Source organism: Anser brachyrhynchus (genome assembly GCF_964034855.1).
Source record: "Anser brachyrhynchus genome assembly, chromosome: 2".
Lineage (NCBI taxonomy): Eukaryota > Metazoa > Chordata > Aves > Anseriformes > Anatidae > Anser > Anser brachyrhynchus.
Window position 1 is genome coordinate 100,054,144 of NC_137695.1, and position 70,975 is coordinate 100,125,118.

Sequence of the window (70,975 nt, forward strand, 5' to 3'; positions counted from 1 at the left end):
TAGAAGAGAGTAACCATATCTGCAGATCCTTTCATGTGGCCCACGAGAAGCATCCTTGTGGCCTCCTGCAAGGAACATTACAGGCTTCTTATTCAGATCTTGAAAAAATGAAACAACATTTTTCCAAATGTGAGGAACACGGTAGTTTGTATGCTACAGAGAAGTGAAGCTGGATTTCTACAGGCTTTACACTTATCCTTTTTGCTTTTATATTTGGATGACTGAAGACCTCACTGTAGCTAAAGATGACCCTTTCTGTTGCAAAGGAATGACAGTATCAACGTGTACTTTTCATGTTTTGGTTTTCTAGCAAAATTATGATGTTAATAAGCTTGGACTGACAGCTTTAGAAGTTACCGCTGGAATATGTTTGTCCTTAACGTGCTGATCCTGCAAGTGGTTGTACAACAAACCACTGAAGCGCGCAACACAGCAGCCATGGAGAGGTGTCTTCGCAGAGGCACCTGAGGAATCAGGCACGTCCCTTCAGTCAGATACTGAATAACCTGGAGTTATGTTCCTCTGGAGCCACTTACAGTACAGCTGAGAAGCGGTGTGAGATGTACGTTAACAATGATTTGTATGGTAGGTATATGCTTATCTAGAACAGTAGTCAACTGGCTGTCTACTCAACATCTCAGTAGTCAATACCACAAAATAAATACTAATAAATGGTCATATAAAATAATTCTATATAAGCGCAGACGGTTAAAATACTTCTGCACACTACAAAACTCTCAAATGTTTATCAGTTAAGGAACATGACCATTTTTCATTGCTGAAAAGGATGTACCTTGTGCAGCGTGTACTTTGAAGCTTAAGCAAAGTTTTGTTGTTGTTTTCTCCTCCCAAGGGTAAAGTTTCTTAGCAAGCAGAATCCAAACTCAATGCCTAGTTAAGCTTTGCAAACAATTTTATGCACCTGTTTGATTTAATTCCACGAAGAACTACAGCTGTTGTTTCTGCCTTGAGGAGTAAGTGAACATGACAAGTTTCACACAAAGAACCTGGGGGGAATTATATAATAAAACATAAGCGTGTTTTCAGAAAGTATTTGCATGTTTTAACGCTGAGCAAGAGTAGCTACAGTGACTAGGAACCACCTCCATAATCCCCCATCGTAAGCAACTCATTCCACATGGGCTGCAGGATCTGGTGGAAGGATTTGCAGGACCGCTGATCCTCAGGCAGGTTTTGAAGGCCCATTACATTCAATGGCTCTTTCAGTTGCCTCATTAGAAACCAGTGGAAATATCCAAGTGACTTCTATACACCTTGAGAAAGAAGATTCAGGCCCACACCTCAACTGAAGAAAATCTGTGGGGAAAAAAAATGTACACCACGCTTGCATTGTTAGCAAGCCAACTTGAATTTGCTGTTGTATTTTTCTGTAACTTAATGTTACAGTATCCCAGATGTGGCGGTAAAATTATTAATATCTCAGCTTCTAGAGGTCTGGCTAAGTTTATCCTAAGCAAAATCCCATTTCTTTCAACTGAAAGCTAGCAGTCCGTGGCTGCTTCCACCTGCCATGTCTGAGCTAGCGCGGGGTGTGCCGCTGCTGTGGTGCTCCGAGCCATTTCCCCACGCTGCCCCACAGCCACTGCTCGGCGCCTGCCCAGAGCTGTGGCACTTAGCAAGCCACTGCGGGAGTCCTCCCCTCCCGGGGTGGGTACCTGGCCTCGATAACGTTGGTATGGGTGGTTTTCTTCACTGCTTTTTTCCGAAACAGCGTATAGGTTGGGTCTTTGCCATCACTGGGCATAGAACAGGGAAGCAGAGAGGGAGATGCTGTCTGAATGTGCACTCACCATGATCACAAAGCATCTGTCTGACCTCTCCTCAGTCGTACCTGTGCTATTACACACTCAGAGTCCCTATATTCTCCAACACAGGAAAAGCAGTTACCCTATATTTATCAAAATGACGTCTAATCCCGTAAATTCCATATGCAAGTTTTGCCCACACAGGCACCCTTCACACCTGAGCAAGGAACGAAGTGGAAACGAGACAGGGAGACTAAAATGAGAAGATTGTGCTCAGAACTTTATTTTGTGGATCAGTATTTTAACTTCACACGTTACTTGCAGGTGGAAGGTCACAGCGGGAGCCAAGGGACTGTGGCTCCTCGCTGGCACTGGACACTGTGGCACGGTCTCCTTGTGTCACCAGTAAAGGGACAGTTGCTCAATCTTCCCTGTCCAAACATGGACTATGGCCATCCTTAACTAGCAAGGCATTTTGTAACATTTTGTCAAACAAGCTAAATGGCGTATTCTGAGAGGAATGACTAGCGGGAGTCAAAGTCAAGCTTCTTGGGAGTAATGTTTCTTGAAAAAAAAAAACATAGCTACATGAGTATGCCTAATCTTCCACTTTCAGAGCAGATGGTGACCTGATTAGTTCTGCATCTCAGGAGGCTGCTCATCTCTCCATGCCTTCAGCTCCTATTGTCAGCATCCTATTATTTCACTCGTTCTCAATGGTTTTAGCTGACTGCCACGTATTTTAGTTTTGCCTTTTGAGACATTATGTAAGGAATAAAAACTGTGTTTATCTAATCTAAAAAAAAAAAAGCAACTTTCACACTTAACTTGAAATTTAGCCCACTGATTTTAAATGAACATTAAAGTGTTCCAATTTCTCCTTTTAAAATAATAATCAGTAGGAAAATATAATCCCACCCTTGAGCGCTCGATTTCCTCAAACACGTCTTACCTGTGCAGTCTAGAGGAGGGAAGAACCGGGACAACATACCAGGGAGATAGACCTTGACCCTCCGTGTACAGGTACCGGGTGCCATTAGAGGTGCTCTCGGGTGCCCCTCCGCTGGCCACACTCACACAGGCTTGAGCTGTGCCTGTCGTCCTTTGGGCATACCTCTGCAGGACATCCCCAGTGGCATTAGGCGTCCAAGTCTTGGCTGTTGCTGTTGGACATGCCCATGAAGTTGTTTTCTTCCTGTCTGGGTAGGTTTAATCAGCAAAATGTCCTCTTGATACGGTTATTCAGAATATGATATATGAAACAAATGTGGTTATTCAGAACACGAAAGAAACAGTACTTAGGTTTCACTGTGAAGAGGTAACCTGAAGTAAACACAGATTAATACTAGAGCTTAAAAATGTTCTAAAAAATAATCTAGAATAAAATTCACCTCTTTTTGGTGTCCCTTTTCTGTGACTTCATGTACACTGCACTAATAAAGATACTAGCTTTTGTAGTTTTGCACATAGACAGGCCAAAGCCAACAGCCCTCATTCAACCCTTAGTAAGAAAAACCTGAATCGATATGATAGAAGTGGCAGATAATGGTACAGACCTTAGAGAAATGCACACCATTTTTTTTTTCCCAAAAGACTGATGAGATGCTGCACAACAGTAAAAAAGAAAAGCCAGAATGACAGGTGGATGCATTCTTGAGTTGAGAGGGAAAAGAGTAGTTCTGGAAGCCCCTGTGGGAGGGAATGGCTCTCACGATGCTTTCTTTTCTGGCCTGAAGAACCTGAAATCAATATTTTGTGTTATTTCTCCTTTTTGGGACTGAAAGATGTTCTGCATAATTTATTGGTCCCAGTGAAACATACGGTTTTATCTTGATGGTAAGTGGCTATTTCAGATCTGAACCTTATTTTAGTGTGCTGCTCTGATAGTGTTTGTGCACATAAAGTGATGCCATCTTTGTTGATTGCGCTTTATTTGTTGTTCCAAATAAATAGCAACAGAAGAAACTACATATGACACAATCCCGCCCTAAATTGTTTTAGGATTGCTGTGTTTTTCAAAGCACTTACATTCCTGGAAACACAGCCTCCATACCTCTGGCATGAGGAAATCTACCAGCTCCACTATCTCAGCGAGCTTTCTTCTCTTCTTCCAGAATTGTCGTGTTTAGGAGTAACTATTTCTTTCAGTGATGTTGAAGTCACTTTTGAAAGCCACCCAAACATTGAGACTCTACAAAACAGGAGATTGCAAATAATGTTTTATCAACTGTACATCTTCGAGCACTTTGGTAAAATTCAGTCCTTTATTGGTCCATAGCTTTTAAGCATGGACCAGCGTGCCCCATGTGCAGGGCAGAGCTCCTTACGTACTGTCTTGTTCCCTAATGGTTCGAACAGGCAAAGGGAGCTGAGAGATTGCCGAGGGCCTGTCCTGCAACTTGATGATGTGCAAACTGGAGTCTTCTGATTTTAGGGGCTCAGTCCTTGTCTTCTCTTGGAGGTCTTTAGGCACAGGCACCAGAAGTTGCACTTCAATTGTGTGGTCTATGGAGCCAACGCAAGCAAGAGATCCTGCGCTGGGCGCTCCTCTTTCCCTCGAAGGCCTTCAGCAGCTTGTGAGCTCAGTTCTCATCAGCTGACAGGGTTCCTCACAGCCCTGGGGAAGTCTGAACGTGGTGTTTTTTGAGAACACAATGTGAAACCTAACCATCCAGCTCCCAGGAATTTCAGGGGAGTGACTGAAAAACAAGCTTGTTTTTTGGTTGTGTTTCAAATCCAGCCGAGGCTTTTCACCTGATAACTTTCCACATCAGCAGATTTTACAGGTTATCTGTGGCTTGATACCCTGCTCTGAAGGCTCCACATCCACACTTTATGCCCTTAAATACCTTTATTCTTGCTTATTTTTCAAGAGAAGGAGCAGGAGAGGAAGGAAAAATACCAGCCAAGTTCCTTTACTTAATTAATGTCCTTTGTGGTAACAGTAGGGATAACACTACTGAGCTTTTGTTTAAATCTGGTTCAGTCATTTTTGTTGTGTGTGAATTAAATGCATATCATAATGAAAATCACGTTTTGAAATTGAAATAAATATTGATGTGAATTGTTTAATATTTGCTAGATGTTTTCCCTAATCAGCAAACAGAACTTTGGAGCTATTATTGTAATTTCAAGATACATCGTGTGCATTTGATTTAATTATCAACAAAAACTGATGCTTTAAAAGGTAACTAATAGTTGCTAATTTGCTGGTAAAACACCCTTCTGATGGCAGATTTTGGCCAAAACATGTTTACAAGTTTTTTGTTTTGTTTTGTTTTGTTTTTTTGGATAAAAAGAAAGCGACATTAAGGAACACGTATTATATAGTAATTCCTAATAGTATGCTCACAACACAGTAAGAGGAAATTAAATGTATGAAAAAAAAGCAGAATCCAGACTGGGAATATTTATTCACTGCAGTTCTACTGACATCAATGATTGTTCCCAGAAGTAAATGTTCATAGGCAAGTCTTTGCATCAAATGAAGCAAGCTCACCGTATTGCATTTCCTATGTACACCTTCTGTGAAGGACAGGGAAGAGTTGAACATAATAGCGTATCTTTATTCATAAAGTTCTGTAGTGAAATTTTGTATACAGTTAGGAGAAACAAGTGGTGTGAATTGCTTGTATTCAGAAACTGGAATATGAGCTAGGTGGCATAAACATGGGCATACTACAAAATAGAAATAAAGTAATTTTAATGAAGTAAATGTCAAAATTCCCTTTGCCCTAAATTTTAAGAGTAAAATATAACACATTCTACTCCACAAGAATGAATTATCCATAGCTCTGTTTTATAGCATCAGGGGTAAGTCCAATTAACTGGCTGAATAACAAATGCATGTCATTTAGCAGTACGCCAAATAATAGCACAGCATTTATTTTTTCCACAAATTCAGTCACATAAAATATGTGATTTACATGTTTTTCCAGACTAGGAAATTAGAAAGCCTAAAACTGAAAAAAAAATAAAAAAATAAAAATTAAAAAAAAAAAAGTGCTTTGCTAATTTTGTTACGATGGTCTATCAGTTGTTAGTCTCTGGGCTGGAAGTTTCACGTAACTGCCCACGTAGCTTTGATATCTCCAGGAAAAAGGCTGCAAACACTTTGGTTCCTTCAATGTAGTTGTGTCTGTGAAGAAGGAAAGAAAGAGAATGACGTCCTGTTAGGCCAGTCTGCTGTTCAGTTAGTAGCCTAGTCCAAGGTTTGAGTATATTCAGGCGAGTTTGTGAGACTGGCCACCAAAAAGAACTGACAAAAGATCTCATAAAAAAAAAAAAACACCAATTTATTAGTAATGAGTTTAGCATGTGGAATCACTCGTCAGCTCCTTACTACTGTCCTTCATCATGACTTACTCTAGTTCAGGAGAAGGGTATGAGGAAAAACACCTCTCCAAAAATGAGAAGAAAAAGTCTTGTGTTCTAACTCCCCATTCATACCTGTGACGATGGCAAATTTCTCAGAGTCAAGAGCATAATTATCACAGCCCAAAGAAAAGGACAGAGAGGTGACTTCATTTTACTCTCTGATGTGAAAAGTACAGATGTGGTTTGCTCTCACACATTTACATTGCAAAGAACAGAAGGATGAAACAGCTTCCTGAAAAAAGGACAAAGTGCTCTGAAATTCTGGATACCCTGGAACCGGCACACCTTTGCAGGATTCCTTTGCAGGATTCTCAGAGAAAACTGTTTCAGTATAAAGTACGCTGATTACTATCGTCTGTAACTGAAAGTTTTGGGGCTAAACCAAGGGGGAAAAAAAATCGTCTGAGAATTAATTTTAGGATGAGCTTGGCAAAACCCAACTCAGAAACTGCAAGGGCAGCACTCTAATATTGATATAGTTACACTAGTTTGGCTCGCTGTAATATAAATACACTTAACCATCAGCCTGAGTACATCTGACTGCAACACTTCAAAATGGATGCTGTGGGGAAAAGTGCCCTTCTACATCATCATCTTTCAGACCAGAGGCAAATTTCACTGGCATGGCAATGAAAACTGCCACTGTGATGTACTTAAAGATGGAGTAGACATTTCATGAAAAGTACATATAGCAGTTTGTGCTACATTTGGAATTCTGCTTTCTGCATGGCAACACAACAGGTTTGCTGGAGACAGTAGTTTGGGACTGTCCACTGGAGAACAAAGGTTCCCATCCATCAGTGGTTATGTGTGAGTACCAGAAGACTTCAGTTCTCCACCCTTCCCTTATAGCACAAATGAATGAATAAAAGAAACCTGCTTATTTTCTCATTTTGGGAGTGCTCCCCAGCATCGGCCGCTCCAATCGGAAACATTATCACCCTTTTCTGCGTTATGGTCTGAAACAGTCTGGCAATAGGAATTGTTGAACCATCCCGAATAAAATCTGGATCTTCTCCAAAAACTGAAATACATGCAAAGAATTAATTAATTCATAAGTGAAACAAAAGATGTTTTCTTCTGTTACCAAATATCTGTAATCTGCTCAATCATGAAGAGCTTCTGAGTAGAAACTGTAGCTAAATGATGTCATGGATCAGTTGCACTCTACAAACCTCTGGCTTTGTAACTGTACATGAAAGAACTAAACAAGTTTTTTTTTTGTTTGTTTGTTTGTTTTGGCTACTCCTATTAAATACACCCCAACTCAGCAAGATGTGGAGGCTGAGTTGTTCTGTCAAAATCAATGACATACATAAGGGTACATGACCATAACACTGAATCGGGAAATCCCTTTTTTCTTAATGGATGAGCACAGTTTCCCTGCAGACTTGCAGACACATCAAAAACTAAAAAAGAAGAAACATACCTGTTTTTATTGCCCTTCTTGCTGCTTTATATAGTGGATCGTTAACGTCAGCAACCCAGGGTTTCGCACCCAGTGGCATAGACACTTTGAGTTTGTTTGGACTGTTCCTCTTGGAAAACACATTCTTCAAGTGCTCCTCCACCTACAAGGCAAACACCTTTCAGTTAGATGCTTTCATCTTCTTGAAATTGCTCTTACGAACATCTAAATGCTAGAAACACTCAGTTTACTACTGGGGTTGTAAAGTTGTGAGGTGCTAAGGGGGACTTTAGTTCACACAGTAGAAAGAACCTGGCTTTGGCTTCTTACCTGTTGTTTCACAACTGAAAGGTCCATGTAGGGGACTTGGCGAATTGAAAATTTCCCTATGACTTTTGCTGGAATGACTGTTTTAATTCCTGGTTCATGAAAAGCTCCTTCAATCCCATGAATAGAGAGTGAAGGATAACGCCACAGGTGCAGAAGTATCTCTTCCTTCAAAAAAAAAAAAAAAGACAAAAAATAGAAGAGGGGAAGAGGGTGACACTGGAACCATTCACAACTGATAGAGTCAAAGTGAACACACAAGCGTTTTCCATCCATGTTGTACTTGGAGACCTCTGTATTTTAAAGATACTCGATTTGTAATTCAAACTAATCCTGTCTTTTCATTTAAAAAAATACTATTCCTTTCAGTCAACATTAGCTTCTCTGTAGAAACGTTTAGATTGAGAACAGCTTTTCATGCACAACAAGAAATGTGAAGCACTATTAAAAATATCGTAGCAGTGATTTTTTTAGTGCCAAGTAAGATCAGAGCAACTGATTGACCATCTACGGATCTCAGGGTTTCTACAAGGAGAAGCCTGTGACCAGTTTAGGCAGACCCCATTCAGTTGATACAAGGTGAGAAATCCTTCTAATGAGCAGTTAAAGAGTAGGAGAAGTAAGAGGATAATATTCAAGCTGATGCTTTTTTTATGTTTCTGGAGAAGGTAAGAAGGAAAAAAAATAAAAATGAAAATTCTTATTCTAAAGAAGGAGAGACAGTAAGAGGACGCTTTTTTTTTTTTTTTTTAAAGTAGCTTTGTAAGCTGGTCTGTGCGCAGAACCCCAGAGCGCTACTCCTTTCTTTGTACTCCATTTTTATGGCATTGGAGCATTATGTACACATAGAATTTGCACCACTTCACCCAAATATAGGTAAAGCATCAAAACTCATTTACTGTTGCATTATACTTGCACATTACAGATTATTACAATCTAGCTTAGGCCAATTCAGAAGCTTCTTCATGGAAATAAAAGCATTCACATTAGAACTAATACCAGTATAATTATGTTAGTAATAAAAAATGAATCACTCCTCCCTTTCTCCAAGCTGCGAGCCTTTTGCAAAGAGATTTTTCTAAGCCAGCCCTCACCTGCTGATTTTTATTTAGGAAATAATTTTTAAATTCTGGCAAAGAAAAGCTTATAGCTTTGGGTGTTTTTTTGGCATGCTCAACAGACACCAAGATCAATAAACAAAATTAACGAATGAAAACCACCCAAAACACACCAGCCTAAAGCTGCCTCCCATTTTTCAGAGCTGAATATAGTTTCTTTCCTACTCTGTAACCTGTATGCAGGGTTTTAAATGCTTACTTTCTTTGGTTGGTTAGTTGGGGTATGGAGGGAGAGGGTCTGCATTACGAGAGACGGGGGAGACAAACGCTTTGATTTGCTCATTTATTATTCATATCTTGGATCAACTTGCCCAGATGTTGTAGCTTACATTTTCAGCAGATTAATTTAATTTACCTTTTAATGCTCTATGCTCCTTTATTTTGCCATTGACTGAAATTATATTTCAGTTTGGCTTTGCCCATAAATGCTATGAATGGGTGATTTAAATTATTTCTGCTGTCCTTTTATACAGATCTTATTTTACCTTGGTACTGTAGAGGAATTTTTTCACTCCACTATTATTTTTATGTTCCTCTAGATCATATTCAATGGATTCATACAATTTCCTCTCCTCCTCTGTCAGGGCAGCAACACTGTCATAGATTCCAGGGATCTGAATATGACCTGTGGGATCCACAAGGCTATCTATGAAAGAAGACAAAGATATCATTAAAAGTAGGACCTATTTTTTCTGCTTGGCAATCACACTTTTTCCCTTCTACCTAACTCTAGAGTTAACCAAATGAGTAACCCTAACAACTAACTCCTAACAACTCTAGGCAGCCATCAGGTTGCCACACGGAATTGATTGCCACATTGAATTGATGTATTTTCATGTTTAGTAAGAAAAGCACTGAGCTACTGTTTGCCGTGGGTCAGCCCAGCTGCCGGGATACAAATCTGCATTAAAATGTTAGGTTTTACTACCTGTGTATGTAAAGTAATCCTTAAACATCCTTGATGAGCATCTGAGTATTAGACTGAAAACAGCTCAACAAGCACATCTGGTCTTACCAGGGACATTCCCTTCCTCAGCTGCTGTCACCATAGCTGTGCTGAGATTTGGAAACCTGGGAATCACGCTTCAGTTAGACTTGACTTACTCGGGTCAATTAAGTATGGCACTGATCTTCATTAGGTTGATTGCTAGTCATTCCCCAGCTACTCCTGAGCAATGATGCACGTTATTACCCAGCAGAGCTACCAGGTCCGTCAGCGGCTCGTGAATGATGCCTCCAAAAGTTCCAGAGTGAAGGTCCTTGTCACCACCCTCAACCTGTGCCAAAAACATGGCTTAGATGTAAATAGTCCCTACCTCATTCTTCCGCAGGTATTTGTTTTCCACAGGGACTGGTAGCTTTGCTTTTTTAAACGAGGCCACAAATAAATGGAAAGCTATTATGAGTTTCTATTCATGAAATAGGAAACATCATGTCAGGAACAATCTGCTCCTGGTAAAGAGAAGATAGGACTTTGTTTTAACCACTGGAGAGAGAAATTCAGCTATCTATACTATTTACTGGCATTTGAAAGCAAGGATCCCTCTCCATTTCCTCTTTTGCTTCAGTAAGATTAAATACATCATAAGTGAAACACTTGCATATTACTGTTTCTAACATTGCAGAATAAATGCAAAAATCTTCCTAACAAAGGCAAGAAAGAACCTTACTTGTTTTACATTAAGAAAATATATGTCCAACCTTAATTCCAGATTGCAACAAATAAGAATTTAGAAGCATCTCAAATCACACAGCTTTAGAACAGAGAAAGGCATTTGCTTTATTAAATGGGTTGTTTTTCCAGACACATTTGCATACTCAGGTTTATCTTAAACTATATTTGTGCAACAAACTTGTTTATTCTTCTCTAAACCTCATTAAAGGCAACTGTCTGGTAGCGGGCAGAGATCATTTCTGATGTTTTAATATCATAATTTGTCTTAATCTAGACTTAGATAAATTGAATCGAGGCTGCTGAGGTTGCTTTGGTTAAAAGCAAATTTCGTTCATTTTCAGACATAAAGGTTAATGTAGATTTTTCCTTTAGGTCCCTAGTTCTTTAATCTTCTCTCTGAATTTCTTTTATGCTTTAAGTTTCCAGATGACAAATTTCTCTTCATTTCGCAATAGCTCACATTGGCTGCTAAATATACTGCAGTGCACTGTTACTTGCTTCTGCCAATGGCTGGGAAAATTTTGCACAGCTTTTAAACACAGGGATCCAACTAAATTGAGTGCCTCTAGGCAGAGATGTTGCACTAAGCAGTATCTGCTGCAGAAGGGCAAGAACAGCAGAAGAAATAGTGTTGGAGTGCGGCGGGGAGAGGTGCAGGGACAATGATGCAGGAGAATGGAGTTGATGTGAGGAAGGGGTGATGAGGGAGAGGGACAGGAGAGTAATCGGGTAGGAAAGAGAGCAAGAGGAGAGAGTGGAGATTTCTCCTGAGTGGAGAAATGATGATTGAAGAGAAATTAATGAAAGCAAATTAAGGCTAACGACTGAAATGAGGAGGGAAATCTGCACAATCAAGGAAGAGTACGAAAGACCTGCATTTGTAAATATTCAGCTTCCTCTCAGCCTTTCTCTGCGTGTAGAGACAGATGTGATCACAGGAGCATCACTGCTCACTGGTCAGAGGCCTTGCCAGCTGACGTGAACCTGTGTCTCTTACCTCCACAAAGAAGCAGGCGTTGCCCCGTGTCCCATATGTGAGGGCAGGCTTCTTCTTGCTGAGCCAGAGGTTGTCCGAAATCACAATGTAATCAACATTTGAGAAAAAGCACTGTTTCTCTTCTTCGAGTAGCTTCTCTAGCCCCAAAGACCCTGCTTCTTCCATACCTTCAATAATAAACTTGAAGTTTACTGGTATAGCCTGAATGAACAGCAGAGAAGTCTGGGTAAGGAACAAGCACTTTCAAAATTAAAAAGGAATATTTTTTAAAAAAAAAAACAGACTGACTTGCAGTATGCAATATATTAGGAAAAGAGAGACATAGGATATACATCTTGTTTCAATAGAAGGGGTATTGACAGATACACACATACAGTTTCCCATCAAAGTTTGTTTTTCTCTACTTTTTTTTTTTTTTTAAAGGAGAATGTAAAAGCAAACACCTTTTAACTTCTGTTTCCAGAAAACTTGCTAGTCTGTCATGGGATTTCTCTTTGGTACTATTAAATACTTTAATTGCTTTGGAAAATCTGTGTAAAGGCAATGGCATTTTCACAGAATATTCCCAGCCTCTTGGATTCCCGCTACTAGTGCCCATGTGGGAAGCACTGGCAAAGGTCCACTGCTGTTGTTTGTTGTAGGTAACACACGTTACCTATCGCCAAGGGTAGTCACCTGCTGGTAAAAATGCTGATGGTGATTCCCTGATAGTTGTCTTTCTGGCACTCATGAATCTGTAGGCCTGCTAGCTCATAAGGATGCATTTCCAAGAGTAACAAAGAGAACTTTTATTGTGGAATAGTGAGAGTTGGAAATGCTGACATGTCCCATAGGAAAAATAAATTTGAACTTAGCTTCCCATTCCAATTCATTTTCTCATTGCAGGCTTTAGGAAGCTTTCTGTTTTAATTCAATTCTCAGATTAAACCCAGGAACAAACGTTTAGAGTTAAATGAACTTGTGCTATGGATGGGTTCACTGATGGTTCTTCAAATGGCCCCAGAAAATTTAGAAAAACAGTTTGTGTATATTGCCTGATGGCCCGTGCTGTTTTCTAAGGGAAGATCCCCAAATGACAAATATTTATTTTTGTTTACTTGTTAAAAATGACAAAACAGCTATTAGTGATTTGAAAAAATGGAAAGCTGCAGAAAGACAGACATCTGTCTGTGTTTGTATATTAGGGGCACCAAGGTAAATTCAGTACTACTGATGCAAGAAGACCATTAGTTTTCCAGAGGCTGCACAAAGTCTTTAAAAGCCAAGACTTGCAACTCAAACTGTGCCATGTCATAGCAGAGGCAGAAAACTGTTTTTCATCAGTCTAACAAAATGTACTGTGTAAAATCACCCTAAAGGGTGTTCGCTGACCGAGTAACAAACTTAGAGTATATGTTGGTTTAATTTTGCACTGGGGATAAAACTACCACAAAAGTATTAAACATTCAGATTTAATGATAACTACGTTGGCCATTGTAGGGTTTAGGCAAGAGTTTGATTCTTAGACCTATGGCAGTCTCTAAGCAAATATATTTGCACTTGGTTAACGCACCCACTCAAAGCATTTTCATTGATAGATCTATTGTTGAAAGAACATGCCGTTAGGAATAAGCATTTTAGGTACTTTCTTCATGCATACACAAACTGAAGGTAACTTACAGGTAGCCAAGGCCAAAGATCAACAGAATTAAACAGTGCAGATGAGATTTCATCACCATTCCCTGATATATGTTATTTTACCATTTTAAAAACTACCAAGAAAATAGGGTATCAAAGCTGTATAATGTATGTAATATAAATTAAATGCTTCCCCTAGTTTGTTTTCCCTTGCAGGGCAATGACAGCAAAACCATTTCTACATTGCATAAAGGCTACTCAATATAAAAATACTTGAGTATGTATTTGTACTGGAGTGGAACCAGTGCCCTGGATATAGCATTAGAAATAAGCTGATATTTCAAAATACACATAGTCTGTTGGGGCAGAGAGGTATTATCTATGTCAAAAGAAAGTAAATGCATTCCTCCAGAGAGGTACTATAATAATAACTAAATAATTCCTCACTGATACCTACTAATTTCAAGGCTCTAAATGTTTCCACTGCGTTTATCCAAGCTAAGACTGGTCCTTTATTATCTGTTGCTCCACGGCCATAGAGATTTCCTTATTAAAAAAAAAACAAAAAAAGATGAAAGATTTCAAGCAATCTTTGAAACTCCTCTAGTCACTTCAAAGCACTCAGAAAATTCCTGTTGCCACAGAAGCTGTAAAAGAGGTGTGTCAAGAGAGGTGTCAACAGAATCAGAATTTCATTGACTTGTTACAACGAAGGCGGTGGTGGTTTCCCAGTGGACTATACTTCTTTTTGTTTTTTTATATACATCATACAGTGGTTTCTGCTACTTGCCAATTTCTGGGTTCCACTTTTGTTCTTAAGAGCTGTTTCATAGAATCATTAAGGTTGGAAGAGACCTTCAAGACCATCTGGTCCAACCATCAGCCTACTACCAATGTCACCCACTAAAACATGTCCCTGAGCGCCAGGTCCTACAGGTATAGGTACAGAACATTTTTTTTTTAGCACTCAACCATACAGCTATATACAGGAACAGACTTTGGTTTCATGTACAGCAATATATACCTATGGCAATTACCACTGGAGGCAGAAGAGTTACCCCAATAAAGGTGTTTGGAACCAGACCCAGCAGATGGGAAAGGGTGACTTAATGGTTATAGTGTGGGGAACCAGGATCTCTGGGCTCTTGGCCTTACTCATCCTTTAACCTGCCATCCAGCATTTGTCTTCAGTGAAAGGAGCTTTCCGTGCTCTGCTGATTGCAGGGGAAAGATTGCTACATGAAGAAGGGCCTGACCTTCTTCCACCCAAATGCTCCTAAGCTCCAGTGTGGTGGGTGGAGGTGCTAAAGGATTATGAAGCAAGAACAGAAAGGGTGAGGAAGGACAGTGGTTGATCCAACAACAACCTTAAAGCAGAAATGGACTCTCTAATGAACACTCTGTAAAGTGACATTAACCTCACATGGCTTTTCCACACCAAATATTAAGCAGTCTCGCCAGTCACAGCATGACATCAAGATGTAAAGCTGCAGGATTTAGCCCACAGATTTCCATGGGAGAAGTGCTCGTGCTGTAGTTAAGTGTACAAGGAAATTCCTCCTACTGGAGATCCCCGAGTCACATATCCAAATAATGACACAAAAACTATGACCAGGTACACACCATCAATTTCAGTCAATGTGTAAGGGTCAGTTTTCCATCCATCTTCCTTTCTGGCAGGCTGCACATCCACATGGCCATAGAAACAGACAGTGGGGTTTTGTGGATCCTTGCCAAGCTCCCCGAGAATAACAGGCGGCAGTGGGAGGTGCTGGCCATCAGGAAGCTATAAAGTAATATTAAAAAAGCAATAAAGGAAAAAAACAAACCTTTGAAAACTTGCAAATGTTGTAAGAAGAACTGGAATTCTCAATTTTGAAAATGTTTCTGCCTACTCAGTTGGCTCTAATTTGATCAGGTCCTTAAATCTGATTTTGAATCCAAATCTAACCTACCCAGAGGAATTAAGATTTTCTCCACAAATGCTTAGGTTGTGCCAGGGCTTTATGGAGTTCTTCTAATGTTGCGCTGTCATAAATGCACTCTTTAATAAACTTTTACTTCCCAGCAGTAGAGAAGGCAATGTCAACTGTGTGCTATAGTGACAAAAGCATATGCTGTGGCATTAAAATAGTCAAAAGCCACACAGAAACTCATGTGGGGTTGATTTTGCAACAGACAGATGGCAGGAGGCCTGCAACTTCAAATAACAAAACAAAATAAAGTTTTCCTGGCAGGATGCGGGAACAGCCATTAAGGAATGTTTTTTAGGTTGAGGTTCCAAACTAATCCTATAATTTGTAGGTATGCAGAACAGATCTCCACGTTGGCCGAAAGAGGCTGGGTGTCTCACAGAAGAAGCAAGAAATAGGAAGTAAAAAATGTGTATACTCCTTTGTATTCACAATAATATCGGTCTGTATCGGTCTGTTGCAATACCAAAGTATAGCAGCTTCTTGCCCAGCAATCAAAGGAAAAAGTCCGTTTTGTGAAACAATATTTTGGCCCTAGACAGAGATGTATCTCTGGTGTCTGCTCCAACAGCAGGTCATCCATTCCTTGCTGTTAGAGACACAGGCTGTTGCTATATAACTTGTCAACCATAATTGCACTTGTGGTCTCCTAAGTCTGCTGGTAATCAGTGTGAGGAGGGGCTGAATTCAGCAGGTATCATGTGGCTGTGGGACTATGGATAAATTGTCATCTAGCTACCAAAAATACCAGTAAGTCATAAGAGATATATGCATATACATAGCATTGACAGTGGTAGGCAGAACATGACATACGTGCAGGTATGACATTTTAAATACAAGAAAAGGACAGGCACCTGATGTGATCCCAGGTTTACTGAATTGACAGTGGCTCCCAAAGCTGCAAGTTTGCCTGCTGCCAACGCCATCATTCGTATGACTTCTTTCCTCAGGGCTGGTTGCACGGAATCGCTTTCCACAGCCACCCATTCCTGGAGATCCTGTGCAGGAGAACAAGTACAGCTAAGTAAGACAATTGGTCTAAAACCCAGGAATCTGTGGTTGGCCTGTGGATATGTAAAGCTTCTTAGTGGAAGACGGTTTCCCTTCCATCCTGTCACAGCAACATCATGGAAGCTGTATTTTTCCACCTGATAAAGGTTTGCCAAGAGCCAGGATCCCCTTTCTTGTGCCTACAGCGTACACATCAGCTCATCAGAGCCCCCAGCACATCATCAGAGCCCAATGCTGTCACTTCTCTGCAGAGCTCCCTTGCAGACAGAAGCAGGAGCTGCAAGATCTGGCTTGCTTCTCCCATTCGGGTGCATTTTGGCTCGGTGGAGCCTTTCTGTGCCCACACCTGGAGGGTCCCCACAGCCAACTGGTCTATGGAAGTCCATGCAAATCCCACTTCCAACTAAAGTATCCCCAGTACTGACTGTCCCCTTGCAACCTTGCTTAGTGGCACACCTGATGCCAGATCCCAAACCCTGCTGTTACCTTAGTGGCAAATACTCATCTGGCATGGGGAGCACAGGCCTCCGGGACATTACAGCTGCCCTTCAGACATTTCCCTGCAATAAAGTTCTTACCTTAATGAAATGACTTTGATGCAGATCAATATACTGGAAGATCTCAGTCTCCAATGCTGAGGAGGATGGGGAGGACATTCCTGCCTTAAAGAGCAGCTCGAGGGTGAGGTGGACAGTACCTGAAAGTTAAAGATAAAATTCAACATTAGAGACATCCTGCAATTTGCACTTCTGTTCATTGCTGAAAACCATAGACAACTGCAAAACACTGAGCCTTATTTAAATCTCATTTAATTCCTTCAGGCCATGAGAAAGGATGCCTGAGACATTTTACCACATAAAGTCTGGAATCAATTCATAACTAATTTTCTGAAAGAAAAAAAAAAAAAGTGGGGAAAAATGACCTAAGAGTAAATAGCTTTACAATTTCTGCTTTATAAGGAAATAAAGGGAAGTATTTTCTAAAGAAATTTTTGCTGCATCATTTCTCAATGCACAAACCTCGCACTGCGCATTCTGCAAAGGCAGCTGCAGGGGAAGACTTGCAAACACCAACACGCACCATCTGCCCAGGGGACTCATCTTTCTTCCTCTTCATTTCCAGAAAGAGAGAGAAAAATGGATTCACTGACACACGTTGTGTGTTTCACATGAATAAGGGATAGCAATCCCAGTGCAGGAGAGTGGCTCCAGCAAATAGCTTCTGCAGTTGAATAAGAACAGCAGCAATACCGAAACACTTGATAAGTGCAGAAGTCATTTAGTGCTTACAAACCTCTCTGTGCCTTGTTTTTCACAAGATGAGTGAAGATTTAAAAGCCATAGTATTTTGGTGCTTTTCTTCCTTTCTGCAGTTTTCCTTTCTTGTTTCCCTAAAGTGCCTGCTGTAGTTCCTGAATCAGTGTTAGCCAAGTAATACGTAGAGGGTGGGGCTAAGTTCAGAATAGCTGCTGTATAGGGCTGTGCAATGGGATGGATCCCAGGGTCAAGACCCAACACGCTGACTTTAAAAATATTCTGTGCTGGGGATGAAACGTGCAGTTGCAGGTCCATACCTAACTCCTTAATTCTGATGCATCGTTAAGATGATAGTCTATAGCAATAATAATATTTTCAATTATGTTTCTCTGACAGAGAAGGAAGATGGAAAACCCGTGTTATGAACAAGAGGAGGGAGAGGAAGTAAGAAGAGTAGGGGAGTGGAAAGAAGAACTGGGTTTATTCCACCTGGGAAGCAAGCACTCCAGCTTGGTAAGGCACTCCAGCACCCAGTGACATGGTGTGCTTCCAGCAATGGACACAGCCACTTTTATTGCAATGGTACTTGAAATGTGCAAAGATTAAAAAAAAATTAAAAAAATAAAAAATCTAGGGTAAGCAGGCTCTTTTAACCCAGTCAGGTAGTTCATTTCCTATACTCAGTTACTCCAAAGAGTCTGGAGGTTTGATCTTTAAAATCAAACTAGAGCCAGCAAATCTCTAAGCAAAAAAACACTTTTGTGGTTCTACTGTTGACCTAAAAGCCTGCAAGACCTGTTTTTAAACAGTAAGGTGTTTGTCCTCTTGTCAAAGCACATTTACCTGTAAAAACTGCAGATCAGTTTTGCTATAGAGACAAACGAGACAAAACAGCTTTGTGAACACTCCCTGAAACACTGCCTCCATCATAAACTCTGGGAACTTGGTGAAGGACAGGTCTAGAAGTTGAAGAGCGATTATGGAGATCCTGGCTGCATGAAGTTTAGGCTGCATTTTCCAACTTTTCCTTGCAAGCAAGGTTACATCTACCCTGCCTGTGACACAGCTCGCTCTGTGAAGTAAAGCTCTGAGAAGCCCCAGTGCACTGGATCTGATCACCAGAGTCCAGTTCCTGATGCCTGCTGACACTGGAAGGACTGGTGTTGCAAGAGACCAAAAGCCAGTTTCACAGTAGATAAAGCTGCAAAGCACAGATGCGGAGATGATTTGTTGATTGAGACAAGACAAATCCAAACCTAGGGGATTTTAAGGGTGGAGATATTAAGCACTGAAACATTACATGACACCAAGCTGAGTGGTGCAGTTGATACAACAGAAGGAAGGGATGCCATCCAGAGGGACCTGGACAAGCTGAGAAGTGGGCCCATGTGAACCTCATGAGGTTCAACAAGTCCAAGAGCAAGGTGTTGCACCTGGGCCGGGGCAGTCCCGGACATGAGCACAGACTGGGAGAAGAACTCACTGAGAGCAGCCCTGCAGAGAAGGACTTGGGGGTTCTGGTGGATGAAAGGCTCGACGTGAGCCAGCAGTGCGTGCTTACAGCCCAGGAGGCCAACTGCGTCCTGGGCTGCATCAACAGAGGGGTGGCCAGCAGGGCGAGGGAGGGGATTGTCCCCCTCTGCTCTGCCCTTGTGAGGCCCCACTTGGAGTGCTGCGTCCAGGTCTGGGGCCCCCAGTACAAGGATGGTTTTAAACTAAAAGAGGAGAGATTTAGATTGGAGGTTAGGAAGAAGTTCTTCACTGTGATGGTGGTGAGGCACTGGCACAGGCTGCCCAGAGGAGCTGTGGATGCCCCATCCCTGGAGGTGTTCAAGGCCAGGCTGGATGGGGCTTTGGGCAACCTGGTCTGGTGGGAGGTGTCCCTGCCCATGGCAGGGGGTTGGAACAGGATGGTCTTTAAGGTCCCTTCCAACCCAAACCATTCTGTGATTCTGTGATTATTTAAGTGTTAAGATGTTTGGGGGGGGGGAGTGATAATCAAAGTACCACCTTGTTTTAACCAGCAGCAGGTCTGAGGAGAGCAAAGGTTGTCTTTATGCTGATCTTTATTGCAGACATCATAGCTTCCCCCTCAGAGCTCCTTAGGGAGCTGGTCCCCACATGGGGAGAAGAGGATGGGTCACAGCCTGTCTTCACAGCAGAGGTGCTCCAGCCCTCTGATCATCTTTGTGGCCCTCCTCTGGACTCACTCCAACAAGTCCATGTCCTCCTTATATTGGGGGCCCCAGAGCTGAACACGTTAATGGTTGTTAAAGTATCCAAGTTCATATAATGAGTAAGTTTTGGTTTCTCCATCATACGTGATTTTCCCTCTTTCTTCAAATATTCAATTTTTCTGAATTCCATGCATTTTCTTTCTAAAAATAATGAGTACATAGTTTGCAGCTTAGAGTGACTTGATGAAATGCAGTTCTTTTAATATCACATGAAGGTCAGAATCACAAAAAGTTGCTTTTACGTGGGGACAAGTGCTATGGTGATGGTATCCTCCTCTGCTTATGTTACATGCAAATGACCTGGAAAGATGCAGACAAGAGACATATGTCTTCAAGTCATGTTTCATTAGCTTTTAAGCGCTTAAGAAAAAGAAAGAATGAACATTAAACACTGTGGAAGGAAAAAAAAAACATTCAAGCAAGTAAAACATCCTAGGAATAAATGAAATAATTATTTGAGATTTTCCAGAGATGGACTTCAATAAAAGTTTATAGAACATCACAAAAAATGTTGCTTTCATAACAGAGACAAGCATGAATAGTGGCAAAGTTCAGAAAATGATTGCAAGGAGATACTTACACAGTCCTCTGAAGTAGCAGGGCACACCAAACGCTAACAAGTCAAACAAGAAATCAGGTAACAGCTATGTTGTGCTGCAGTTCATGGAGGGAGGGAAGCAGCACGTCAATGCATTGCTCATGCACAAACAACGCTGATGGAAAGCATTTGGACAGTATAGGGAAAAGTTTGTGTAAGAAAGGGAGTCTGATAAAGGAGTAGAAAGATTTCAGGCAAGGCTAAAATAGCTCAGAGTTGCAAGGAGGGGAAAAACAATGTGAAAGGGTGATAAAGCCTGCAAAAGAAAAAACATCAAACAAAGACTTCAGTGTTCAATTTTGAGTGTATTTGATTTGTTCTCATTCTAAATTGCAGTTGCTGCCTTATGGAAAAAAAGTAATATGACTATTTTTAGAAATAATGTCTGACAGTCACACAGTTTCTCTTCCTTCATTCCTTTGCAATAAGAACATTTTGTGTCTCACTTCCTTCCATCTCACTAAGTACTGTTAAAAGAAAACTTAGCGTCCTTAGGGGATGATTTAATAAGAAATTTAGGTTGATTTTTTTAACCATGATGAATCTGTGATATATCAGCTAAGCTTACAAAGATTCAAGAAGCAGCTCCTGAATGTGTTTTACTGCCCTCCTCCCTCTTCCTGGCACGTATATGTCTCAGGTTGCAGTCCTCCCTGAGATGCTGAGATACAGCATTTGACTGGGGCGTGGGGAGGGATTGCCAATGAAAGCTGAACATTTTGCAACCAACTCATGGGAAAATAAAGTCAGAAATCACCTAGTTTGCCAAAAATGTAAAGAACAATTGACATGAAAAGAAATAAAAATGCGTATGGTGGTAGGAGCTAACTGATCGAACCGGTGGTAGTGGGCTCCCTCAGAAGAAACCTTCCCTCTACGGAAATGGCATTGGGGAAGATAACTGAGATACCCGGGTTTTTATTTAACTTCCTTTAACAACACTCACCGATAAGTGGCCTACCTTTGTCAGAATCAGGCAATCAAGGCTCCGTTTCCTCTCCAGCTAAGGGGGTGAGGCCCTGAGAGGTGGCAAATTGAGGCGGCAGCTCTCGAGCCAAGCCCTGACCACGAGCAGTCGCTGGAGCTGTAACGACCAGAGGAGCTGCACAGGTCCGGACACAAGCACAAAGCCTGACCACAGTTGGAGATGGTTACAGAAACAGCATCATGCCCAGCAAGCTGTGTGACAGCAAGGACTGGGTTTGGTGGAGAGCGCAGGTAAAACCTGGCACTGCTGGCAGATGAGGGTGCAAGCCCCAGCAGCCAGCTCTGGAGGAGCGTTGCAATAGGAGCTGCCTCCAGGGCGTTTCAGAGAACGGCAATGACAGACACCGCATTCCTTGACCAAGTTGACCCCTCAGAGAGAAAAACAAGACCACAGCCCTGCTTTGCTGTATTGTGGATGATATTAAAGAAGAAAATCCTCACCTCTTTTTGCCCTTGTTTTGCAGCTGCTGCTATGGCTGGTGATGAGACACTCAGCTGGAAAGATCTCCTCTGCCACCTGCAGAACAGGGGTATTTTATCTCCGTTCGCCGATGTGTTCTGCAGTTCTGAAGGGCTACTTGTGAGTTAAAGATTAACTCTTGGCTTAGACGCTTAAATCTGCTTCTCTATCATATAATAATCCAAGCAGGGTATCCAAATCACTACCACACCAACTCAGCAGAACTTTTCCCGTTCCCTTTCCTCTTCCTTTCCTCTCTGGCCATTCTCTGGAAGTGCCAGATCCTAGCAGTAACCTCAGCATCAGAAAACACTCAGGCGATGCTGATAAGTATTGCTGCTTTACAGAGGTTTTTTAGAGGAGATGGATTTTGTTTGTTGCTTTTATTTGGAAAATGGAAAGGAAAAGTGTAGATTTCTCTAAAGGGGAAAAGTTTCTCCCAGGCAGCAATATTTCACTCTTTGCCCACTGAAGAGAAATAACTCACTGTTTTTCTAATAAATTTTTCTGAGCTTGTCTGCTCATTGGTCTGCAGTCAGATAAACACTGGTTTAAGAAGATCCTTGCTCTTTTCATAGAAAAAAGGTTCATAGGAAAGAATAACAGGAGGTACAGATGAGTGCTGAACTACACATGCTAGCATGTAAGCTGAGCTACTAGTCTGGTTCTTAACGCCCCTAAAACACAGCAAGTACCAAAAGGAAAACCACAATACACATAAAGAATATTTACTATATTCTGACTTGCTGGGTGTTGTACCTACTTAGATGGGGATATTTTCATCTTTTCGATGCCATATCTTCCATACAAGAGGGCCTCTGAACTTATAGCAAATTTCTCATTTTAGGTGCTGTCCTTATGCTTCTTCATCCATTTTGGAAGTGCTGCTGTCCCCATGGTCAGATTCAGTACTAACATTTTGTATTAACAACCATCAATCTTGCAAGCAAGGTCCTATCCCAGAGCATTACAAAGACCTTTTTATTTAAGTATTTTTTCATTTGTTTAAGTATATAAAGCTCATTTGCAAATGAATTCCAAAGTTGGGGGGAAATTAAATGTTTATTTGCATTTAAAATATTTCTATTTTTACATAAATCCTGCCTTCCTTTACTTTACAACTGTTTCTCACTGGAGTTACTCCTGACTTACAATACTAGGTGTAAGATTACAAATAGGTCAACTAAATTTGTAGTCATTTAACTGCCTATTTATCACTTTATACTACTGAAAAACAATATGATTGCTGGGAGGAAGAGTGATTATTACTTTGTAACTTATTATTTCTTTGCTAATTGCTCCTTATTTTATACCTTATAACTCGGAACAAGGTTTAGAGTCCACAGTGTAAGAGAGTTATTGTTTGATGGTCGTTATCCCATTTATGGAGTATCATAAACATTGACAACATCGTTGAGAAGCCTTTCTACATACGGGCGGTTTTATCTCCTTCATAAAAACACTGTGATGGTAGCTTATTAACTGCAAGAAAGGCTAACCTATGAGGACAGGTAAAGAACTCTACTCGAATAGTTTGGCTAAATGTTGACACAGATACCTTCTCCTTGGAATACAGTAAGTGTTTAAGCAGGAAGAAATTAGTTACAGGAAATTAAGAGAAGAACTAAAACAGCAGGATAAAGAAAAGGAGCCCTGATGTTTTTGTTTCTCTTGCCCTTTGAAAAGGTAAGCTATCCAGGGCAGAGATGGTCTCCTGCTTTGAGTTTCTCTTACTACATTAGGACAGCAGCCTCACTCGTTAACCAAGTGTTGATGCAAATAAGAGTAACTTCATTTCAGTGGCTCTTCAGCAAAACTAGTGTGCCTTAATTGTTACCTTAATTAAAAGTATCTTACCTAATAACAGTAGTAAGTTTGAGCGAGCAAATACATACGAAATATGCTGTGGGGAGGAATACTTCATTGGCAGAGAAATTATATGATGGTTTTCAGCACTGCCTGTCACTCTCTAAGCAATTACCTCCAGCTCCAGCCGGCTATTTTTCATTTCTTGAAGGTGTATTTCAGGAGAAGTGGGAAGATATTGTAATGTCATAATCAGTGGTACCTGGTTATTATTGCAGCCTACTGTCATTTCTCAATATACCGCCTCCATAAAACTGAAATTATCCTTGTCTCCTAGTAGTGTAAATGTGGAACGGAGAGGCCCCTCCACACAACTCCCCAAAATATCTCTCCCTTTCTAGGATTTCTGTGTCTGTTCCCTGTGTAGCAGCAGCAAGCCCTTCCACCTCCTCACTCCTACCCACTTCATGCTGCAGCTTGAGGAGAATTTCCCAGCCATCATCTTTGGAGATGATCCTGACCGATGCCAAAATCTGAGACCACAATTTAAGCAGTGCTTCCCACTGCAAAAAGCTGTCAGACAGGGGAATGGGATTGCACTGGTAGGGAGGTGATGAATCCTGAGACACTGAATAAACAGTTGTTACCGGAGCATCGATAATCCCACCTGGGTATGGCTCTGGAAGGAGGTTAATTTAGGAAAAACCTTCATACCCAGGCAGCAGGTCACATAGCACTTCGTGAAGGTTACAGACTGTACTCCGTGTGAAGCAATGGTGCTTAGCACCTTCCAGGAACAGGGCCACCAAGGTTCAGGACACTCTGAAACACCGTGTTCTCACCACACAGCAGCCAGTTCAGCAAGCACTTTGTACACAGATTTCGGAGTATGCGGAGTTTAAATGACAGCCTGGGGAAGAACAAACAAGTCCCCGGTCAAGCATCTTTTCCACTTCAGTGCATTGAATGCCGGGATAGGAGACTTTCTATTTTTTCCAAGAGCAAAACTGTAAATTTCTTTAACAGTTATGCAAAAGTATTTTCAGATATTAATCACACTGAAGTGATGGCAAGAGGTTATTCCAGTCTTGATATCCTTCAGACAGCTTTGCTAAGCCAAACCACAGCAGCATTCCCCTGAGGGTGATTAACGCCCTCCCTGCAGGTGAGGCTCTTACCCAGTAGATAACTCAGTCATACCCAGACAGGAGCTATGCACTGGCTAGAGTCAGAGGCTGGCTTTACGAGTTTGTGGCATTAGTCTGATGCTAACCATGCAGGACGTGTGTTTAGGCAGCTCTTCGCACCACCATCTTCCAGAAAGAAACTGTCTGTGGGGCCCGGGAGTCAGCAGAGGCAGGAGACGAGTAGCTGAGGTGGTGGTGTGCACCGTGCCCCTCTTCCCCCATGCCTTCAAGGCTGGAGTGCTGAGGCATTAACCCGCCGTGGCACTTTGCTGATGTCCGTGTCCTGGCTGGGTGTCCCAGAAGCAGCAGCCTTTGAAGAAAGCCTGTGAGTGTTTTTCCATTGCAGCCATCCCATCTTTGAAGGCAACTTGTGAGAGTGCCAAAGCAAGCAGAGAGGTTCTTTTGTTAACAAATAAGATTCACTCTAAAATAGCTTAAAAATACAAGAACTGTTCATACGCGTATGAATGTACACATGTATATGCATATGTGCATGCAAACACAGCTTGCATCTCATGGCAGCAGATGTTACTGTTGGAAGGTCTGTGTGGCTGTAACCTCCCTGAGGAGAAGCATGAGATATTTCACAGCACCTCTCTTCTATCAAAGTGCCCCTGTTTATATTAAGGGTAAAATAAATGCTGCTAGAGCCCAGAGCAGACGTGCACGTTAAGTTGAGCCTCTGCACCAGTGATGTGTTATGCAAATCATGCCATCGACGGCCCATTTTTGTGAAAGATGTGATATCATCTCAACAAAAGCAAAGAGACAGATAATTACAAGACTGGTGCCTTTGGTTAGAAAACTAATTCATATCTAGACACCTTATTAAATGCCTGCACGTAGGCTCTGAGCCTTCTAACAAGTGAAGTGGATCCATGACAAGCGGATTAGGATCTTTGGATGAGGTGCTATAATCTTAATTACAACTTCTGTGGAAAATGGGCCCCTACTTGTTCCACTAGGATTTATAGTCTGGACTTAAAATATTTTCCCCACAGATAAGTATTTTTTGCTCTGTTACAGTCTCTCCAAGCCGAGGAGAGGCTTCTTATATGTTCAAATAGCCTTCCAATAAAAGTGCAGCATGTGCCTTGACATGGCTTAAAAGGCAGTGATGGCTTTGCATTTTATGCACTAGAGGAATCTGAACATTTAGAAGTGATGGTTTCATAGCTCTTAGCTTCCAAGTGAATCACAGTTCTGAAAATCAGTTTTGGATATAAACCATTAATCCAGCCATTAATCCTGCACTCCGAGTGCCTAAGTCCTTATATAAGTTTTGGAATTTTGGTTGAAATAATTTAAATAATTCATGAATATGCATAAAGTTTGTATCCATTCACTGCACTTCAGAGGGAAGGAAATCACATGTTGGTTACACATTGCCTGAATGACAAGACTCTTGCAGTTAAGATGAGTAACACAACCCTGGCTTTGGTTTTCATCTTTCTGAAGAGGGTTTTCTGCTCAGGGCCCCGACTACAAGGTTATAGTTACCTACCTTTGAGAGAAGGTGCTGTCCTGCAGGTGGTCTCTTTCTGCCACGCTGAGCTGAATTTGAGGCATCAGACAGCCCTCAGCTCGCTCCCTTAGCTTGCAGAGCTGCCTGACTGCTTGGATCCCCACCTGGCGCATCCCCACCTGCTGCAGGGCTCCAGCCTCTCCTGCAAGGCTCTCACCCAACTGATTAGCATCCAGGCCCCTTCTGGGCTCCAGCCCTTCCTGCCACCGCCATCAGCAGCTTGCTCTGAAACCTAAAATTTGGGGAACAGAAAGCAGTCATGTGGCCAAGCACAAGGATGTGCGAGAGACAGAAGGACAAATACTGAAACACATCAAAGGAAAAAAGGAAAACTTTTCTGCCACAGAGACGATGCTATGCAGCCAAAAGGGCCAAACATATCCTGGGCTGCTGCTAGCTGGTCAAGGGAAGGGATTGTCCTGCTCTGTTCTGGTGCAGCCTCATCTTGAACACTGCGCACATTTTCTGGCGCTACAGTGTAAAAAGGACATAAATCTATTATAGAGCATCCAAAGGAGGGCTATGAAGATGGTGAAGAGTCTAGAGGGCGAGACTTATGAGCGGCTGAGGTCCCTTGGTTTGTTCAGCCCAGAGCAGATGGGGCTGAGGGGAGGCCTCATGGCGGCCTGCAGCTCCCTCACGAGGGGAGCGGAGGGGCAGGCGCTGAGCTCTGCTCTCTGGGGACAGCGACAGGACCCGAGGGGACGGCATGGGGCTGGGACAGGGGAGGGTCAGGCTGCGCATTATGCCTTTATCAGAACAAAACCTAACATTGTGGTTAGCAGTTTTTTGTAGGTCAAAATTCTGGATTCCAGAATAGCACAAAAACTTATTCCTCTTGTGCTCTTAACTTTTCCATGGCACCTCCCCCCTTTCATGCTATAGAGGTTAGGATTGCTTTTTTTTTTTTTTTCCCTTCATGTTGATAGCTATTGGAAACTGGCTAGGCAAGTAGATTTCTGCAACAAAACCTACCTGAGAAGCACAAACAAATTTTACATGTAATTTAGGGCAGGTAAATAGGGACTGAAGATAATGGCATGATGAGATGCACCCAGATTTCCCAGCACATTTAGAGAAGCCCAGATATATTTATAATGCCAGCCTTTAATCTCCCCATTGGCAAACAAGTCAGCTTTCATTTATCTGATCATTCACTGTTGGGGCAAAGGAAAACTGACTATTAAAAGTATTGTCAGAGGCAGAACAGGTCTCCATTGCCAAAGCAGTAATTACGTGAAGAACTCATCTGTAGGAATCTGTCACTGGAACATGATGGACATAAGAAGATGAAGTCCAAACTGTCCGTTTTGTATCTTATGTGGGTGATTTCACCTGAACACAGGGGTGCCACAGCTACCTAAGGTTTTTCAACAGTGTGCAGCATTCCCCACCACATGTAAACACACCTGTTATCTATCTAAACTTGCTCCTCCTTAACTAGGAAGAGAGAATATACTCTGTGGAGATATTAAAAAGATAACTCATTTAGCTGAGGCTTTATGGGGATTCTGCAAGAGAGAAGCAAGTTTTTTCTCATAAATAGTCAAATTTCAAAGAGCCACATCTATAGCAAAATAAATAAATAAATAAATGTGTCAGCCTGAAGTAGCGCGGCTGATTCCTTTTGAATTATCTCAGCATGGTGTCATTTTATCCGGAGATTTCATTCATTGCTGTGACTGGTAATTGGGCCCTAAACTGGATAACAGATTTAGTGGGATCAAGCTCTCAAATTCAGAGCACCATGAAAACTTAGTTTTTCATCTTTAAACTGAAAGACAAATGGATGTTATCCAGGTGACACATGCCATTTTAAATGCTGAAGTAAGGAGTTTACAGGATAGGAGTTTTTGGCATTTGGTGCATTTCTTGTTAATATTAAGATACAAGTCACTCCTTGGCCTTGCCAATCTTGAAACTCTGAATATTGATGAGTCTGAAAAATGAGTGACAAAGCCAGAAAATTTATGCATCATTTGCCAATATCTGTTTTACCTGAAGTAACCAATTCTCCCTATTTATAGACTACAAGAGGCTTTTGGCTTTTTTTTTTTTTTTTTTTTTTTTTTTTTACCATTTAGCTATGTTTGCTAGTTTTGATTAGCAGAATAATGTAGAAGGTTTAAAGGACTCAGGATGACATGCAAATTATATCAATACAGATAAAAGCATATTTGGAACAGATTAGTTACTATCCCTACTTTTTCATTATATTCTTATCCAAAGTGTGTGAAATTAAGATTTACTGTCTCACTCTGTTACAAAGCAAGAGAGTTTCCCAACAATTATATTACAGGTTGAAATCCCTGTGCTCTGTACTTTTGATTTAGATCCAAAAGTAAAGTAGGCTCTCAGATTCATAGAACACTCTCATCTTATCACTCCAAACTCTTACATTCAGTAATTGCAAAAGACTAATACAGTGTGCCAGAGTGTTAATTATTTTTAATGAAAGCAGAGTGCTTTTGAATTTAGATGATTAGAAACAGGTACATACATCTAAGTGTATGAACAGATTACTAGGTACCTCTGTATATATTAGCCTCACTTCTGTGAGGATGTCTGTGAATTTAAGTGAATGAAAAGACTGCCCCATTGGAGACTATGTGCTATCGAAAAAAGTAAGTTAGTATTCCAGATTCCTTGGTTTTAATTTTAGTGTTAAGTCTCGTTATTTTCAGAACCTTTCCTCTACATCCTTAAAGAGTTGTGACCCATCAGTGGCAGAGATTGAGTCATTAAAACTTTCTTCCACATAAATCAAATTACAGGAAAGAGATAGCGGAGTATTTATTACTGAAGCTCTCTCAGCTTCCTCTAATGAGGTCAGAGAAGCTGAGCAAGTTTTACATTTGGAGCAGATAATGCTAATCAGCTGTTACTGAGCACTGCTTCAAGGTGACTGCTGTGTCCCACTAAATCTGTCATATTTGCTCATAGATAGTTGTGGAACTACAACGCATTAAAAAAGTGAAATGTATCAGCTTAAATATTAATATTTTAGGTTGATGACTCAATTACTTGTCATATCATATAGGAACACTTCCACAAAGTGAGCAATGTAATACAGGATATTTTTCTATTAATTTAGAACTCAGTACATCCCCAGTGCTTCCTTTTCTATGGAAAAAAATAAACTCAGATGTGTTTGCTGCTCTTTTGTGTATTTCTGTTTTAAATCAATGCATGAATTTTCAGTTAAAAACATTTGATTTTCCCCGTTTCTCAAATCCCTCCTCAAAAATCCCTTTAACTTTAAAAAAAATAAAGACTTCTGAGTGGATTTTTTAAGGGTAATTAAACTATCATCTATGGGTATCAGACAACTCCACATAAAGCTTCCAAATATTACATGCAGCTCTACAAACCTAAAGTTCATAAACAGACAAATTCCATTAAACACCATTTCCAGATCAGTGCAAAGGAATGTCAGCAAACTAAAGCCCAGAAGCTAACAAGTTCTGGCTGCCCTTACTTCAGGGACACATTTATACATTTATTTATATGTTTCATACAAAGCCTTTGACTGTATTTCTGACACCCACTCCCTACCTCTTTCTCTTTCCAGTCTGTTCACATTCAAGTCCTCATTATTGACATTTCGAGATTGAAATTGTTGTGGGACTATTGATCATTGGTAACCAACATGTGCCTGAGCTTCTGAGGCAGATAGCTTTCCACCTTCTTGATATATACTTTTGAATCCAGTCAAAATTAAGACTGCCTTAAAACAACCATGAGCACCACTGTGCCTCGTTGCATAAAAGTTTAGGATATGGTTGACAATGCATAACAGGACATTTCTGAAAAACAAAGACTCAAAGCTGTGTAGAAATGAATGTGTTTAAGGTGTTTTTGTTTTTTTTAAAAAAAATAAGTAACTCTACTGTCACTTAATTAATCCTTAGCATGAAATTTAATTCCCTTATATACTTTAGCAGCTATCTTGAAATTCAGGAATTAGCTACAATTTTGCATATATGAAGACTTCAGATTTGCTAATTGCTTTTACTTACTGTCCAAGAGAACAATAAAAACAGTTCTCCGAAGACTCACCTTTATATCAAGACATTTAGCGTGTTTATTTATGTAGACATTAACAGTGGTCTCCAAAGGATCCTTCCTTAAATGCTACTCGTATGCATTGCTCACGAACCCAAACTTTACTACGGCTAGTCCTTCTGTACAGACAACTCGATTGTGATTGACCGCTGTGGGGCACATGTATTCAAACAGCTAACACAGAAGAGGTGGCTCTACACAAAGACTTTAAGTATCTTCCTGAAAACTGAACATATTTCACTCTCAAATAGTATTTGGCCACTTTGTGCTGCGGGTGAGCTTTGTTGCTACAGATTATAGCTATACACTTAAAGTTATCTTGGTGGAATTCGCTTCTATTTTTTGTGGAGACCTCTGAGGATGCAACAGGTCTCATGATTCACAGGAATTGCTAAGAAATGATGATAAAATAAGCTGTTCAACTGAATTTGTTACCTCATTTTTCAGACTAAAAGGCAGAAACATAAGAGGTCCACGGCCTGTCTTCATGATTGAGAAGAACATAAGCCTGCCCAGACAGAACGAGGACACTGCATACAAACATGCCAGCATTAACCGGCCCGTTTTGTTGGCATGCATTTTAAGCAGTCCTCAAGAAATCTCAGAATCTCTAAGGATATGCAAAATTAATAGAAAGATGAATATTTAAAAACACTAGAAAAACATGCCTTAGCATTCAGGGTTTGTCATAACCTAACGTCATGATCTGGAATGGTATAATCAAGCTAGCAGGGGATAGAATCAAAATTATCCACTAATAAGCTTTTCTGTGCAGACTAAGCGGATTCTCGGAAGAGTGATTTAAATCCTCTGCATAACTTTATTAATTATGAGGAAGATGATTTATTCAGATTGACTCCTCGTAATGTAAAAGCATATTTAACACATTTAACACACGAATCTATTTTAACGGAATGAGTTCAGATGACAAAAAAGTTGTTTTTAAGCTAATACTTTGACAGAATGAAGAAACTCAGATTCTTTATCTAGATCACCTGTTATCTCCACTTCACATTGCTTCAAGATCAAGACCACAAACATGATGTTTTTGAATATAGTCCGTCATGTAACCTTATGGAAAAAAGTTTTAATTTAGTTTCCACATCAAAATTCACTGTGCTAAACCAAAGGCGGCACCTTGTGATTGATAAGCCTAAAATGGATTGCCACACAGTTGATAATCAGAACTGCATTTTTATTATGCAGTATGCTTCCCAGTACAGCAAAAAAAATAAAGAAAATTGACTTTTTAAAAGACATTTGGACTTATTCATTTAGTGATAGTTTGTAATAGCTCTGCCTACTTTGGGTACGTACTCTCTATCAAGATGCACTGTCATGGACTTTGCTAAAACACAAAACCTAGTGAGTAATGAAATACTTGCCAGAAGTCTGCACTTCCTATTTTGCAGTAATTTCACCATGTGGACAGGTGACTGTAAAATACATATTGTAGATCTCCTTCTATTCTTGGTGTATTCTTGGTGTAAGAGAAATGAAAGTACACACCAACTTGACTTGAGAATAGCAGCATGCCCCTGACCATGAGATTTCCTGATTTCTAATCAGAAAATGAGGCTGTTATCGAACATTAGGAAACAGGGCAGAAGAATGCACCTAGCTCTTCCAAGCCTATAGATATTCTCTTTGTTGTCAGCCACCTGTCTATGAAGTCACCCTTCCCTTCTGCAAGTAATCCTATCAGGTCCCCAGAACTGATTTTCAGGTAACTGTTTCTGCTGACTTAAGTGGGGAAAAAAGTAGCTAAATGATGATATACAAACCTTCCCGCTACCTTTATTAAAACTCCAGTTTTTGAGTAAAGCAGTGTTAGGCAATTCCATCAAGTTTGTCTGGAAGGAAAATCTGGAAGGAAAACTGAACGAGAGAAGATTACATTGGGGGAGGAGATGAGGCAATGAGGAGAAAGTACAAAGGTGATCCAAGAACTTCCACGTTAGTATTTGAAGGAGTTTAGCATGGTTTGGCTAAACAGAAAAGCTCACCAATTTAAGACCATGTGGCGTCACCATGACCTCATTGCATTTGGGTCAACAGGCAATAAGCTGAGCTCCTGCCTTATTGAACTGTAACAGCCAAGTAGTAGATGAGTAAAACCAGGGTGTAAAAACACATTGAAACAAGAGTAAGCAGTAAGCTAAGCAGGCACACATTGGTACCCCTTATTGGCCCAACCAACTTTCAGACACAGATTAGAGAAGTGAATAACCCCATTCATTTTGATAGTTTTGCTTGTGTTTTCTTGTAACTAGAAAGCTGGCACATTTCTTCTCTGCTCAGAAAAATTGGAGACTGTAGCTGCTCACCTTTGTAAAGTTGTTTCAGGCATAACTCTGCCCCAAACTATAGTGAGTAGAGGTAATGAGCATGAGGAAGGAACTGCAAAACCAACAAGGATGTTTTCCAGTACTTACCACATGAGATATTTAGCACAGTGAAAATACACAGCAGCTACTTCGTCTAACCAACTCTGCTCCTGGTGCTACCTCTCCCTAACCAGAAACTGGTTTGGCAGTCAAGCCACTTCCCTTGGGAGACTTTTAATGAAAATATATTAAGGGACATTTATACAAGCGTTCGTGTTAAATGTTAACTGGAGCTGATCAACCTTTCAGTACACAGGTAAAAAGCAAAGGTGTAAAGTTCTGCGTAGAAAATACCAAGCAGTCATACACCCAGCAGATGGTGCTACAATGTTGTGTTTCACTGATGCTTTTTTTTCCCCCCATGTTTAACTGTTTCACATTTTATGTAGTGTCAAACTTCTGTCTTCTGTGAATGCTGCTATTGAAACAACTTGGGCTACTGAGAACATAAGCAAACCCTTTGTGCAGTGCACAAGCATGCAAAGATGTAGCAAACCACATTTCTGCAACAGAGTTTCCCGTAAGTCTTCAAGGAGCTAGTTTTGAAGCAGGTGATTTTGAAGCAGGTGAAGCAGGCAGACAGCAGAAGCAAGCAGGTGCCGCCTGTCCTTTTTGCCCGCACTGTCCATTCAAGCCACATACAACTACTTCTGGGGTCTCTTTAGGCTGTGACAAGAGACAGCAAGCTTTACTGTTGAGATAACACAGATTCCCAATTTTAATATTATACATCTAAACAAAAGTGAAGTCCCTGTAGTCTCATGAAGGACGCAACACTTTAGCAACTTACTCAACTGCTTGAATAGGCCCCTTCATTTTGCTCAGACCAAATCATTTTAATCTTTTTTCGCAGGAGTCTGACACTCCCCACATGATGAAATATTTCTGCTGCCTATCCAACAGGATCAGCTTCCAAGCCTCTTCCACAAACCCCTTAAGTTACTTTGCTCTGTTTTGGACATTCTTCACAACTCTGCCATACTGTGATTATTCAAGAAGTGTTGGATCTGGTGCAGTATATTCAGTGCAGAACTTGAAGAAATTAACTGGTTCTCAGAACTACAGCTACAAGTGACATTAAAACTACAAGCATGCTTGCTTTCTGAGCATAGTTCATGACATTAACAACTTTGACTGCCCAAATAAGCTTCTCTACACATTGAGAAACTAATAGCTCAGCCCATGAAGTAAATTTTTCTGATGCTTTTCAAATTCATAAGAAGATAAGCAATATGAACTCATCAGTTGCCATGCAATTATCTTCTCAGTTAAGTTACCCCCCTTTAAAGTATGAATTGTCAATTCAGTAACTGAGGAAGCTGCATTAAACATAGACTGATTGGACTGGTTATCCCATGTAACATCTTGGTCTCCACATACAGGTGACCTTTGAACATGTAAGCATGCCAGCCTCATGCACAAGCTGCAGGTTATACCAGACTCGTTCCACCATCACTGGCAGGTGAGAACCTAACAGCCCACTACCCAGTGTTTCCAGAGATGCTTGGTGCTTGTAAGTACTGACATGGCCCTGTGACATGGGTCTCAGCCTGTACCCCAGCTGCAAGTGCAAAATTTAATGATACTAGGTCTCAGGCCATCAACTTCTATAAAAAACATAAGCAAGCAAGACAGAAGTTTTACAGTGAGAACTGAAGCCTCCTTCCTGCCCCAATAGCCATCCACAATTAAGACTCCAGATTGAGCAACAATAAAAGCCAGACAGACAGGACATTCCTGCCCTCCATCCCCTAGGGAGGAAGCAGCAGATGCTGCTCTGTTTAGCAGTACACAGGACTGCACAACTGCACCATGCTCTTAAGCAGTTCCCAGAGCAAAGCATCATCACTTAAAATAGCTGCCTAGCTTAGCCTGCTACCACTGGTCAGGCAGTTGAACAAGTGAGCCTAATCCAGTTCAGACCAGCACATGTAACAGTTGGTTTTGACATAACAGCAGAAGTCTTGGAGATGAGTGTTTCCCATAGACACCCTGAAGCTGAATATCAGTCAGCAGTTGCAGTGAGTGATGCTCCTCTCTCCAGTTCCGCCTACAAATCCCACTCCCTTTCACTATCACTTGTTTTAGTGTAATGTCCTGGCTTACAGAGCCCAAACTGAACACTTTGAGCTTTTCTCTCAGTTGAGCAGGATTCTGCGACATCAGCTTCAAGTCGGCAAGCTGTTACAGAAGCAAGGCCTAAAAGTACTTCGGAATAAAAACTTTGTTTCCCAGGAAGTTTGTGTAGCCATGTTGTCCATCTACTTCTACAGAGATAGAAGAGCTCCTCCCAAGTTGCTTGAAATTGTTTACTTTTCTTCCTAAGTCATTACTTAAACCTTAGAAACAAAGAGCCAATTGCTAGAGCATGATTTATTGTCCTTTTTAGGGAGTACAAAGGCAGCTTTACAAAAAACAGCCAGTAGTCATTACCCCAGTGAATTTTGTTATAACCTAATTCACTGTAAATCAAAACCTGAAGGCAGGTATAAACTGTAAGAGCCAAACCGCTCTCCCAAATCACTCAGAAGCCTCACTAGAGCTTGAACACATTCCAGTACAGCCCCATAATCTATCACTTTGACTATTTCCAGGACCCATCCTGGAATAAGAACCTTACACTTTACTGACAGTTGTGCAATTGATGTGGCTGCTTAAGCAGCAGAGAGCAAACAGTTCCTCCTGCTTTTACAGGAAAAGTAGATGAGTACAGCAAACCACGACTTTGAAGTGATATAGAGGGGACTAAGATGCAGTTCAGGACTACTGGCCGGACCAAGAGTAGTCTGTGTCATTTGAAGCATTTAAAGAATTATTTTTGGTATACAATGTTCTTTGTTTCTCAAGTGGAACCACATGCTTCCCTCTTCCCCAAAGCACTGGAGTGTTGGTAGATTGGTAGAGAAGGGAAGCCGTAAGAATTGACAGTTGATGCTGTTTCCTAAGAAAATTCAGGCTTCTGATTCACAAACCAGAAGGCATCCAGCTTAGTCCTTCAGCTGGGAAACTTCATAGAGGTACGCACCAAGCATCTTCACCCCCTGGATGTAGTTGTACCTGCAGGGAAGATCACTTCCATTAGCATGTCTTAGCCTGCGCTGTTTCACCAGTAGCTGTTCACTTTGCAGTATCTGTCCTATGCAGCCAACAGATGCTACAGGAACCACTGCTGCAGGACAGAAATGCCACCCTTGGGGAAGGGGAAAGTAGTCCAGCTTTGACAGCAAAGTACAAAAGCATTCTAGTTTCAAATGTGCGTAATCAGAAGTGGTAATAAGGTCAAGATTCAGCTACAGACCAGTTACCACAACCACCCACTCAGTCATCCTCTGATGAGGAGTTGCACTTTGCCTTCCAGAGACTCAAAGAGCCCAATCCTCCTTGGTCTTCTCCAAAATACTTGAAGACCCACAGTACAACTCAGTGTTGCAGAGATAAATGTTCTTACCTATTTAGCTTCTCATTTTGAGAGTGTGCACCATCATCTGCAGCTCCAACAGGAAGCAGCATGACATTCTTGCCTGTTGCTTCTTGAAAAGTAAGGGTGACAGGAATGCTTCCTCCCTCCCTTGTCAGGTCTGGATCGACTCCAAAAACTAAAACAAGGGAGATACTCCAGTCAGTTTGGGGTTGCATTTGTTTTTCCAACAAATTCTTAGTGCTGCTTAAGCAATCAGGTACCAAACATTTCTGTATGGTGCTGGCCAAACAAACAGCTCTTATTTAGCCATACAAAGATCACACAATCGTGGAATTTTACCCCCAAAATTGTGTTGGAGTATTAGTGGGGTTTAGTTCAAGCAGTTAACACTACCTGAAAGGCATTTGTACTCCAACGGAAGTTAGATTTGCTCTAGTTCACCTATTATAACTGATTAAGAAAGACACTAGAACGCCTAAGCTTTGAGGACTTTGGCTAAACAAATGGTCTCGACTGCTGACAATGTCATCCTTACACAAAAGCAACACTATACCAAAAGGCTTGTTTCAGTATAGTAGGAATGAGCTTGAGAGTAACTTCCCTTCTATCCTGTACCTCAGAACTAAGTTTAAGCACTGCAACTGAAATGCTTAGTTACTTAGTGAGCCAAATCTACTACCTATGTGCAGACAACCATAAATGTTCTGCAAACATGACTTCTGCAGTATTCCTCGAGGCACTGGAACAAGAGCTCTTTATTCTCCCCAATACCAAGCGGAAAACCCACTGACCTGTCTTCATGGCCCTCCTACCAGCCATGTAGTGTGGATGGTCGAAGTCAGACACCCAGGGTTTCCCACCATGGCCTAAGTACACTTTGAATTTGTTGGGGCTCTGCAGCTCTGCGAACTTTTTGTTCAGGTAGTCTTCAACCTATAGGAAAAATTGAGAAGTCTTACTGTTATTCACATGAGCACCGGTGAAGACAGTGTATTAAAGGCATATTAGGAACTTGCAGGTCACTACTGCTGTACAGCAATAGCTTTTCTATAGCTATTTCATATTATTACTATGTAGCTCTGTGGTCAGAACCTCCCTTTAGGCAAGTAATAGCATTACTGTAAAACAGTCAGCCATTATGTCGGACTCTTACACTTTTGAATATGCTCTGGTGGCAATGCAAGTGCCCTGCAGTTAAATCAGCTTTCATTCTTGAGCTGTCTTCAAGTTAGATGAAAGAAACTGGACATCAAGGCCACTATTTCAACTCCCTCAAATATCTGAGCTCAGGTGCAGAACATGGAAGACCGTAGCAAAGCAAACAGAACTGCTTCAGAAACCAGAAAACTTCTCCCAGACACAGAGAAAGGAAGTCTAGAGACTGTTGCTTTGAGACCAAAGCATCTCAACATACATGCTTTGTGACTTCTTCAGGAGTCATGTTTGGCACAAGCCTGATTGAGAACTTGCCAATCACTTTCCTAGGAATCACAGTCTTTGCTCCAGAGGCTGAGAAGGCTCCTTCAATTCCATGGAGAGACAAGGAAGGGTATCTCCACCTGTGCATAAGGATATCTCTCTGCAGAAGAGAAGACAAAGATGCAAGGTTACATCAGATTTGACAGAGCTCCCCCAAAGTAAATTCCTTCAATCTATTAAAGACTTGCAAGTAGTAGTTCTTTCTCACATGGTCAAATGCACCTCAGTCATGATCACTCAGTTAAACAGCCATTACTCCTGTTAAGGATGCATTTTGATGCAACAGCTGGCTTCAGCACCTTAAGAGATTTTTCTGTAGCCCTAGTTCGGCTTTCTCCCACTTCTATGGAACTTACAGGATAATCAGTCTGCTTCCAACAAGGACAGGAATACCATTTTAAGATGCTCAAGAACTACAGGATGCACACTAGAAGCTCTGGTCCGCACTGCCTCAGGTCAGGCAGGTACCTTCAACAGTCACATGCTGACAGATTACAATTTTTTTTATTTTTTAAGTCTCTCCATTGCAGACTGAGGCACAGTGGGCTCCTTTCAGCTATTCATATTATCATCTGCACTAAACTGACAGAACTCTGGGTTCATTGACATAAGTACTACTGCCTACCATCACTAGGCCCTTTCAGATACACATTTCCTCCTTGCTGCCTTGGACACAGTTGTGTTGAATTCACACTGCCAGTGTACTGGACATTTGTGCCCTCTACAGACAGCTACAGTATCTCAAAACTGAACTGCACTGCAAAGATTAGGGATACTTACAAAGTGTGGGCTTTAGCATTAAGTTTTTGTTCCAGGTACAACCTGCTTCTAATCTCCTTTCAAGCTGAACCATCACTGTCCAAAATGTTCAAGCACATTGCTTCTCACCTGGAGATTACAGCCTTCTTGTATCTCCCCCTTAGCCCCAAGTCATCTATTGCATGCATATAGCTTAAAACTCTGTAAACCAACCCAGGATTTCAGTCTAGCTAAAACTGAACAGCTTTAGTGCAGTATCTTAAGTGACAAGCATCTTACCAGCTCCTCCTTACAAGTTATATTTCATCCATTACTTTATAGGACGAGGCTAAACAAGGAAGCCTGTGTGCTCTCAGTTGATGTAAACCTGAGCATGCAGAGACAAGACTAAGGATATAAAACTGTTACTTAGGGCTGCTTGAGTCGAGCCTGAAGTCCTCTCCTGACAGTACTGTGACGGAAGACAGACCTGCACATGTAAACTTGTCCTTTACAACACTTTTAGCATTTTATGATAGATGCATTTACATCTGTGGCTTATCTCTGTAAACTTAGTGTGCAATACTTACACCTTTAGACTCAATGCAGTTAAAAGCATTTATTTGGACAACTCACAGGATGACAATTCGAGAAGTACAGACAAGCATTTAGCAAACTTGAGCCTGGACAAAGATTTGGGCAGCTACCTAGTTCATGCCTACAAGACAGTCTTTGCTTGCCAGGTCTAGGAAGATGCTCTGCACATCAACCTTAAGTTCACAGCCACCCTGTTTTCTCACCTTATGAGAAGTCCTATCTACAAACAACTAGATTTCTGATAACCCACTGCACTTCCCACATAGATGCAGGAAGTCAGATGGTTTGTGTACATGCGGTATCTGACCTCTGGAAAAGTTTCTCCTGTGTTAGCTGTTCTTATCAAGTCTTAAGAGAACAACACTAGATAAGGGAAGTTCTGTACAGATTTGAAGTGTTCCTTATGCACAGCACGGAGCAACTAAGGAGCAGCTTTAAAGCTGCCTAGACTGCTTGCCCAAAATACAGGATAACCTACACAAAGTTTCCAAGCACACAACACTTTGCAGAGGAACTGCAAGTATGAAGTATGCAGTCAGCTGTGCAGTATGAGAAGTTACCTTCAAGGCAATCTCATGATTTTAAAGAGATCACATGAATTCCCTGCCTACCAAATTACTTGGTAACTACACAAGAGGCTTGCTTGTCTTCTACCAACCCAGATGTCTGAACAGACATAACCAGAGCAGACAGCAATACAGAATACCTTTGTATCATGCAGTAGTTTTGTTGCTCCTACATCTTTTGCATATTCTTTCAGGTCAAAATCAATCTTCTCATATAATGCCAGCTCCTCATCAGTAACAGATGCCACTGCTTCATTAATGCCTGGGATGAGGATTTTTCCTTTCTTGTCTATAAGAGAAGCTGTAAAAAAAAAAAAAGCACTTAGGATCAGCATTCAGCCAGAAAAGATGTCATTACAGGGAGCACTTTCTATGGGTGGTAGGAGTCAGTTTTCTGAAAATCTACAGACTTAATAAAAAAAAAGGCCTCCACCTCCCAGAGCCTGTTCCTCTAAGCATGGAAGGCACTCATGGAATTTGCAGCTATCCAGAAATCTGCACTTCCTTGCACCTGGATTCTACTGCTACATGTTTAGCTGGTTGTTTGAAGGCAGGATTGCCCAAGGAGTTCAATATGGCATCTGTAGAAGAGTTTGCAGGAGAGATGATTTAATTAACATTCAAGTTTCCAACAAGATTTTAGGAGAAGCTAGGTAAGATCTTCCTCATATTTCTCTATTTAAGGGATCTGCCTGTTTTAGGAATACCTGGCAAACAGCTTCACAGTTTATGGCTTTGCTAGTGTACACAGTCCTTAGGAACTCCTCATTGCTAACTCAAGCTTTAATGGGCCTTACTCCCACTTCAGATGCATTCAGTGAAACCTGCTTTCTTACCCATTAGAGCAATGAGATCTGTCATGGCCTCATGTACTGAACCACCATAAACTCCAGAGTGAAGGTCCTTATCACTGCATTCAACCTGGTTAGAAATGAAATTCAGGTGAATCTTACCATGGAGACATTAACAATTGCACAGAAGAGATCTCTATCTCTTTTTTGCTGCATTTTAGGATGCATCTATTTTTGAATCCAGATCACTCAGTTGTATGTTAAAGCACGTGCTTTTTATCACTCTGAAGTGCAAGCCCTTAGTATACTGACTGTTCCAACCCTGGAGACTTGTGGTGACTTTCTTCACCCACGGAAATATCTGGATCAAGATATCCATGCAATGAGATAATCACCCAGTGAAGCTGCTGGATAGCTGAAAGATCTCCCTTCTACCCAACTATCATACAGGATAGTAAAAGGAAGATATTTAGATAATTACAGTAGAACCTGTTCTACTCAGTCAATTCTACCTTTTCTGAAGAAAAGCTGTTGGCTTGGATAACCCGGAGCTACCACTCATCTTCTCTAATAGAAAACTCAGCTCAGTAATACTGTTTTGGCAGTGTATTCCAGAACATACCTCTATGAAGTAGTAGCAGATACCCCTCAAGCCATAGGTGATACAAGGCTTTTTCTTGCCTAGCCAGTAGTTGTCAGAAATGCAAACGTAATCAACATCTTTGAAGAAAGTGTCTCGCTGAGCAAAAATCAATTCATCAAGGCCTTCTGATCCCGATTCCTCCATACCCTCTAGGCAGAACTTAACATTTACTGGAAAATCCTTTGAAAATGAAAAAACACAGATTAAATATGTGAAAACATCTGATTCCTTCAGTCATCAGTAATTCTGATCTGCGATGTACAGAGCAGAACAGAGGACAATGGTAACTCAGTTTTGTGATGGTGGAATCTGGTAATTATATACAAAGTAAGTTTAAGTGCAGACTGTGCTTAAATTAAGGACGCTTATGCCACTCTTTATTTGATGGTATTCAACCTCTTCAAGAGTTTTAAACAAGCTCTAGAACAACTGGTTCCCAATCCTCTTAACTGGGGAAAGCCTTCAGAGATCAGTTGCCAAAGGTAAGTCACAAGGCTAGAAAATCTAATATTAACCACAGGAATCGCATGCCACAGTAAGCATCAGAGCTACCTCGTCTGACCAGTCTGCCATATTCTATGCCTATGCAACACTTGAGAATTGCTAGTTCTTTACCCAAGAGCAACTGGTCTTACAAGATGCTCAGGATATCTGCTTTATTTCTGATTGCACTTTTTCTTTAACAGAAACAAAGATCCCAGGTTAGCGTTACCAAGTTAAAAGCTCTCCTCAGAATTCAGTGGCAGTGAGACGTTAAGCTCTGCTGAAGGCCAAGCTAGTTATGTATGACAACCTCACATGAAAGAGCACCTTTGATTATTACTCCTGCTCCATATGTATTTTCCTTCCTACGTATTTCATTAAAGCAAAAACATTTTAAGTGCAAGCCAAGCATCCACAAGACCAGCTTTCCAGAAAGACAACTCAACCCTACCGGGAAGTCAGGGAATTTACATGACTGTTGCATCATTCCTCCAGTCAGCTGAATAAGCAGCCTTGCCTCAAGGCTTTGTGGCTCGGATAACATTTATTGCTAGACTCAGCTGTATGTAAAAAAGCAGAATATATATTGGGCATATACCTGGTTCGTTTGTTGATAAGCCTCCAAGGCATTCAGCCAGGCAAGCACTGGACCTTTGTCATCTGTTGATCCTCTTCCATACAGCTTCCCTGCAGAAACCAGAGATGAATTAACCAGTAAGGAGAAAAAATAAGATGAATTTTGTCATTTCTCACTTGCAGAAGAAAGCATCCTTTCACATACATTTTTTAGCCCTGCTTATACTAACTTTCACATCAGATTCTTCTGAAGTAGCAGTTTCCCTTCCCATTTTACACACCAGTGCAGTGGGATAGGTACAGGACTGCAGCAGTTCTCCCACAAAGCTACCCATCTCTTCCCTGAGCAGCCCTCTGCATAGAACAAAGGCCTAGAAGAGATGCAACTGCCTCGGGCTAAGTTATTCCCATACCCTTTACAATAATTACATTTTCCACAAACACTTTAGTAAGGGTATAGAAACAAGACACCTCTTTTTAAGAAGTCTATTCCATATTGCTTCAATTCAGTAATTCTTTATTTTGAGAATAAGGCTTTAGAAGCTAGTGACTAATCACTTCTCTGGCACCCAGGAAGGACTTCAGCCAAAGACAAGTTTTGCAGGCTGTGGGGAAGTCCCAGGAAACATAGCACACAGGATCACAGCGAAGGCAGATTGTTGCAATAATTCATTAGAACTGTGACTATGAGCCCGATGTGGGAGATGTAACCACAGTGCCAGAGCAGGCCATGGAGCCTGCAGGGTAAGCGGCAATTGGCAGATCCACCTCCTGCACTGCCAGGCTGCACGGAGATAAGCCACAGCCTGAGGCAAGTCTGGCTCGTGCTATCAGAGGAGATAATCTGACTTAGGGACTTGGACTCTGTTACCCATTACCAAGTGCCCTGCTAGAAACACTAGTTACCACAGATGCCTCTTCTTGGCAATGATTAACGCTTACACAACCAGAGTGGTTAATGTCCCTCTATTTGTATGACCTTTGGCTCTCAACACTGAACAAATGAAACAAAGAAGGGGCTGTTGGTAGCACCAGATTTAAACCAGCTTTTAAGAAAAAGTTTTAGTCTGCTCTCGGCTACATGCTATTTCAACAGGAGCTACTGCTTGATTTCTTCATCCCCACTACAGGAGACAAACACTCCTCCAGGCACTAGCTGTGACTTCTGCGTACTCCTTGTAGCACAGTACACAAGCACAAGGCAACCCATGGAGGCTGCTGTACCGCTCCTGCCTCCAGACATAAGGAAGCAGCATTGAGCTCCTGACCCCTGTAGTGGTACAAAATCCCAGCCTGACATGACTTCACAGGCTGCAAGTTCTGAAATGTACAAAAACCCAGCTCTAGGAGGCTTTCTGGCAACATGGAGGTCAGTAAGATTTGTTGTAGCTACAAGAGAGCATGCAAGCACCGCCTAGAATGTCAGGAAAAAAACACAAGCCCTAAGAGCAGCTGAGATTTTACATCTCTATTGTTTACCATTTTCTCCTGCATCTTTTCCTCACTGATATTAAATAAATGTTAATTTCTGATCTTATTCTCCTCTGACATTTCTATCCAGGGTATGACTTCAGAACAGTTAAACACTACACATGTTTAAGAAGTGCTCAATTTCAGAGAAGTCCACAGCTCTCACCATCTCTTTCTACCAGTGTGAAGGGCTCACTATCCCAGCCATCCTCTAGTGCCGCCGGCTGAACGTCCAGGTGGCCGTAAACACACACGGTCTTCTTGTGTGGATCTGAGCCAAGCGTTCCCAGAACAATTGGAGGCAGAGGGATCTCTGATCCATCAGGCAGCTAGAAGTAGAAGGCAGGTGTTTTTAAACACAAACGTGGAATGTCAGTGGCACATTTTTATCAAATGGATACTTGAATGTTATGTCTATAAGCTCATAACCTCTGCAGACAGATAAACAAAACTAAGCTACTTAAACTGACTGCCAGAAGCAGGATGTGCCAGTGAAGGTGTTACAGAACCACATCAGAAAAGTTTCTTGACCATTCCCCTAACAGTTAGGGTTTCCAAGCCTCTCAGCACTCCTTTTAACCACTCCTACACCAGATTTTGGCAGAGCAAGCTGTCTACATGCCAAACTGCCATATCTAACGCTTACCTAAGCATAAGTGCTGAAATGCTTTTAATAGTGCATTCTGCACTGCTTTTCACTGCACTTTCATCCTGTCTACATTACAACTCTCAAAGACTTCCTGACAGTGGTATCACCAAGGACAAGTGCCTAAACTCAAAGTCTGTGTAACAGCTGTATTTCTCTGCCTACTGTTAAGCAACTGGCAGGGTAGTGCTGATGAACTTCGTTCAAAAGTTCAAAAGCTGAATTTAGCTTAGTTCTTTGGAGTACCCCATAAGCAATTATCCCCTGATAGTCTCAGTCAGCACATATTCCATTTTGGTGAACGCATGCCTAGACATTGTTCAGCAGATTAAAATCAGAATCAGCTTTGACTTCTGGGCTCCAAGTTCAGATTTTTATCAGCGGGTTACACGATCTTTGGCCAGCTGCAGTTTTAAGTCATTAAAGCAATATTGCCAGAATTTACAGTTACAATAATCAGTACTCGGTACAAACTGCTGCACAGCAGTAAACCACGCTGGATCAGGCAAGTCAGCCAGTTGCTTTACCTTGCTCTTCACTGATATGGCAGCAACAGTTCTTTCCCAGCAGAAAGTTACACTGATGACAGGAACAAGATTGACTCAGTGAACTGAAACACCCGTGACAGGATTTTAGGCTGTGGTTAATAGAGCTAGAATTGTCCTACAGATTCTCAAGAGCCTTCTCCTCTCAAGAGGGGGCATGAAATGAACCGCTGTCCTGCTAGAAAGAATTGTATTCCAGTTGCCAAATGCAAGAACTGCTCAGAGGATCCTGACATACTTAGATTTCCCCCAGCAATCATTAGCACCAATTACAATAACCATCTTCTAAAGCTTGCAAATGCTCCCGATACCTTTTGAATATCACTGACCAAATGCTAACCTAACAGCTTTGGTGTGGGTCTTATTCTGTGAAATATAGTGACCGGGCACTTCAAAGGAGAGCCCAGGAGAGCGGATGGTTTCTTCGGATGAAGCTCTCGCTCAATCACATTTCTCGGGTGAAGAGAAGCGATCTAGACAGCCAAAAATAAGGAAGGGATTCACCTATGAAGTATCCATCTCTACCTGGTAAGGAAAGAGTGCAATCTTTTGCTAAATGTAATAGCCTTCTAGAAAGAGCTGCCTAGAAGTCTTTTAGACCTGAAACTTCTGTCAGCATCTTCACAGCCTATGGGCCTAGGGGCCAACACCAGCCTGGTGTTAAGAATGTCTAACATTTCTTTGCTGGTGCTCTGTTTCTGCTCGGTCAGAAAGGTATTAAATACATTTAACATGTAATACAACACAATGATGTAATTGATGTGGATCCCAAAACTTTTACTAGTAACAGCAAAGGTCTTAAAAGGATGCTCAGACTGGGTGGCAGGAAAGACTATCCCACACCAAGAGGCTATTGCCTTTCTAGGCCACTACTCACAGGACCCTTGGGTGGTGATCCCGACCAGAATATCATCATACCTCTAGGAATTAGTGACCCACACAAGAGTTGGCCTGAGTACACCCAAGCTTGTGCTGTGACACACAGCTTGGCCTTCAGGCCTGCATCATGCTGTGCACATCCCTTGGCTGCGGGATAAATTTAGCCAGCTGATTGTAGCTCGCAAGGCAGTTCCTATTTGGCACTGGCAATTACACCACCTGCATGTCCTTGTCTTTATCTAAAAGCACAGCAAGAAGTTCTCATGTGAACATCCCTTTTGTTTGCCACTGAAATCAATGAACAGAGTTGTTTTCTTTTTAAACCATTACAGAATTTTCAAAACAAACCAAATGGGGCAACATTTCCATGGAGAGAATCTGCACAGCTAAACGGATACCTGTTAGATGCTGCATGGTTTGGGTTCCCAACATCTGAAGGGACATACAACACTATCCTCTTTCATTAGAGTAGCAGCTCTAAAATAACATTTTAAATAATCCTTCACATAGTCTGAGTGCCTTTCCTGCTGCGATCATAAGAAACCAGCACACCTCCTGGTGCAAACCCACCTTGTCTTCTGAACAGACGTTCTGCTAAGCTGCCATGGGGATGCTCACGTACCTTTTGTTTGCCAATATCCATAAGCTGGGTTGTGCCTCCCAGTCGCTCAATATCCTTTGCAGCAACCTCCATCATGCGTTTGATTTCACCCCTCTTCTCTGGCCATGCTGACACACTCTGGATTGCCACCCACTCCGCCAGCCGCTGTGGGAAGATGGAGAAGGTACAGGTTTTACTACACATCATTTATGGCACAGGATGCACTATAAACATCAAAATTCAACTAAAATTTTAGTGAAACAAACTTGAGGCAAACCAGCTCTGTCCTCTCCTCAAAGGAGTACTCTTAACACTCAAAAGCTCTCTCAAGTCTCCCTTTCCTACAGTTGCCCTCCTGCCCCACCAGTGTAGTGCAGTCTGCAGATACAGAAGGTAGACTTAAGAGTATGGCAGCATATTTTGGTTCTCTAGTTGCAGCTCTTTAGGCATCCCAAACCAGCTAATGTCTACCAGGCTTCTCAGGCCTCCTTAGCTCTTTCCCACGTGACATCAGTGAGAGGAGAGGAATTGCCTGGCAGTTGAGCACTTGGCATATTTCTTGTCTGGTAGGTGATAGTGCTGTACAGCTGATTCCTTCACAGGTTTGGGTGAAGGGAATTACAAACAAGGTACAATTAAACCATAGGTTAAATGCCAAAGTGTAGAAGTTAACCATCCCTTCTGTCCCTCAACATGAACAGTTTAATTTGAGAGAACTTTATTCCAGCCTTCTTTATATTTCCTCTCCCTTCTCAAAAGAAAAGGGATCTAGCCTGGCATTCAGGAGCTATTGGTGTCAGAAGTTTCCTACTTCAAAGTCACTTACTGATTGCATTACACATTAATAGAGCATTTCCTATTAAATCTACTGTGGAGACTGAAGTCTTTGAACAGAACTAAACCTTAAACAGTTTTCTGTCTTGACCCAAACCAGTCATACCCTTTGTCTGATCCCCCTCCCCGCTGCTACTTTACTTTATTATAAATATTACACAGGTGTAACTCAAGCTTGAAGCTGATCATCTGTCAAGTTTTAATATCCCACGACTGTCTGTATCACAGGACAACACTGAAAAAAAGCTTACCTTAACATAGAGGTCTTGGTGATCATCAATGTATTTAAAGAGGGTGTCGAGAGCAGACATCTTCTAAGCAGAATGCTGTTGCTGCAAATTCTGTGACAGAAAAATAATTTAGCCTTCAGAAGTTTAAGAAGCGATGACTTCAGAAGACTTTCACCTTTCAACTGCTAACACCACACACCAAGCCATGTGAATATAAAACTTGAGGCCACTCCCTCCTTGGAAATCTGAGTGAAGTGACCAAAAAGCAAATCCAGCCTCAACAGCACTGCTTCTGCCCCTCCCCAAGCTAACTCTGGAAGCTGCAACTGAGCAAGCTGGTCTGTAGAGATATTTCATGACTTCACTGCAGAAGCACAGGCAAAATGTTACTCAACTGAAACACTCTGAAGATGCACGTTATGGTATGAGTTGAACTAGTGGTGTGCCATAGCTTGAATAGTAGCAGCTAGGTCCAAGTACAACATTTTTATTTGACCTCCTGTGCAGAGCACTAAAAGCAGGCGGTTTAAGAACTGTTTTACTCACCCTTGAAGTCCTAAGCTGCCACTCAGCCTTCCAAGGGAGGTCAGGGTGAAGCCACGGGAACAGAAACCACCCCCAGCAAGCTACCAGCAAGTGGTCAGTGCCTAGCTCAGCACTACCACTTCCTTGTTCTGTTTTTTAGTTTCAGCTGAAATTCACATGAGAAAATCTAAGACTTATTCTATCTTCCTTATCAGTCCAAAAGGTTTGGTGCTACAGGAGACATGCTGTCCACTGAACCAACAAAGCTTAAGCTTAGTTCTCAAGTTAGAACTAAAGCTACAGCGCCTCCTCCAAGTCAGGAAAAAATGAGTTTTACAAGCAAGCCCCTGGACCACAAGCAGAACCCCAGCACTTGTGCACTATGCTGAACAAGTGTGCTCAGCAGCACCAGCTGCTGCAGGTCAGGAGTTTGTTCAGTCAGCTTAATGCCACAGCCTTTAAGCCTTTCCACTTCCACACAGAAGTCACAAGGCAAGTATTTCGCTGTTTGTTTTAGGATTTCTGGAACAGCTGACTACTCATACATGACTGAAATGAATACTACCAGGTTGTCCCACACAGCATACTACAATGTAAGCACATTCTACTGTCCCAAATCTGTGAGACTTATAGAATACATTTGCTGTCAAACAGGACTGTATTTACACAGATCAATGATGTCCTTTTACTCACTGGAGATGGCTTCTGTTTTGCCTTGCCATATGCATAACGGGATATGGCCATAAACAGCATAAACACTGAATTTCAGGCACCAATTAAACTCAAATCTCTTCCTTTTCATGGAACACTAAACTGAGAAAAACTAAACTACTGGATCACTCAATCAGTCTCTAATAGCCATGAATGGGTTCAGGCCTAAGAAAAACAGTGCCTTTAACAGGATTATATAGGCACTACCAGGTTAAAGTGACACTTCTGAAGCCCAGTCTCCCTAAAGAAGCCATCATCCTCACTTACAGCTGAAGCTCAGGCAAGATTCAGAGAAAGCAGCACACAGGCACCATCGCTGTACCCGACCCTCTAACTCTGCTGACCAGTTTCTATAGCAGCATCAGGACTCTAGCTTCACAGCAGACATCAAACAAAAGCTGTTATACAGGCTGCTCTTCCGTCCAACACAAACAAGAACTGCGCTACTTATTGACTTGGGGACTACTTTAAGCATCACCTTGAATGTAATTAAACGTTCCTAAAAATTCAAAGGGGCATTGAATCATCCCAGTCTGCTGAGCTGTAGCAAAGGCCTGTCCCAGAAAGCTTCAAACCTGGGAAGGCAGACACAGCTTGCTGCACAACACCAGGCTGGGACATAAGCTCCCCCGCCACCCTTTTAAAAATTAGGGTTAGCATCTTCTGCAAGTTCCTTGGACTAGAGAGCACGTTTGTTGCCCACATGCACGACGCTCTGCACCTCCACTTCCCCCGAAGCACCACAACCTTTCCCTCACGAAGCAAGACACCGCGGCGGTGCCGCAGGCCCTCGCTGCGCAGGGACAGCTTCTCCCCCCTTACCCGCAGGCAGGGCCAGCGCCGCAGCCGAGCACCTCTGGCCGGCCTGCAGCGAGGCCTGCGGCCCTCACCGCTCCCTCTGCCCTCCGCAGCCCCCCGGCAGCTGCGGCACGGGCCCTGCTCCTCGGGACGGGCGCGCCGCGAGGCTCCGGCGCAAGACGTGGGGACGCGGCCGGCCAGGCCCCGGGCCGCACCCCCCGCCCCCCGGCCGCCACTCACCGCCTCTCCGCGCCCCGGCTCCTTGTGGGAGCCGCGGCGGCTGCGGCGCCTTAAATACCCCCGGGAGGCCCCGCTCCCCGCGCGGGCGGGCGGTGGCCAATGGGCGGGCGAGGAGCGGGAGGCTCGAGGGTGTCGCGCGGGTAGGGGCGGGGCCTGTCGCGGGAGGGGGCGGGGCCTGCCGCGGGAGGGGGCGGGGCTTGCCGTGGGAGGGGCGGGGCCTCGGCATCGTATAAAGGGCGGGCTGGGGGGTGAACACAGAGATAACCAGTGATAGGACTGGAGGGAAGGGCCTCAGGCTGTGTCAGGGGAGGTTCAGGTTGGAAACGAGGAGACATTTCTTCTCAGAAAGAGCAGTCAGGCATTGGAACGGGTTGCCCGGGGAAGTGGTGGAGTCACCGTCCCTGGGGGTGCTCAAGGAAAGGTTGGACCTGGCGCTTAGGGACATGGGTTAGTGGGTGATGTTGGTGGTAGGGGGACGGTTGGACAGTTGGAGGTCTTTTCCAACCTTAATGATTCTATGATTCTGTAGTTTTTTTAAAAAAAAGGTGAAATATGAGAATAATATGTGAAGAAATTCAGGGGGTGTTGGCCAGAGCCTGCCTGGACAATTGAATTATTCCAACCAATGTCAGGAGTGTCCTTAGGAGCTTCTTAAATTTGTGATTGAGATGGATTAGATAGATTTAGATATGGTTCAGGTGGATTAGATAAGGAAAGCTTAATGCAGACATATAAAATGCAGAGCTGAAATAAGAGCACCTAGTGAAGAGTTTTCTTAGCTCCTAGCAAAGGGAGAAAGGCATAGGGTCATTTGAGGAGCAGGGAGAGAAAAGCTTGGGTAAGATAAGGCTTGCTATTAGTCTGCACCTAGCCTGAATGAAGCAAGGCACTGAAAGTTGGGAGCTGCTGAAGCTGCTTCTGTTCATGAGTAATTGAATAGCTCTGAAACGTATAGCTGCTAACCACGTACGGACATAATCATTTGGAAACTAATGTTATTTTATAGACATTCTTAAAAGTGCTGTAGAAAGGGTAGTTGGCCTAAGGCTGCAGTAAAATACTTGTTACCTGAGTTACTGAAGGAGGTTCACCACTCCGTCACACCTGCTGGGTAGTATGAATCTCAGTGCCACAAATATCAGGAATGAGCTGATAAAATTTGCTGAGGGCGTAAAGCTGGGACTTAGAGTCGATACAGAGAAGGGAAATGGAGCAACTTGGTGACCCTGAGGACTGCAGAAATAAAAATAGGATGAAATCCAGTAACTTGGAGCTCATGAGTTAGAAGTGACTGGGGAGAGGGAGGCAGGTATCGGCTCCTTGCACAAGGCTGTGGTGAGTGCTGGCTCATGTGGCATATGTGCCAGGCACAGCCCCGGTCACCCATGCAGGTGACTGGAACCAGAACATCAGGCCTCCACTGGGGCCACCGGTCTGATCAGGGAAGTGGGGAGTCTCTGAATATATCGTCTCAGACAGCCTGCAGAAAAGGCTGAGGAACGGTACATGGTTGCAAGCGCTCTTTGCATTGGGTAGGCACATAAGAAAATAGTTCACAGCCCCTGGCTGTAAGGGCCCCGAGCATCCCCTCCTGACCCATGGGAGCTGCCGACTTGCCCCATCACAACCCTGCCTGTGCCTGGCCACAGGGCGTGTTGGTATGGGGGCCTGTGGGCACATGTCCTGCCCTGTCCCCAGTGTCCCCGGCTACCCTGCTCCTGGTGGGGCAGTGGGACGGGGCCTGGCTGCCAGGCTTGCTCTGAGGGACCCCACGGAAAGACCCCACTGCTCCTGGTGCCTTGGCCAACAGGGAGCCCCCAGCACCTCCACACCCCACTCTGGCCTGTGTTGGTGGAAGAGCAGATGGCCAAAACTACTGCACATGGACAAACGTGGCTTAGGAATGGGAGTAAAGTTTCTATCCATGTGTGTATTAGGGAAAACCTTGCACAGGAACGATGGGAAAGAAAAAGAAACACAATAAAAGGAACTGCTTCTAAAATGTGGTTTGTTGCATTTTTGAAGGGGATTAAGTGACATAACGTGGGATGATTCTTGGTGGTCTCTTTCCAGTCTGGTGTTCTTATATGGAATTTGTCTTTTGGTACTTTTCCTCCACATCCAAAACAAACCCCACAATCCAGGAATACAAATAAAGAAAACAAGTCACAATAAAACTTCACAGAAACATGCAGTGAAAATACTATGTATTGTAGAGTTTTTCGTATGCCTATATTGACCTAAAACGCATGAGGGATTGTGTGAAGATCAAACACAGAAATGAAGTAGTGCCTTACCCAAGTTAAAACAGCAAAAACATTTTTGAAAGATAACAGGACCAATGATGACCTTGAGGGCCTTGTAAATTGTCTGTAAGGAAATGCAGATTTGTTTTACAAGACTAGTAATTTGGATACAAAATATATATATATACATATATAAAAAATATTTGGGAATTCAGGAGAAAGGAAGGTTAGGAAAGGAGACATTTGTGAGGAAAAGTTTAGAAAATGAGTGACAAAGCGTGATACTTTATAAAGAAAATGCAAGGATGCTCAGCCTTCTCTGTTCTGGCAGAAGCCATCTAAACATCTAAGCTGCTCTATTTCTTCTTCCTCATATGCTCTGTATGAAACAGTGTTGTTCTAAACAAACCGTTCATTGATACTTGTGCTATTGCTTTTGAATCACAGAGGCACAGTACATATGAGACAGCTGAAGCAGCAGTAGCTGCACAGGTGAGGGGCCAAAACCGAAGCCCTGGCCTGAGGACAGAACAGACGTGTGAGTTGGCTCTGGGGGATGGCTGCGGACTGGGTGCTGCTGGCTGCGGGAGGCTGACAGAGATACCGTCACCTTAACAGCTGTGAGGGTCCTTGCTGAAAAGTTCCATGGGAGACCACAAAATGGACCAGAGAGCTTCTGTAAATGCTACACGAAGCATATGAGTTCTCACTCTCATTTCTTTTTGAATGAATTTCAAGCTAAAGTTATATATTAGCAGACGTATGGCATCTAAAAATCTCACATTTCTCAATTTCTTTGTCTTTTCTCCTAAGTAAGATAAATGAAAAACAGTTACTTTAATGTGCTTTTGAGGGGAGAAGAGGAAAAAGCATAGAAGGCTGTAAATTACCTGTCTTCAGTCTCTATTTATCTTGCTATTTCTCTCTCTGTCTTCCTCTTTTCATCTTTATCTTGATATGGTTCTGCTTAGGTGGGTTGCAAGCCCAGCTTTGTAAACATCAGACACTCACATTACATTAGGTGGATTGTTAGATTGAAAGGAAAGATTATGTTTCTGTATATTATACAGATTAAGAGAACAATGCAGTTTTGCTGGATTTACTTGCTTTCTCACACACAATAGTTTTTGGACAACTGACAATAAATCCAAAACACTAGGCAGGTTGCAACTGATATTTAAGGAACTCCCCACTGATGGCTTTAATCCCTTCTAAACTTCAGTGTGTCCTATTTATATCACACCCACGTACATGCCTCTGTGTGGACATTTTGACTCCATTAACATCACTTGCCTTGAATACACTAATCTGAATAATGACTTGAAAGCTTCAAGATAACACTTTTTGCATGGTTTTCTATCATTTCATGTTTTTAAACACATAAGAAGTCAGAGTGTGTTAAATCTGCAGATTGTAGGCATGGGTGTGTGCTAGTCAAGGTGTCATGCCTTGAACCAGGTGGTTCATCGAGATTTTGTCTCTCTGTTTCTCCAGGTGCTTCACAAGGTAGGTGGGTGTTTCATACAACCACACTTCATCACAGACCTCATGAAATCAGCTTAAGGGCCCAGAGCACATTTATGAAGTAGAGGAGAAGTTAATTCTCTTCTTTTAGGACCATGATCCCTGGGAATACCTCATTGTCACTGTCTTTAAAAATGTACTTCTCTTCCACTCTTCTGGAGTATGAAAGATATCACCAGGCTGTTACTGAAAGTGCATAGCTAGCTTGATGGATCTATAAAACTGATGTACGTCAACACCTTATACCAACCCTTGCTGGGTTTTGTATCCTCTCTGCAGATGTGCACGTTAACACACAGACTTTTTGGGATGAACTCCGCAGCCTTCTGAGACACATAAGTTTTTCTTCATAAATCGTTTCTGCCCTCCCCCATGATACAAGAGAAATAAGACGAACTGGAACAAATTGGGTGTGGACAACAGGTCTGACTGTTGGCAGAGGGCCACCAAGATGGTTAGGTGTCAGAATGGAAGGGGCTGAGCACTGGGACGGGTTGTCCAGGAGGCTGGGGAGCTTCCAGCCTTGGAGTTACTTGTCTGGGAGCAGTGAGCGCTGGCCGCAGCAGGGATGACCCAATGCAGGCCGTGCCCTCACTGTGGGGCACAGTCCCACAGCATCTGAATGCTGTGGACCCAGGGGCTGGTGATGGCCTCAGACATGGCAAGCAGTGAGCCGAGCCAGGCCCAGGGTCTGGACAGTGTGTCACATCAGGACCAAAAGGGAGTGGGACCAGAGACAGGGCTGGAGTCAAAGGTGCAACAAGGGTACACAGCCCATCCAGGGGACAGGGCTGAAAACAACCAACAGTATATGTATGTGGCTGTCAAGTCCTCGAGGTTCTGCCAGCTCTGCCCACCTTCACGGGGCTCCCCCCACCCTGCCCACAGCCCACAGTTTCTGGGGAGCCCCAGGTGTTGCATTAAAGGGTAAAGAAGTTTGGCAGGACCTAATCCCCCTTGAGTTCCAGCTTGTCCTCGGATATCAGAGGGGCTGGGGGTGGCTAGGCTTAGATTTTGAGTGATGCCCAATTCATCACTAAAGGTCAGTCACATTCAATATATTGAAGTACCACAGTCACAGATGCACTCATAGTTCAATACACCTTCAGTCTAGTGGATTAATGACTGGTGTAGCTTACTGAAGCAACAGGAGTACAGGTTCTTTTGGATAGCCAGTGATAAATACACTGTCTGCAAAGCAAGCACAAATACCAAAAATATGGCTAACACAACCAACTACATATAAGTTAACTTATGAAACAAATCTATAGACTGTTAGGCTTCCTGTGGAAGCACTCAGTATAACCAAGGGTTTGAATCTCACCCAATAGGTGTCCCTATGTGGGGTAAAAGAGGTTCAGCCTGTCGATGGATCCAAGAGGCCAGCAAAGTCCTCCTGAATTGTCTGTGGTGGTATCTTCCCTAACATTTTTCTTCTCTTGAGATATTTTTATACTATTTTCTTACTTTTAGGTGGAGCTTGAGTGACTCTAGTCTTACATATCTTTGTCATAAACTTTTTTTGGTTTTGCTTTAAGCATATACGCTTAGAGAAATTCAGAGCATATGCTCAGTGAGGGGTGCTGGCACTTTGGAGGTGGGTAGGCTTTGGGATGGAGGTGTGTTTTGGCATTATTATGAGATTATAATGAGCAAAATTCACCCAGAGATCATGATTTTTTTTATCAGTTCAGCTCAAGGCCAGGGTCTATCATTTCCATAGTACCATCATGTTCCCCATCCCTACGGTGATACCACAGAGCTTGGCTGTGGTGTCTTCACTCCACTCCACCCTCAGTGCTATTTCTCATAGAGGCAGCACACCAACACTGGTGTTGCCAATATCTAAGGTTGCAGGGTTTGTTGCCAAGGGGGCTATCATGGAACAGATTCCTTGCATATCTGCCACATCTCACACTGGAAGTTTCCTCAGTGCTGAACCTTTTCTTAAGATGTGGACATACCTTTAGTGTCCATGAGTCACCTCCAGCAGTTATTCCACACAACACCCAAAGGGATACTCTGGCCCACATGGTGCCCTGACACCGGGGTCACCAAGAGACAACCTATCTACCACATAGGTCTAAGGTGCGTCCAGGAGGCAGTGCCAGAGTTTGGGGCAGGCTTCTGGACTGTGTGATTGCCAAAATCCCTTGCAACCTAAATTAATTTGGTGTCCAGGAACCTACAATCTGACAAGGCTTAAGTCAAAGACTCACAGAAGGCAGAGCCTTGTTGTGTGATGGAGGCCTGTATATATAAGCTGGGTTGTCTTGCTCTGCTAGCTGTTTGTCAGTAAAAAGAACCGCAATTTCTGGGGGACTTAACTTCTCTCTGTGCCTTCTGATGACAACATCTATTTTTGTCCAGCTATGAAATCTTCTCTGGGACTAGAGCAGGCTACTGCTTGTGTTGGACCCAACAGAAGGAGATAAATGGGCCAAATCCAATGATGGAATTACACACATTTCTGTCAGGTTTGCCTTTGTTGACTAAATGTGAACAGAGCTGTATACATCTGGAAATTGCCTTGCTGCTGACATTCCAGCAATGTAAGCCTCACCTATTACCTCTGTTTTTTCAAAAGCAAGTGGTAGGAAGAATGTGGCCTCAGAGGCCAAACTCATTTAGAGAAATAGCACTAAACTAAAACAAATTAAAATATCATTTACTGTCACAGTTTTCCAGTCAGCAATCCAGCACTCCAGCTCCAGAAATAACCTTGCTGTGGTCTCCGAAGAGGCAGGGCTGTTTATGTGATGAATGTAATTGTAGAGTGATGAATATTTAGGTATGTTCATAGCCTCTCTAATCTATATATGCACGTGTGCCATGTGGTAATTAATGAGTTGGATCCTCACAAATTTCCTCCAACAAAAAAAATTCTCTTTTTATGTGGCTCCACAGCCCAAGTAATAACAAATACTAAAGGACCCTTCCACCTCTCTCTGCACCTTCCCTTCCTTTGCCCCGCCATTTATTGCACACTTCTTTTTTTCATCTCCACTGTCCTCTCACTAGACTGAGCTTGCCTGGTGGAGGGTTGATACTGCCAGGGCACATATCTCCCTGTGACTCCATGCAGTCCAACCCCAAACAAAACTGTCCACACTAACCCCCTGTGAAGTACACAGCGTGCAGTGGTTCTGTAGCTGGTAGATGAACCTGCATGAGCACAGCACTGTGTCGGGGTAGCTCTGTGCTGCTGTGCTAGGTTGACTTCCTGGCCTGGTTGGCACAAGCCTGAGGAGCTCCACTCAGTGCCATGCAATGGTGTGTTGTAAGTTGCCTGGGATTCTCAAGGGTCTTCTTCCTCACTGATCCCTGTAAACTTTTTCCTGTCCCCAGCTTCCTTTCTCAGTGGTTGTTGCATCAGACATTTCTTAAACTCTTGTAGCCCCTGCATGAACGAGGTTGTAACTTTCCTATTAAAAACCACAATCAAAAGCTTGTTGCTACTTCAGATCCTTTAGTGTCCTCACAAAGTACCAAAATTTGACTACTCTAAGCCTTTGGTATTTGCCATCTGCTCAACTAAGCCTATTAAGGACAACACAGATCTTGAGTCTCTCATCTTAGGCACTGTTTTTACCAGCAAACCATGAAAGCACAAAGCAGAACACAAGAGTCCTGCTATCCACCTATGGATAACTCCTCACTCCTCCTTTTCCTGCCTTTATGCAAGGTGCCTTTTTTCCTCCCTACAAGTGCTATTTTGCTGAGTCTTTACACAATACTGCAATCTGTATTTTCTGTATCCTCTTGTCAGGTTGCAGCAGTGATGTGTTGGAAAAGTAGGTAGCTGTTAGGAACCCAAAATAAACCCATAGACTGGCTAACCTGCCTACAGGCAGGAGAGGCTGTCTCAAATTAGGAGAGTGGCAGAGAGCCAGACAGAAAGAAACTCTCCTAAATTTAATGAGCAGATTGGCCAAAAATGAATGTGCTTTTGGCAGCATGCTCCACATTGCACTGCCCTAATGTCTTTCTATTTTGGGGATCTTAGGCTCGGAGAGGGCAGGTACTGTTCCCTCTCCTGATTTTGAAGCACAGATGAAAGAATGGTAGGAGAGGCTGTTAGTAGATTGCTCTTCCCCAACACCTTGGAGGACTCACAAACTGCAGAGCCAACATATCTTGGAAAGTCATTGAGTGGGCATGCCAAATGATTCCTTGTTTTGCTGAAGTGTTAGGCCAGCTGTGCCAGTTCTCTAAAAGGAGTAAAATACGCACAAATGTCCCTTCTTTCAATGCCTGTTTCTCTGCCTAAGAGTCACTAAAGCACTCAGTGCTTCTGTCTGTGTGTCTTGATCCTCAGCATTAATATAAGAAGCCAATGGCTCAAATGGGAATGGTGGGATGTGTGTCATGTAACAAACAAGTGTAATACGCAGGCAAGCAAAGGGTCAACAGCCTGGCTCGATGTGGTCTGACTGCAAATGAGAACCACAGCCCTTGGAGACTGCCTCAATCCAGAACTTTTCTTTGGAATGACCGTAGAGCCCAAATGCCAAAACCTTTACCCTTTTGCAACTTAATCTCAACTACTTTATTTTATCCTAACTTTTCATCCCAACAGCATGCCCAGTTTATCCACACTGAAAGTGCATAGGATATGCTGTGTGCATGTGTAGATGTCACTTTCAATTTCTGGTTGAGTGTATTTCGGAGTGTTGGGAGACTTTGTTTCTGTCTTTTATAACTTGTTGATTTGCCAAAGTGAAATAGAAATATTAAAGAACTTGGCCAGTGCTGCATGTTCTCCTAAAGGAAATGAAGCTTAAGTGCTTCCCCAGATGGAATTTTCCTCTAGTGTTGCAGCTCTGCAGGAGTGTTCTGCAGTCTGCTGTGGTTTCCTTGTGGTTCCTTTCTCTGCGCTTGCCCCTCACTACAAGGACATCGAGGTGCTGGAGCGTGTCCAAAGAAGGGCAACAAAGCTGGCGAAAGGTCAAGTGAACAAGTCTTACGAGGAGCAGCTGAGGGAGCTGGGGTTTTTCAGCCTGGAGAAAAGGAGGCTAAGGGGAGACCTTATTGTGCTCCACAATTACCTTAAAGGAGGCTATAGCGAGGTGGAGGTTGGTCTCTCCTCCCAAGCACCAAGTGATAAGACAAGAGGAAACAGCCATAAGTTGTGCCATGAGAGGTTTAGGGTGGAAGTTAAGAAAATATTCTTCACTGGAAGTGTTGTGAAGTATTGGAAAAGGCTGCCCGGGGAAGTAGGCTGTCCTGGAGTTCTTAAAAAAAAAAAAAGTGTAGATGTAGAGCTTAGTGACATAGTTTAATGCTGGACTTGGCTGTGCTAGGCTAAACATTGGGCTAGATGATCTTAGAGGTCTTTTCCAACCCAAATGATTCTATGATTCCTTTCCCCATCCTTTGGTGGATCTCCCTGCTTCCTGAACTGAGGATCACATCCAGAATAACGCAATCCCTGTTTTGAGAGTCTTGCTAGGAGGGTTTTTTTGGTAAGAATATGTGTGTTTCTCTGCACAGAAAGGGCTAAAAGCACAATTTAGGTATGTACAGGAATCAGGAGGACATGAAAGCAAGGAATATCAAATATTTTCTAGTAAAGTGTAAACCTTAGTGGAAATTGAAAATAAGTCCCCTGATACTTGGTCAGAGTTAGGCCTCTCTTTGCCAGAAGAAGCCTCTTGCTAAGGGTTGTGGAAGAAGGTATTCCTTCTACAACGCATAAAGTCCTCTGAGGAAAGACGTGATTGACAGATGCTGTTGATGGTAGATAACTAAACGCTAAGAAGGATAGAAAGGGTCAATCATTGAAGAAAAAGGAGAACTGTAAAAATAAAGTAAAAGGGGGGAGAAAAATGGGGTCATACAGAAGAAAAATGATGGAAAATGGCAGATGGGAAAAGGATAACAACATGGCACTTAAAAAAAAATACCAGTTGCCAGTTGCCAGTTAAATTATTAGAAGTTCTGCATCAAAAACTTCATTACATAAAGGCATTTTTCAAGCTTATACAAAGTTTTGCTTTTAAGAAAAAGGACATTCTGATTATCAATTAAAGAAGTGCAGATAAAAACAACCTGTGTGCCTTTCTTAAAGTTGAAAGATAATCATAATGCCAAAGCCAACTGAAAACTATGGGATAACTCCTGCTAACTGCAGTGGCCATTGGCTCCAGCCCATAACAAATAGTATTTGTTCAAAAGATGCATTGTTGCCCTATAAAGTATTTCTCAGTCAATTTAGTTTCTCACCAAAAGACAGCTCACAAAAAGCAATGCGGCCTGGTAGGAAGAGATGACTCAGTACCAGATTTTAAAATAGCATAGGAAGGTAACATTACATCTCTTGAAAGACCCGTCTACAGACTGAGCCATACACACCAGCTCAGTTTTGCTGAGAAACAAATTCTCCTCTCTGTCTGTTCTCAGGAAATGAATTGCAAGTTGTGTATGAAGATGGTTTCTGTGGAAGAAGCTGTGGCAATCAACTTCTGAGCCTTCTCAGCCATAAGAACTCTGCAGTGCTGTGGCAGTCCTTGTTTATTATTTTGGCTATTGATAGCTATGCAGCCATTAACCCCTCATAAATAGACCTACCCACCAGAATTTCTACTCAGGATCTTGGAATATGTCTCTATGTAACAGGAGGGACCTCATAAGGCAGTGGTATTGCTGTGGCACAGACAGCTAGACAGGATTGCTCACACTTACTTCTTCCCCAGGAGTAACATGGGGGAGTTCCTTGCACTAATGAACATTTAACTTTGGTATAGTTGTGAGCTATTTGTTGTAAGCAGTGCAGCACCCAGCTTGTCTACTCTTCCCTAAGCAAATGTCATCCAACATTGGATGCATGTAAACTTACAATATATTACCTAAAGAAAAGCTAATTACTTGCAAGGACGGGTAGAAAATTGAATTTCACTAATGGATCGTTTTGCAGCTTGCGCCATGCCCAGCCATTCGTCATTCACAAAGAAACTGCAAAGAACAGTTTCAAGAAAACAACTGAGAGTAATTAAGTTTTACAGAACTGACACCGCAAGTTATCCATGATACTGCTGAATCCTCTTTTTTTTTTTTTTTTTTTCCTTCTGTTTATTATTTGGATTTGTAACAGAGAAATCAAGAAATGGACATACCCACTTGTAAATGAACTATGATCTATCATATGTGATGGCTACAGCCAATTTAATTTTAAAACATAGAGTACTATAGTAGTACACAGCCTTTGAGCCAAAAGAACAAAGCAAAACAATCAGAAAAATGCTATAAATTTAGATTTCCTTCTCTGGATGGAGAGAAGTGACACTGGTTGACTCTGGAAGGTCTATTTACAGTTTACAAAACCTTACGTGTGCAATATCAAAAGTATCCACTTGGTGGTCACTTGTGCCTTCAATAAAGATGCTTTTTGCCATGTCCAAGAGTCAGTCGTGTGCTTTCCATTGCTCTAAGTAGCAGGGAGCTACTCTCCAGCAACTCTGGACACACCTGGGCTGCATTTTCAACGCCACAGCAAAAGGAGATGCAAGTAGGGGGGGCTTGGTGACCCTAGATCAGTATTGTCAGTGAAACAACTTTAAAATCAGCCTGGTGCAAATTCCTAAAATAAACTTATTTCAGAGGCTCTGCAGACATAGAACTGGGCTGATTTTAATCTATATGACAACATGGTAACTTCCGTGACAATATCCATGCCTTAGAAACATCTTCTGGAATACATAAGATACAGGGGAATGTATAATGTAGTCATTGGACTAGAATAGGTGAAAATGAACTGTCTTACACTTTTGAGCTACCATATATCTAAACTATTGCAGCCCTGTGAGTCTATTGTGTGAAATAAACTGCCTGTATGAATGACTTCAGATCAGTAGCATAAATAACAGCACAATGCAAGAGGCCACAGGGAATCAGTTTATTAGAAATTTTCTTTTTTCTTTCTATATAACCTTAGCGCAACTTCAAAGTATTTCTCGGATTGCTTCAGAATCTCATAACGGAAGGCCAGAAAGAGCCTTCAGTAGCAGAGATTCAGTTCTGGTATAATGAGATCACTGGGCCTGAACTTGGTGCAAAGCTTAGAAACTGCATTTAGAAAGAGGTGACAAGAATTGCAGCATTTTCCTTTCTTTTCTCCCTTTTGCACAACCTGGACAGACACACAACATGATACATACTGGCAGATTCCATTGGAAAGCATCCTTTTATGATAGAAAAATTGTTCTCAAGTCACTGACTTGACTTCTCAGGTCAATGCCTTGACTCCAGTTTCTGGTGAGGACGATTCCACTTACAATTCCACTTTTATAAGTGAATGATGGAGCTGCATCTTACTGTTAATTAAGCTATTTTTCCTCATCCTGACTGGTAGAGTGAATGGACAAGAAATGTAGTAGAGAAGCAGTAGGCAATACCGTGTTGAAAATAATTTTTGATATATGAACAAAAAAATCCAGAATATTTATGCATCTTTGTTGTTCCATATAGTCTGAAGAATTACAAGTAAACAACAATCTGCCACAGTCGCTGCCAAGGTATCTCCCTGGCTTCTTCAGATGCTACTGTTCCCAAATGAGAGGGGAAAGTTGGCATGAGGTTAATAAAGAGATTAACTGGAAATGGACATATGAGAAGAGCAAGACAATTAAAATTTGCAGTGTGAAATCTAGTAAGTGGTAAGAAGGAAGAAGAAAATAAATGCGTTTGGCTTTCATGGGCATCTATGCCTAAGAAATATCTGCAGGAACTAAAAAGAAAACAGGACAAAACATATTAGAAATTCCTTTTAATGTATATACCTGGGAAACCTTTCTCTGACTGAACACCTTCTCCTATTTAAATCGGTGAATCGGTCTAGGCATTTCCCTTGCCCACAAAGCTGTACTCTGTATTTTATATTATGCCACTTCTCTGCTTCTGGTTTGCAATGTGACCCGATAAACTCACTGCACACTGATGCGGTAAAACTTCTGTGAGTAGCTTGCACCATATTCTTTTTGATTAATGGCATAAATGAGAAAATACATTTAGATTCCTCTGGTGAACTCAGGACTCTGCAGGGGGATTTCACTGCCTAAAGGACATGTTCAAATGTATGTCAAACCCTGTGATGTTTTTGCAGCTACTCAGCTCTGCCACAGGAAATCAGAAAGAAATATTTATATGTTAAAATTTAATTTAAGGTATATTTGAACAGCACTTGAAAGTTTCCTGAGCTTCCATTTGTGCCCTACAAAAGACTGGCAGAAATGTACCCTATTTCCATCGACAACTTGTGCTAATGACAGAAGGTGATGAAATCGATCAAACAGAACTATAATTCCTAATGAAACAGTTTTACATTTCATTAATTTGAGTGCCAAGGTAGTTCTTAATGATCGATTCACTTTTTCCTTTTAAACCCTCATAGTGAATTAGGTAGCTAGGCAAATAAGGACTAACAGCCTGATATAACTTGAGCCCGTGCAACACAGTTTCTGCCTGAAGTCGATGAGAAAAATGTGGGCTCAGCAAGATCCCATGCTGAGAGGTCCTCATGGTCCTGGCTTGACTGAGATGCCACAGGTGGAACCAAGCCAGGATTATTTTTGCTGCCCTCTACGAGGCTAATTCAACTTCTACTAATTAATTTCCATGAAGATTAATTCTCAGTTAAAATGAGAAGAGGGATATAGCTTCTTTCAGGGATACAGGAACACAATGTCAAATTGCCACATTTTAATACGTAAAGGAAACTAAGTTCCTCTAATGCAAAGGTGGTTTTTTTTCATAGTGAAAATTGCTACATGACAGAGAGACACTTAGATTTATATTTTACAGTGGATGGGCTGGAACTGACCCTGTTAGTCAGAAGAAACCCCAAACTACCTTTTAATTTTGCAGCTGGCAACAAATTGCTATGAAGGGCTCCTGGTTCTTAAACACCCAGGCTTTTAACTTTTAATGAATCCAAGTTTTCTGGATTGGTTCTTGTTCTTATCTAAAGACATGTGTATATGGGTGTGTATATGTATACACGCAGGTATGGGTAGGTATGTGCGTGTGTACACACTCACACATTTACTACTGTTGTTCAACTTTTCACTCCTACGAAAGCCAGTGGGATATTCGAAACTTCAGAGACTGAAAAATGAGGTACAAACCCTTTCCATTGTCTGAAGGCTATTTCAAAACCTCTTAGAAAGACAGGGTGTTCTCTGCAAATGCCTCCAGTGGGATTTACCATGAAATTAAAGCGGTAAACAGTCTAGTGTGAGTGCTGCGTACCTTGCATTTACTGCATCAGGTTTCTTTCACCTAACACTTTTTAGCTGTTCTTCTTCCGTATTCCATTTCTGCTTAGAAATGCCATAATTTCATTGGTATCGGTAATATCACACTGCACCCTTGGCGTGCAGACGTGATACAGCTGAGCCAGCCGTTGTGCCCCACTCCATCCCTCCGGGCCTGCCCCACGGCACTGCTCCCTGCAACAGCCTCACCAGCGTGCCCGGCTGCATCCTGAGGCACCCCGACTTCCTAACCCATCTGAAAATAATCGCTGCGGATATCAGGTTTACAGTTTTCTGCTCTGTTAATGAGTTCAGTAAATACACTGGGCAGCAAAATGCATATCTTGCTAGGGGAAGGGACTGGACTATGCAGCCACAAACAAGGGGAAAACAGGGAGGGAATGGTAGAGGAGAGGAGGGAACGTGCTTGGCTCTGCCAGCAGCAATTAGAGCAGCTCAGCTATGCCGCCTAACCAGAGCTGAAGTCTCCACATTTTGTTCCCAGCTCCAAGTCAGAAGTAGTTAAGATTTGATTTCAGAACAACACAAGCAGTGCACGTACAGAACTTTACAGATGTGAAAAGGTAATACATAATAGAAAGATAATACATAATGAAAAGATAATACGTAGTGGAAAGATAATACATAATGTCCTTTAGGGTATACCAACACAGAGAGAAATCAAGAGGCACATTTAAAAAAAATCAAATGTAAAAAATACATAGTTTTGGTAGTGCCTAAGCTATTAAACAGGCAGCCCAGAACCAAGGTGGGGGGAGATACTCTGGTGCTGAGTGACCCTGTTCTGTGTGAATCACGCTGTAGCCCCAGTGCTGCGAAAGGCACCTTCCTCTAGGTAAAAGAACCGGGGAAGAAACAAGAAAATACAAGAAGGGCGGCCATGGGCAGGTAAAGTGAGATGGAGAGAGAGCAAACCACTAACGACAGACGTGGCCAGTGGCAATGATTCTGCCTCTGCAACACTTTGGAGACGCAAGTGTTGTTGTTCTCCCCATATTCTCCTCCCCACTGCCAGACCTAGAAAGCTAGAGTAATTCAGCAATGTGTTTATCTTTCCATTTTCTTTTCTGCCATAGTCTCCCGTATACTTGAGAGCTCTATTTCTAGCACTGCTCTGCTGTGGAGGGAAGAACTGAAGTGAGCACGCAGAAGGTGTGGATAGCAGCAAGCCTGCTGCCCCATTGCTGTTCTGAGAGGAGAAATTCAATACCATCAATTGGCATTTATTTCTTTTTAATTACTTGTACAGGGAGATGTTTTTCATGAAGCTGGACACGAGGGTACAGAATACATATCCCTGGAGTCCAGCTCTCCAACAGTGAGCTTATCACCTTAATCTGTTAACAAAATGAGCCCCAGAGCATCTTACAGGAGGCGCACATTCAAACAAGCCCACTGAATTCTTTTCTGGCTCCCCATCGACAGGCCAGGCTCTGCTGTTCTCACTCATTTGTGTAATTTACCCTCCGAGCGGTTTCACTAATCGCGATTCATCTTCCCGAAACAGGACTGCAAGTAGCCTGGGGTAACTATCTGCACGAGGGGAAAAAAAAAAACGAATCCGGTCCTTTTTTCACCGTATCTGACAGCAAACCTGGATCTGTGCATTGAGTGCTGTGCGTTACGCTGAGCAGAGTGCTGTGATGGTGTGATGGGCTCTCAAGGAGGGAGCGAAGGGAGGAAGAAGAAGAGAGCCCAGTGATCTGAAGAGAGGCAGGGAGTGCCTGCACCTGGGCTGAGGAAAGGACGCCAGGACCTCGTGCGCTGCGCAGGCACAAACGGGAGAAAAGCGGAGAAGTTCCTGCAGAATAAACAACTTTTTTCCTTTTTTTTTTTTTTTTTTTTTTTCCTCCTCATTTAACGGGAGCCTGGCACGGGAGAGAGCAGCCAAAAGAGGGCGGAACTCCGCTCCCCTCAGACCCACCGAGGCCGGCACCCCGAGGCGGGGGGGATGCGCTGCGGGGCCGGGGCGGGCGGCCGGACACCGCGATGAGGGGCGCCGGGGGCTGCTGGAAGCGGCTGCGGCTCAGGGGCCGGCGGAGGAGCTCGGCCGCCGTCCTCCTGGCTTGGGCCGCCTGCTGGCTGGGGCTCAGCGCCTCGCTCCTCGCCCTCCTCCGCCGGGGAGCCTTCCCCGGGCGCTGCACGGACGAGAGCGGCCGCAGCATCCTGGCCAGGCTGGTAGGTGGAGGGGCAGGGTGGAGGGCGAGGGAGGGAGGGAGGGAGGAAAGGAGGATGCTCCCCGGCGCCGGGATCCCCGTCCTGGGGTAAAATGAGCAAAAAGCAGGTTTTAGGGTTTGCGCTGGGAGCGCTCGGGAGAAGAGGAGCAGCGTGGGTTAAGGCGCGCAGCGGGGTCTTGCTTCTTAATTCGGGCTTTTCGTGGCGCTGCTGGTGAGAGGGGAAGGGAGGAATGCTGCTGGCAGTGAGACAACGGGCAGCGAGCAAGAGCTGCCCCCCAAAATTTCCCTCGGTTCTGTCTGATAGAGGAGGAGCGATCACAGGGATGGGGAGTGGTGCTGCGCTGGGTGCCAGGCTGCAGCCGGGGGGAAGGATCCTGCCCGTCCCTCTGCGAGGGCACAGGACGGTGGGGAGCCCCCGAGCTCCATCCACTACCATCAGAAACCAGAGCAAATGGATGGATGGAGACCTGGTGCTGGGTGCCTGGAGGAGACCTGGTGCTGGGTGCCTGGAGACCTGGTGCTGGGTGCCTGGAGGAGACCTGGTGCTTTCCCTCGTGTTTGAAGAGGATTAGGCACAGCTGCAGAAGCCCAGGCAGAGCCAGATGTCAGGCACCAGCTTGGGAAGTTGTCTCCATTGGTGTGTGGGAAGCGTGGTCTGGAGGTTGTCTTCAGAAGGTCCTTCCAGAGGAACGGTAGCTGAGAGCGCCGCGTCCATCTGCTTGCTTCGGTGAGTCTCGGACAGTAGCACCAAGGTTTGTAACCGACAGGCTTCCCGAATGGCGTTAGAAAGGCACTGTCCTAGTGAAACAAGGAGCAAACAAGCTCATATTCGTCAGCCCAGAAGTAGGTCTTTGTACACCTTTGCAGCACTGCGTGAGTTTTGCAGCTCTTCAAAAAGTGCAGTTGGTCGCGAAACAACCGGGTGGCTTTAGCCTCAAATCTTCCACAAAGCAAAGTCAACTTCCAAGGGAAACTATATTGCCGGTCCTCTGTAACGCATTCAGCAGGAGAGAAGATGAGGAATTATTTTAAACAAGTGGGTGACAATTGCACGGGTATATTCTCCTTCAGGTGGTATTTCTGAGGGTTTATTTCCCTCTCGTAAGTAAAATGTAGCTCTGTGTAGCTGTGTACTGCTCTGGGAAGGACAGAGCAGCACGCTGTGTCTGACAGAGGCAGCTTTCAGCTCTCCCAAGGACCACTTGCTGTTCCCTAACACCACTCTCACCTTCTTTTATAACGAACAAACTAAATTGCGTAGTGATCAGTTTTGATTTTTCTCCCGAGAGTTCCATTAATTTTGCTGCCTCCCCAAACCTTGATTAGCATAGCATTTACATAGAAGAAGTACATGATTACAAGACAGGACTCGTTCTCAGGCCTGATTTACACACAAAGTGGCAGTGGTACAGCAAATTATTTAAATTGATATAAATTCTAGATAGAGTTTACATTAATTTAAACTTTTACATGAATTTAAACCCATCTTTTTTAACTTTTCTTGGTAAGTGAACTAAGGATATGAAAAATTACACAGCCAATTTAAACAGAAACAGATGAGTGAGTCCAAGCCTCAGTAATGCTGTGTTTTTGTGTCTGTCTCATCAACAGATCTCAAAGTGCAGCCATTAAATAGAGGTGTCAGTGTGACAGACCGTTTCTAGAAGACTTCTTTGGACTTTAATTCTCCTGTTTATCAGCAGTCATCGTGGTGCTATAAAATCTTGTATGGTGAAGTCTGCAGTTAGTGCCAAGTTTCCTGGGTTGGTAAATTATAAAGAGAGCATCTTTTTGTTGCAGGGTAATCTGACTCACCTGGCTAAAAGTTTTCAGTCCACAAAAATGGGCTTTAATAAAGTAAAATAGAAGCTAATAGACCGGGGAGCAAAGCAGTAAAGGCTATGCCAACAGGATGGAAGACTGTCCTGTGAAACTGCGTGACTTTGGAAAGGATGTGGGGGTTAAATAATTGCTTCAGCATGAGCTACCAGTGCAGACTGTGCCTAAAAGGCTGATACGAGCTGTGACTGTACCCCAAAAGGAGAATTAGGGAAGGGCTGCTGCCTATCTTTGCAGCACTGGACCATGGCACTCAGTTCTGATGTTTATGCTTCTTAAGATCGGTGGGGGGAAATTAGAGAGAGAAATGGGGAGAGAATAAGAACACAAAAATGATGGGGTTGAAAAAACAGCTATTATAGTGAGAGGGCTGAGGAGCTAAGCTTACTCAGCCTATCATGCATATGGCAAAACATAAAACATAAGGTGGGCTGAAGTACTGAGGACATAAAGTTGGGGTCAGTCTTTGCTGGCCTTTGAGGTTGTAATGAACAGGAAAACGAGGACATTTTTAAAACCACTGAGTGAATTGCAACTCACTGTATTCTGTGAGTAGAGAAACCCTCGAAAGTTGTTCAAACTGCTCTGCTGCTTTTTTTTATTAGTTGAGGAAATCTTTCTGAGATTCTTGCTTGCATTGGTGACCAAGAGAGAATGTTATTTCTTTAGGGCCAATCTGTATTTCATCACTGTGAGCGTAGGAACTCCTTGGGCAATTTATGTTTGCAGAACACTGCCCAGGTTCAGTGTAAGAAGAATCACATTCAGAGACTGTTTGTCAGATACTGGTTGAAATGGAACAGGAGACAAGTCCCAAACGGCAGCCAGTTCAAAAATGACTCAGCTCCTATGCCTGCGACATGTGAGACTAATTTTTCCATGACTTTTCCTCATTAATGCCATTAATAATGACATGATGGCAGCACAAGAAAACAGGCTGCATGTTCACATGCTTGACTGCAGGTCTTCTGGGCACGGCTTCTTCTAGACGTACATGCCTATGGGCCCTCCAAGAGTGAATGTGGTCGATAAAGGACCACAGTAAGACTGTCCACAGGGGCAAGGGTTCACCCATGTGGACCCAATTACAGGACTGCGCCCTAGTTCTCTTAATGTAGCGGAACAAGGATTAAGTTGTGGTTTTCTCAGTAGGAGAGCAAGGGTTTTAAGTGTAATTATATTTAAGCTCCAAAACAAAATGAAAAAAAAAATCCTTCTGCTTGTTATCTTTTCTAAAATTGCCTGGCGTTCCAGGCAGCAAGAGCTGCTAAACTGCTTCCGCTGAGAAAATTACATTTCCTACTTAAAAAGGTAAAATACATTTGTATTGCATTCATAGGAGCAGATTTTCAAAAGCAAGATCATTGATCTGTGTGCTCTGAAGTCCATGGGCAGCCCAGTGAATCTGCTTGACCGTGCTGATGCAGATGTGGATGCAGATGTGTGCATCACACACGTGCACCCCCTGGACTCAGGGTCGGGACATTCATGCCAGAGTTTGCCTTCGTGGCTCCCCTTGCTGGCACTGAATATTTTCTTTCGGGCTGTGAGAACATTGCTTTATGCCTGTCTGACCAGCCCTTGGTGAGCCGTTTCAGCCAATTTAGCTGAAAATTTAGCTAAGTTAACCCTTTCCTGCACCATTCCTGGATTTTAGATTTAATCCCATGCCCGCTCCCTGGTGTGTTTTCAAACTCTGGGCTTGGAATATTGCCTGGCATCAGAATGCATTCCCCTGGTGCACACCTCAAAGGCTCTTCTAAGGAAATGCATCCCTTGAATTGTATGCTCGTGTTTCCTGTTTATGTAGCAGCAAGTCACAAACGAGGCAGGGTTAGGCAGACGTTGCAAGTACTCCACGTGCAGTGGGAGCTGCCAGCTCGCTTAAATGAAAGCTCAAATGCCAGAAAGCAAGGAAGGAGGCTGACACTGTCAAGCCTCCTCCCAACTGTTTGGCTTCCTACACCACCACGGTCTGTTCCCCTTCCACCAGAGAGCGGTGATCACCCCTCTGCCGATTCCCCCAAAGCAGTCCCTGCAGCTGCACTTCTGAATGCCCTCAGGAATATAGCAACTGCCTACACTCTTGGACGCGATGGTATGGAAACAATTACGGGTTGAGGGAAGGCCTGGTGAGGGAATCCTTGCAGTTCTCTTATGAATTTACAGTGGCCACTTAACTATCAAGCAGAAAAGTAATAGTGTCATAAAGCATGTACAAATTTAAAATTTCTGAAAGTTCTTGGTCCAAGAGGTACCAAGTACAACCTCTTTGCTTCCAGGCACTGCAGAGGGAGGTTCTTGCAGCTTCCTTCAGGGCATCTCGAGCACAAGGCTGACACATGCAGGACTGCTGAGGGTCCCAGCGATCCAGCTACCCATCCACAGCTGTAGTTTAAGTGGGGATGTCTAAGTTACACTGTGCTGAACCTTCCAGAGAAGTCCTGAATTATGTAAGAATTTATCTCTGTGCTTTAAATTGTTGAAGCCCAGAATCATATAGCATGTACAGCACGTATAAGCGCATGATATGAGACAGATGTGCTCATATAGCACAACTAAGTGTGTTGAAATTTTGTCCCACTGAATTCCTGTGTGGCGAAAACTTAAGAGTAACTGGTCATCCAGTCCATTTCCTTGTCTGGAACAAGGCCTGCCCTTCCCCATCCCAAGAACTCCTGTTTTGAAGCAAGACTCCCCCCTAGCAGGAGGTCTCCAGGGACTTCTGAAAAGCTGCACAATCACCCATCAGGTACGGCAGGGGCGTGTTTGTGCTATGAGAGCTGCTGCAGCCCTCTTGAGCTTCGAACTGAGTCTCTACCTTTCTCCTGAGTGGTCCGTGGGCATGTGGTCCTGCTATGGTTATTCTTCTCTTTCGCTCCAGTGTCTTGACTACAGCAGCGGAGCCCTGACCGGCGACCTCTGTGAGGACCTGTGCGTGGCACAGAAGCTGGTGTACAAACACTGCCTGTACTACGACAGAGGGAAGAAGGTGATCCAGGCTGACTGGAGAGGCCAGCCCATCATCCTGAAATCCAAAAAGGAAATCTTCTCCAGCTACCAGCATCTCAGCATGCTAGAGGAGGTGGAAACGCAGGATATCACCGAAACGGAGCTCCTGCTGATGGCAGCCTTGGAGGTCAAAAATGTTCTGGGTCTGGAACTGTCCAACAACACCATGGGGCCCCTGTGGACAAGGAGGAAGGGACCCCATTGGAAAGCACAGGTGGCCAGCATGTGGTCCTTGCTCCAGCAGGAGGAATATATCTTCTTCAGTTTGCTGCAGGACTTCAGCAAACATGTGCTGCGAATTATTGGCTCTTGTGGACACTTCTATGCCGTGGAGTATCTCACAGCTGGACACGCCT

General features: G+C 42.9%; 3 protein-coding genes and 1 long non-coding RNA gene across 10 annotated transcripts in view; 2 read left to right on the top strand and 2 right to left on the bottom strand.

Annotated features, from left to right (window-relative positions):
* Positions 1-5,623: 5,623 nt before the first annotated feature.
* On the bottom strand, positions 5,624-21,855 carry CNDP1 (carnosine dipeptidase 1). 5 transcript variants are annotated; one of them, XM_080581102.1, is made up of 12 exons: positions 21,789-21,855; positions 16,848-16,966; positions 16,113-16,256; positions 14,909-15,071; positions 13,743-13,831; positions 11,669-11,869; positions 10,189-10,273; positions 9,482-9,642; positions 7,882-8,046; positions 7,573-7,714; positions 7,020-7,167; positions 5,624-5,904 (listed from the first exon to the last, which is right to left on the bottom strand). In XM_080581102.1, the coding sequence occupies exons 2-12, from the start codon at positions 16,923-16,925 to the stop codon at positions 5,799-5,801; spliced, it is 1,482 nt and encodes a 493-aa protein (XP_080437228.1). In that variant the 5' UTR covers positions 16,926-16,966; positions 21,789-21,855; the 3' UTR covers positions 5,624-5,798. The 5 variants fall into 5 exon arrangements, with proteins under 5 accessions (XP_080437228.1, XP_080437230.1, XP_080437229.1 ...); XM_080581104.1 differs by lacking the exon at positions 21,789-21,855 and adding an exon at positions 21,322-21,763; XM_080581103.1 differs by lacking the exon at positions 21,789-21,855 and adding an exon at positions 20,343-21,301.
* On the top strand, positions 17,974-35,426 carry LOC308190127. The gene is made up of 2 exons (XR_013946923.1): positions 17,974-18,038; positions 21,812-35,426. It is a non-coding gene; the product is annotated as an uncharacterized lncRNA (long non-coding RNA).
* On the bottom strand, positions 35,136-49,732 carry CNDP2 (carnosine dipeptidase 2). 3 transcript variants are annotated; one of them, XM_080581105.1, is made up of 12 exons: positions 49,551-49,732; positions 47,298-47,387; positions 46,234-46,377; positions 43,708-43,870; positions 42,094-42,182; positions 40,992-41,192; positions 40,415-40,499; positions 39,719-39,879; positions 37,613-37,777; positions 36,990-37,131; positions 36,226-36,373; positions 35,136-35,834 (listed from the first exon to the last, which is right to left on the bottom strand). In XM_080581105.1, exons 2-12 carry the CDS (start codon positions 47,355-47,357, stop codon positions 35,765-35,767), a joined length of 1,428 nt encoding a protein of 475 aa, XP_080437231.1. In that variant the 5' UTR covers positions 47,358-47,387; positions 49,551-49,732; the 3' UTR covers positions 35,136-35,764. The 3 variants fall into 3 exon arrangements, with proteins under 3 accessions (XP_080437231.1, XP_080437232.1, XP_080437233.1); XM_080581106.1 differs by lacking the exon at positions 49,551-49,732 and adding an exon at positions 49,335-49,478; XM_080581107.1 differs by lacking the exon at positions 49,551-49,732 and adding an exon at positions 47,823-48,036.
* Positions 49,733-64,486: 14,754 nt separating this feature from the next.
* Positions 64,487-70,975, top strand: part of DIPK1C (divergent protein kinase domain 1C) — a 12,059-nt gene continuing 5,570 nt past the window's right edge. The window contains exons 1-2 of the mRNA XM_080580584.1: positions 64,487-65,769; positions 70,492-70,975. The exon at positions 70,492-70,975 is cut by the window's right edge and continues 194 nt beyond it. Of these exons, the coding sequence (XP_080436710.1) occupies positions 65,581-65,769; positions 70,492-70,975 (673 nt within the window). The 5' untranslated portion in view covers positions 64,487-65,580. The remainder of the gene's footprint in view (positions 65,770-70,491) is intronic.

Coding starts and splice junctions, on each gene's coding strand:
- CNDP1 (XM_080581100.1), bottom strand. CDS start 17,385: ATGAAGAGGAAGAAAGATGAGTCCCCTGGGCAGATGGTGCGTGTTGGT. Junction 10,274..11,668: donor ACGCCTGCTTCTTTGTGGAG/GTAAGAGACACA, acceptor TTTTTGGCACAG/GTTGAGGGTGGTGACAAGGA. Junction 7,168..7,572: donor AAGAAGGGCAATAAAAACAG/GTATGTTTCTTC, acceptor CATGTATTTCAG/TTTTTGGAGAAGATCCAGAT.
- CNDP2 (XM_080581105.1), bottom strand. CDS start 47,357: ATGTCTGCTCTCGACACCCTCTTTAAATACATTGATGATCACCAAGAC. Junction 46,378..47,297: donor ACCAAGACCTCTATGTTAAG/GTAAGCTTTTTT, acceptor ATCTTCCCACAG/CGGCTGGCGGAGTGGGTGGC. Junction 35,835..36,225: donor CAAAATGAGAAGCTAAATAG/GTAAGAACATTT, acceptor TCTTCCCTGCAG/GTACAACTACATCCAGGGGG.